The sequence below is a fragment of the Balaenoptera physalus genome, assembly GCF_965194825.1.
Source record: "Balaenoptera physalus genome assembly, chromosome: X".
Classification (NCBI taxonomy): domain Eukaryota; kingdom Metazoa; phylum Chordata; class Mammalia; order Artiodactyla; family Balaenopteridae; genus Balaenoptera; species Balaenoptera physalus.
The window spans coordinates 90,306,022-90,378,110 of NC_138903.1; the positions used below are offsets into that span (position 1 = coordinate 90,306,022).

The 72,089-nt window shown below is 42.2% G+C and overlaps 1 protein-coding gene and 1 pseudogene across 2 annotated transcripts in view; both read right to left on the reverse strand.

Annotated features, from left to right (window-relative positions):
• Positions 1-28,787: 28,787 nt before the first annotated feature.
• LOC309652172 (nuclear RNA export factor 2-like) lies at positions 28,788-43,831 on the reverse strand (annotated as a pseudogene). The gene is made up of 17 exons: positions 43,550-43,831; positions 41,817-41,985; positions 41,209-41,384; positions 39,545-39,649; positions 38,906-39,464; positions 38,679-38,786; positions 38,384-38,493; positions 36,548-36,584; positions 36,103-36,342; positions 35,964-36,019; positions 35,713-35,820; positions 35,548-35,606; positions 35,324-35,439; positions 35,186-35,228; positions 34,548-34,620; positions 33,873-34,005; positions 28,788-28,853 (listed from the first exon to the last, which is right to left on the reverse strand). The product of its transcript is annotated as a nuclear RNA export factor 2-like (transcript).
• A 24,286-nt stretch (positions 43,832-68,117) lies between these two features.
• LOC309652173 (nuclear RNA export factor 2-like) overlaps positions 68,118-72,089 on the reverse strand; it is a gene marked incomplete at its 5' end in the record, with an annotated part of 12,855 nt that continues 8,883 nt past the window's right edge. The window contains 3 exons of the mRNA XM_082445686.1: positions 68,118-70,606; positions 71,333-71,492; positions 72,035-72,089. The exon at positions 72,035-72,089 is cut by the window's right edge and continues 18 nt beyond it. Of these exons, the coding sequence (XP_082301812.1) occupies positions 70,577-70,606; positions 71,333-71,492; positions 72,035-72,089 (245 nt within the window). The 3' untranslated portion in view covers positions 68,118-70,576. The remainder of the gene's footprint in view (positions 70,607-71,332; positions 71,493-72,034) is intronic.

Below are 72,089 nucleotides of genomic sequence, written 5' to 3' on the forward strand. Positions count from 1 at the left end.
TTCTAGTTCTGTAAAAATGCCATTGGTAGTTTGATAGGGATTGCATTAAATCTGTAGATTGTTTTGTGTAGTATGGTCATTTTCACAATGTTGATTCTTCCAATCCAAGAACATGGTATATCTCTCCATCTGTTGGTATCATCTTTAATTTCTTTCATCAGTGTCTTATAGTTTTCTGCATATAGGTGTTTTGCCTCCCTAGGTAGGCTTATTCCTAGGTATTTTATTCTTTTTGTTGCAATGGTAAATGGGAGTGTTTCCTTAACTTCTCTTTCTGATCTTTCGTTGTTAGTGTATAGGAATGCACAAGATTTCTGTGCATTATTTATGTATCCTGCTACTTTACCAAATTCATTGATTACCTCTAGTAGTTTTCTGGTAGCATCTTTAGGATTCTCTATGTATAGTATCATGTCATATGCAAACAGTGAAAATTTTACTTCTTTTCCATTTTGGATTCTTTTATTTCTTTTTCTTCTCTGATTTCTGTGGCTAAAACTTCCAAAACTATGTTGAATAATAGTGGTGAGAGTGGGCAACCTGGTCTTGTTCCTGATCTTAGAGGAAATGGTTTCAGTTTTTCACCATTGAGAACGATGTTGGCTGTGGGTTTGTCATATATGGCCTTTATTATGTTGAGGTAAGTTCCCTCTATGCCAACTTTCTGGAGAGTTTTTATCATAAAAGGGTATTGAATTTTGTCAAAAACTTTTTCTGCATGTATTGAGATAATCATATGGTTTTTATCCTTCAATTTGTTAATATAGTGTGTTATGTTGATTGATTTGTGTATATTGAAGAATCCTTGCATTCCTTGGATAAACCCCACTTGATCATGGTGTATTATCCTTTTAATGTGCTATTGGATTCTGTTTGCTAGTATTTTGTTGAGGATTTTTGCATCTATGTTCATCAGTGATATTGGCCTGTAGTTTTCTTTTTGGGGGACATCTTTGGTTTTGGTATCAGGGAGATGGTGGCCTCATAGAATGTGTTTGGGAATGTTCCTCCCTCTGTTGTATTTTGGAAGAGTTTGAGAATGATAGCTGTTAGCTCTTCTCGAAATGTTTGATAGAATTCACCTGTGAAGCCATGTGGTCCTGGGCTTTTGTTTGTTGGAAGATTTTTAATCACAGTTTTCATTTCAGGGTTTGTGATTGGTCTGTTCATATTTTCTATTTCTTCCTGGTTCAGTCTTGGAAGGTTGTACTGTTCTAAGAATTTGTCCATTTCTTCCAGGTTGTCCGTTTTATTGGCATATAGTTGCTTGTAGTAATCTCTCATGATCCTTTGTATTTCTGCAGTGTCAGTTGTTACTTCTCCTTTTCGTTTTTAATTCTGTTCGTTTGAGACATCTCCCTTTTTTCTTGATGAGTCTGCTAATGGTTTATCAATTTTGTTTATCTTCTCAAAGAACCAGCTTGTAGTTTTATTGATCTTTGCTATTGTTTCCTTCATTTTTTTTCACTTATTTCTGATCTGATCTTTATGATTTCTTTCCTTCTGCTAACTTTGGCTTTTTTTTGTTCTTTTGTCTCTAATTGCTTTAGGTGTAATGTTAAGTTGTTTATTTAAGATGTTTCTTGTTTCTTGAGGTAAGATTGTATTGCTATAATCTTCCCTCTTAGAACTGCTTTTGCTGCATCCCATAGGTTGTGGGTCATAGTGTTTTCATTGTCATTTGTCTCTAGGTATTTTTTGATTTCCTCTTTGATTTCTTCAGTGATGTCTTGGTTATTTAGTAACGTATTGTTTAGCCTTCATGTGTTTGTATTTTTACAGTGTTTTTACTGTAATTCATATCTAGTCTCATAACGTGGTGTTCAGAAAAGATACGTGATATGATTTCAATTTTCTTAAATTTACTGAGGCTTGATTTATGACCCAAGATATGATCTATCCTGGAGAATGTTCCGTGTGCACTTGAGAAGAAAGTGTGTTCTGTTATTTTTGGATGGAATGTCCTATAAATATCAATTAAGTACATCTGGTCTAATATGTCATTTAAAGCTTGTGTTTCCTTATTTATTTTCATTTTGGATGATCTGTCCATTAGTGAAAGTGAGGTCTTAAAGTCCCCTACTATGATTGTGTTACTGTTGATTTCCCCTTTTATGGCTGTTAGCATTTGCCTTATGTATTGAGGTGCTCCTATGTTGGGTGCGTAAATATTTACAATTGTTATATCTTCTTCTTGGATGACCTGTTGATCATTATGTAGTGTTCTGCTTTGTCTCTTGTCTTTATTTTAAAGTCTATTTTGTCTGATATGAGAACTGCTACTCCATCTTCCTTTTGATTTCCATTTGCATGGAATATCTTTTTCCATCCCCTCACTTTCTGTCTGTATGTGTCCCTATGTCGTAAGTGGGTCTCTTGTAGACAGCATATATATGGTCTTGTTTTTGTATCCATTCAGCGAGCCTGTGTCTTTTGGTTGGAGCATTTAATCCATTTACATTTAAGGTAGTTATCAATATGTATGTTCCTATTACCATTTTCTTAATTGTTTTGGGTTTGTTTTTGTAGGTCTTTTCCTTCTCTTGTGTTTCTTGACTAGAGAAGTTCCTTTAGCATTTGTTGTAAAGCTGGTTTGGTGGTGCTGAACTCTCTCAGCTTTTGCTTGTCTGTAAAGGTTTTAATTTCTCCATCACATCTGAATGAGATCCTTGCTGGGTAGAGTAATCTTGGTTGTAGGTTTTTCTCCTTCATCACTTTAAATAAGTCCGGCCACTCCCTTCTGGCTTGCAGAGTTTCTGCTGAAAGATCAGCTCTTAATCTTATGGGGATTCCCTTGTGTGTTATTTGTTGTTTTTCCCTTGCTGCTTTTAATATGTTTTCCTTATATTTAATTTTTGACAGTTTGATTAATATGTGTCTTGGTGTGTTTCTCCTTGGATTTATCCTGTATCAGGCTCTCTGTGCTTCCTGGACTTGATTGACTATTTCCTTTCCCATATTAAGGAAGTTTTCAACTATAATCTCTTCAAATATTTTCTCAATCCCTTTCTTTTCCTCTTCTTCTGGGACCCCTATGATTCGAATGTTGGTGCATTTAATGTTGTCCCAGAAGTCTCTGACACTGCCCTCGATTCTTTTCATTCTTTTTTCTTTATTCTGCTCTGCTGCAGTTATTTCCACTATTCTCTCTTCCAGGTCACTTATCCGTTCTTCTGCCTCAGTTATTCTGCTATTGATTCCTTCTAGGATATTTTAAAATTCATTTATTGTGTTGTTCATCGTTGTTCGTTTGCTCTTTAGTTCTTCTAGGTCCTTGTTAAACGTTTCTTGTGTTTTCTCCATTCTATTTCCGAGATTTTGGATCATCTTTACTATCATTACTCTGAATTCTTTTTCAGGTAGACTGCCTATTTCCTCTTCATTTGTTTGGTCTGGTGGGTTTTTACCTTGCTCCTTCATCTGCTGTGTATTTCTCTGTCTTCTCATTTTGTTTAACTTACTGTGTTTGGGGTCTCCTTTTCACAGGCTGCATGGTCATAGTTCTCGTTATTCTTGGTGTATGCCCCCAGTGGGTGAGGTTGGTTCAGTGGCTTGTGTTGGCTTCCTGGTGGAGGGGACTGGTGCCTATATTCTGGTGGTTGAGGATTGTTCTTGTCCTTCTGGTGGGCAGGGCCATGTCCAGGGGTGTTTTTTGGGGTGTCTGTGAACTTAGTATGACTTTAGGCAGCCTCTCTGCTAATGGGTGGGGTTGTGTTCCTGTCTTGTTAGTTGCTTGGCATGGGCATCCAGCACTGGAGCTTACTGGCCATTGGGTGGTGCTGGGTCTTAGTGTTGAGACAGAGATATATGGGAGAGCTCTCACTGATTGATATTACATGGGGATGGCTGTTTTCTTGTGGCCCAATGTCCTGGACTTGGCTCTCCCACCTCGGAGGCTCAGGCCCAACACCCAGCCAGAGCACCAAGACCCTGCCCGCTGCATGTCTTGGAAGAAAAGGAAGAAAAGAAAAAAAAACTGAACAGATAGAACCCCAAACCAAATGGTAAGAGCAAAACTAAACAGACAAAATCACACAAAGAAATATACACACACGCACACTCACAAAAAGAGAAAAAGGTAAAGAAATTAAAAATTTGAAAAATTAAAAAATAAAACAAAATTTTAAAAGTTAAAAAAATATTAATAAAAGAAGAGGAAGATAGCAATGAAACCAATAAACAAATCAACCAGTGATAGCAAGCACTAAAAACTAAACTAAGATAAACATAAAACCAAAAACAGTTCAGACACAGAAAGCAAACCCCAAGTCTACATTTGCTCCCAAAGTCCACTGCCTCAATTTTGGGAACATTCTTTGTCTATTCAGGTATTCCACAGATGCAGGGTTTATCAAGTTGACTGTGGGTATTTAATCTGCTGCTCTTGAGGTTGCATGGAGAAATTTCCCTTTCTTTTCTTTGTTCGCAGATCTCCTGGGGTTCAGCTTGGGTTTTTGTTACACCTCTCAGTGTAGGCCACCCTCAGGCGTCTGTTCCCTGCCCAGACAGGAGGGGGTTAAAGCAGTGGCTGATTAGGTCTTTCTTGCTCACTCAGGCCAGGGAGAGGGAGGGGTATGGTAGTCATAATTGGAATGCAGGGCGAGCCTGCGGCAGCAGAGGCCAACATGACATTGCAACAGCCTGAGGTGTGCTGTGTGTTCTCCCAGGGAAGTTGTCCCTGGATCACAGGACCCTGGCAGTGGCGTGCTGTACAGGCTCCCAGGGGGATGTGGGTAGTGACTTGCGCTTGCACACAGGATTCTTGCTGGCAACGGTGGCTGCATTAGCGGTCCATGCCCATCTGGGATCCAAGCTGATAGCTGTGGCTCAGGCCCATCTCTGGACCTCACTTAGTCAGTGCTCTGCCATCTGTGGAATCCCCTCTCCTTGTGCACCCGGAAACAATGGTCTCTTGCCTCTCTGGCAGGTCCAGACGTTTTCCTGGGCTCCCTCTGGGCTAGGTGTGGTGCACTAGCCCCTTTCAGGCTGTCTTCATGCAGCCAGCCCTAGTCCTCTCCCTGGAGTCTGACCTCCGAAGCCCGAGCCTCAGCTCCCAGCCCCCACCTGCCCCGGCGGGTGAGCAGACAAGCCTCTCGGGCTGGTGAGTCCTGGTCGGCACTGATCCTCTGTGCAGGAATCTCTCTGCTTTGCCCTCTGCATCCCTGTTGCTGCGCTCTCCCCCATGGTTCTGAAGCTTCACACCCCCACTCCCCATCCCCACCAGTGAAGGGGCTTCCTAGTGTGTGGAAACTTTTCCTCCTTCACAGCTCCCTCCCAGAGGTGCAGGTCCCATCCCTATTCTTTTGTCTCTGTTTTTTCTTTTGCCCTACCCAGGTATGTGGGGATTTTCTTGCTTTTTGGGATGTCTGAGGTCTTCTGCCAGCGTTCAGTAGGTGTTCTGTAGGAGTTCTTCCACATGTAGATGTATTTCTGATGTGTTTGTGGGAAGGAGGGTGATCTCCACATCTTACTCCTCTTCCATCTTGAAGGTCTCCCCCCAGGGTGTTACTACATAGTGAAGAGGTAAATGTCCACAATGAAAAGGCAATAGACTTTTTACTTGAAATATGGACTTATACATTGAGCACTAAACAGAGAATTCCAATTTGATTACCTTCTAGCACAGTAGTGCCCAAATTTGCTCACTCTGCACTCAGAGGAGCAAAACTACGTAGGGCTTTTATCTCTGTATAACTCATGTGGTTGTCCTCATTGGCTCCCACTGCACCTGGCTTTGATTAGTCCAGCACCCTCCATCTGTCCCCTTGAGACTATACAGTATCTCAGGGTGGCATTTCCCTCAACCCAACTATTCTCCTTCATGAGGTTTTGGTTATATGGGTGTTTGTAGGGTGGTGTTTGTAGGCCAGGGGCAGTGGTGGCTTACTTGACCCTGTGGCACCAGGTTGCTCTCTGCACTGGTGACTGCTGAAGTGTGATAGATGTTGGCTGTGACCTTTTTCTTTGTCTCCATCCTTTGCATCAATGCAGTGTTTTCATAGATAGTTAATTACATCTTTATTACCACATGCACATATGTAATATTTTATCATATGTACATATGAATGGAAAATAATAACAAAAGAAATAGATATTACTTAGCAGCAAAAATCCTGCTAACAGAATTTTTATGAAGAACAGATGAACTATAGAAAGTATCTGGCACATACTAGGCCTTTAAGAAACGTTAGTCCCAGAGTCCTCCCTTCCATAAATGAGGAGATTTTGATGTAAAATAAATAGCATAACTATAATAAAGGGCATATGTATATTTATCCACATTTATGGGCTGTGGTGCTATTTTGTTGTTTTTGTTGTTGTATATGTTTCCTGATGGAGTTTGGAAGAGGATAGGATATTTGTGCCATTTTTTTTATTATTTAATGAGTTATCCTATCTGATTCTTTACTCTTCAGTTTAACACCAGAAACACACACACACACACACACTGACTCCACTCATGTAGAAAGGAATTGTAGTCGTCTTTCTCCAAGTGAACCTGTCCTGTAGGTAGTTGGAAATGAGAATCCGGGGATCAGAGAGAAGAGTGGGATGGACAAAAGGACTCAAGCTAGCAGTGCCCTACGTAGATGTGCTGAATAAATAAATTGTTGTGAAAGACTCAGTTTTGTGAATCATTACCAACAACTGAAACTGTACATACACTTTCAGTTTCATATATATATGAAAAATTCATATATGTATGAAATTTTCAAGTATATTTAGGACTATTCATTTCACATTGTCTTTGTTTCTCTTTGCAAAAATTGATACATTTTCTTTGCAGTAAAGGTAGCCTATTGAGATGATCGTCACCTGCTGGTCAGAGCCAGAACGACATCTCTCAATATCTCTGGGAGGCGGCTAGGTAAGGATTCTGGAAGGGAGGGGTCTCTGGTCTGACCCACCAACCAGGGCTTGCTGGAAGCTTGAATGGCACAGACAGACCTTCTTACAGTATCAGATGCTGCCTGGTTCTCTTGAGCTCTCTACAGGAAGTTCCACCCCTACCTCATGTAGAGAAAGCAGCCAGAATGAGGGTCTCTGAGGGAATGTATATCTGTGTGTGCATGGCTGTTTTTGGTTATATCCTTTTAGACACAATGCTTTATATATGTACTTACACATACACATAGGTGTATTATCAACAACAATTGGGATTATATTGTTCATACATCATGTAATCCTTTTTTTTTTAATTCAACAATTAACTGTGAATTCCTTTTCAGGCCAGTAGATTTATATGAAACGGTTCTGAGATTGGATTATAACAAGTCTTTATCCTGTTTTCAAAAGTGTATCTCATTCATTTTACTCAATTATAAAACTAATGTATGTTTGTAATTGGTAGAAATCAAAAGATAAAGATATGTATATGTAGAAAATGAAATGATCCTGTATTTACCTCATTTCCCTCTGCTGAGATACCCTTTGTCAGTAGTGTGGAACACATTCTGCAGAGGCTTTTTTCAAATACATATGTACACAGTACATGCAGATATACAAGATGTATGAGCAGATGTACACATATTTTTTGTGTGTGAGAATGGGATTACAGCAAACATTATCATGCAATTTACCTTTTTTTTAGCTAAGGATAAAATTATCAAAACTTTAATTTGTATATTTATAGTTGGTATCTTTTCATAAGTTTAATCGCAATCCTATAGTTTTCATTTATTTATCTGTATCCTAGCTCAAGAGAGTTCCTGGCATATAAAGTGTTTTCTGAGGTGTATGTGGATAATTTCCTTTCCAATTTTTCATACATCTTTTAATCTTTCAATCTCATTGATTTTTATAATGAAGAAATCAGTACAGTTCATTGTCAATGTTTTGAAGGAGTGTTTTGAAATGTTTTTATTGCTGAATTAAGGAATTAATCATGATTTTATTTTACATAGTTTCATAACCTCCATTCAAAGTAGAATTTGCTCATTTTGCCAAATGATTATTTTTCCATTGGAAGATAAAATTAAAATTGGAGGTCAGTGCCATCTGGTGACCAAATCCAAAATTGCAGCTTGGCATCACTTTTTAGCAAGAGGCCTACAAGGGAGACAGGGAAAGAGGACTTTTTTTTCTCTTTCTTCTTTTTTAAAAATATTTATTTATTTATTTATTTATTTTTGGCTGTGTTGGGTCTTCGTTGCTGCACGTGGGCTTTCTCTAGTTGCAGTAAGCAGGGGCTACTTTCAGTTGCGGTGCACGGGCTTCTCATTGCAGTGGCTTCTCTTCTTGTGGAGCACAGACTCTAGGCACGTGGGCTTCAGTAGTTTTGGCACACAGGCTCAGTAGTTGTGGCACACGGGCTTAGTTGCTCCACGGCATGTAGGATCTTCCAGGACCAGGGCTCGAACCCGTGTCCCCTGCATTGGCAGGCGGATTCCTAACCACTGCACCACCAGGAAAGTCCCAGGACTTCCTCTGTCAGAGTCCACTGGAGGAAACTTTCTGGGATTTAAATGGAAAAGGAAATGTTAAATGGTGATGCAGACAGAACCCATGGATATTAACTCCTTTGACAGGACGCTTTCTTTGGCCCTTCTCTCAAATTAAAAAAGTACATGTATGTGTGTAGTTATAAATCTGTGTAACTTTTTAACTTTACAATATATTTAACATCTTTTAATGTCCTAAATATATATTTTTCATCATCACTTTTTAAAATTTTTATTGGAGTATAGTTGATTTACAATGTTGTGTTCATTTCAGGTGTACAAAAAAGTGAATCAGTTATACATATACATATATCCACTCTTTTTAAGATTCTTTTCCCATATAGGTCATTACAGAGTACTGAGTTCTCTGTGCTATACAGTAGGTCCTTATTAGTTATCTATTTTATATATAATAGTGTGTATATGCCAATCGTAATCTCCCAATTTATCCCTCCACCACCCCCTTCCGCCTGGTAACCATAAGTTTGTTTTCTACATCTGTGACTCTATTTCTGTTTTGTAAATAATTTCATTTGTACCATTTTTTTTTAGATTCCACATATAAGAAACATCACATGATATTTGTCTTTCTCTGTCTAACTTCACTCAGTATGACAATCTCTAGGTCCATCCATGTTGCTGCAAATGGCATTATTTCGTTCTTTTTTATGGCTGAGTAATATTCCACTGCATATATGCACATCTTTATCCACTCCTCTGAGCATTACTTTTGTAAATAAAAACGCAACCAGGTTTATCTCATGCTGTCATAGTTTTATCTTAGTTATTTTGCTTACTAAAAATTAGTGTACACGTTCCCCCCAGCCCCTGGAAACACTGACCAAATATACATTTATAAAAGGAATTATCTTGTATCTCCCCTCTTCAACTTCTATGTCCCACCTCAAGATAACCATTTGATATATTTCTTAATATTCTCCAGATATGTTTGTGTGAGATTGTTTATTTTAAAATAACATATGTACATTCTTATGAAAATGTATGTTCTTCAAAATTTAGATCATGTACATTATGTTCTGTATCTCATTATTACATTTCTTTCATTTTTGGTGTGGTTGAGCAATTTTACTTATGTTTGATTGTCATTCATTTTTCTTCTTTGAATTACTTGTTGGTACATGTGAACAAGACTCTTTCAACTAGTCAGATTTCCTAATACATCAGGCATATTAATTACGTCTGTAAATGTGTTGTGTCCGGTGTAGACACTTCCCCCTAACACTGATCCTATATCTGCCTACTTCCCCCTTGCACAGACACTTTATGGATACTCTCCTGAGAAGGATATTCTCTGGCATCCACTGTTCACTACTACTGAGCTGTAACTGGTCCCTTCCGCCTTCAGGGAGGTGACATATACTGGCACCCATCACTTACTTCTGGTATCCAGGCCACTGCTCTAGGGGCATTACATCTGTGCACATTGTAGCCTCTTTACTGTGACCCTAGGCAGTTCTGTCCACTGGCTCTCTCAGCAAAGGGTTGTAGCCATTTAAATATGGTAGCTCTTAAATTGAATTATGTATTTTAAAATAAGAAAGAGGAAGGGAAAATAGTCACTTCAGAATAGGGATAATCATTATTTTATTGAAAAGAGTGTTCTATCACCAGTATTTGAAAATAGCATTTTGGGGATTTTATTCATTTTGCCAAATTAATATATCAGGATATTAATACTCTAGTCCAAACTCCCACCCCAACCAGAAGATAGTCATTATAAATCATTTGATACATATTCTGTTGATATTTCCAGTATATATCTTAATAAAATGTATACATATTTATCCAAGTATAAAAGCATATTCTTTTTTTAAATTTAATTAATTAATTAATTAATTAATTTTTGGCTGTGCTGGGTCTTTCTGTGTACGGGCTTTCTCCAGTTGCGGCGAGCGGGGGTCACTCCTCATCGCGGTGCACGGGCCTCTCACTGTCGCGGCCTCTCTCGTTGCGGAGCACAAGCTCCAGACGCGCAGGCTCAGTAGTCGTGGCTCACGGGCCTAGCCGCTCCGTGGCATGTGGGATCCTCCCAGACCAGGGCTCGAACCTGTGTCCCCTGCATCAGCAGGCGGACTCCCAACCACTGCACCACCAGGGAAGCCCTAAAAGCATATTCTTTTACAAACTTGTGATCACTCTCTGCATATTGTGTTGATATTTACCTGTTTTACTTAGAATGAGAGCTCTTTTGGCATTTCATCAGTATAGGTTCGGGCATGTTTTCAAGTGTTTCATTGGGTATTTATATTGCTTTTAATGCATATTCTCTGTTGTAATCTTTGGCTCATTTCTCTGTTGGTTAAGAGATCAAAGATATTAACTCCATATCTGCAATACAGGTTGCAAATATTTTCTTCCACCCTTTTATATACATTGTACTTTTATGTGTTTTTATATATATACAGTGTGTATATATAGCATATATACAGATATATACCACACAACACCACACACACATATATATATATAATATATATCTTCAGACATAAAAGCAGTAAAGGTCATGTTAAAGAGAAACCCTAAACAATACACTTAGGCTTCCTGTGGACTGCCTGCCCACATAACAGAGCAGTAAAACATTGGCACTTTGTGTAATTCCAGATTTTGAGTTTCTGAGCATTAATTTACAAAGTTCTTTTCCCTGGGGAAAGTTGCCTAAATTCTCATAAGTCCTGTACCCTGATCTGAATTATGTCAACAAAGAACAGCAACTTGAATAGCTGTAAGGATTAAATTAGATTATAAAGTACCTATTGATTAAAGTCCTTGTGTAAATGTCAGTAACCCTTTCTCAGGTCACCGTCCAGAGAGAGCAATGGCTCTGCTTTCACATCAGCCTTGCTTAACACTTCAAGGACCAGCTCAACCATCCTGGTGAAAGGTTTCATCTCATAATCAGTATCATGTTAAGTATCCATGGACACAATTCCAGGAGAGTTTGAAACAGTCAGTCCTTAAGCTTTGGAAGCCTATCCTTGAAAAGGGAAGCTAATGGATATATTGGGGGGGGGGGAAGAGAGAGTACCCCATTTCTGCTCCTGACTCGATGCGTGACCCTGGAAGAGTACCATGCTCTGTGGGCCTATCCTTGAACATTCATAAAATGGGAATAATGATACCTTCCTCACAGAGTCCTGGTGTGAAAAAAAAGAGAAAACATACAGAAATGTTTGGCACATTGTAGGACTAGGACAAACAGTACTGCCCAACCTGCTCCTCCCGCCCATGAAAGAGACTACTTTTAAATAAACCAACGAGCATATCTGTCATACAGAGCACCTGGAAATGTAGCCAAGGAAGAGAAACTACAGATATTTACTTGATTCATGAGCTTTTGGTGTCATTTCTGTGTTGTGGGATGAATTATGCGAGAATTTTGAGAAAGAAAAGAAAATAATTTGCTTTTACTCCAGATGATTTCCTGTCCCCTTCTTTTACCTTCTGGTTTGATATTGGAGCAGCAGTTTCCAACTGAGCCTCAGATGAAGAGAGCGTATATGGGTACAAATCAATAAAAGGTCTGCTGGACAGAAGACTGTGTTCAGCAGACCTGTGCCCATGCCAAAACACAGGACCTTCGGTGAGTCCCTTACCTTATGTTGACCTCAGTTTTAACAGAGAAGAATGATCAATACAGAAACTGTGGTTCAAGGCGTGGGTTTGATCCTAGGTGCCTTTAGTTGCAGAATGCATGATCTTTAGTAAGCAGTTTCCTTTCTCTTGAGTCTCACATTTTCTCTTAGGTGGGAATTGAGGTGGCATCTGCTCCTTAAGGTTATAGTGAAGATAAAATGAAACACTACATTGAAAGCACTCAGAGCAATGAGCAGCACCTGCGGTGCTGAATACATGTTTGCAGTATTCATTGTAATTACCATTACTCCTACAGCCATCCAAAAGGAGAGTCCTGCAGGGGGAGATTTGCATGGCCAGGAAACGTAATTGTTCTGTGGTGCTGTTAATTTCATCACTGTTGGGAGAAAACTGTAAAGGGACTTCCCTGGTGGTCCAGTGGTAAAGAATCCACCTTACAATGCAGGGGACATGGGTTCGATCCTTTGTCAGGGAACTAAGATCCTACATTCCCTGGGGCAACTAAGCCCACGCGCCACAACTACTGAGTTCATGTGCCTCAATGAGACTGCCCGTGTGTCATAAACTACAGAGCTCATGCCCCGTGGAACCCACGCACTAGAGAAGAGAAAACCCGCACAGCACAACTAGAGAGAAGCCCCCGCGCTGCAAGGAAAAGATTCTGCACGCCTCAACGAAGATCCTGCGTGCCGCAACTAAAACCCAACGCAGAGAGAGGAGAAGATGGCGGAAGAGTAAGATGCGGAGATCACCTTCCTCCCCACAGATACATCAGAAATACATCTACACGTGGAACTGTTCCTATAGAACACCCACTGAATGCTGGCAGAAGACGTCAGACCTCCTCCCAAAAGGCAAGGAACTCCCCATGTACCTGGGTAGGGCAAAAGAAAAAAGAAATAACAGAGACAAAAGAATAGGGACGGGACCTGCACCAGTGGGAGGGAGCCGTGAAGGAGGAAAGGTTTCCACACACGAGGAAGACCCTTCGCAGGCAGAGACTGCGGGTGGCAGAGGGGGGAAGCTTCGGAGCCATGGAGCAGAGCGCAGCAACAGGGGTGTGGAGGGCAGAGTGGAGAGATTCCCACACAGAGGACTGGTGCCGTCCAGCACTCACCAGCCCGAGAGGCTTGTCTGCTCACCCGCCGGGGCAGGCGGGGGCTGGGAGCTGAGGCTCGGGCTTCGGTCAGATTGCAGGGAGAGGACTGGGGTTCGATGCGTGAACACAGCCTGAAGGGGGCTAGTGCACCACAGCTAGCTGGGAGGGAGTCCGGGAAAAATCTGGAGCTGCCGAAGAGACAAGAGACTCTTTCTTGCCTCTTTGTTTCCTGGTGCGTGAGGAGAGGGAATTCAGAGCGCCGCCTAAACGAGCTCCAGAAACAGGCGCGAGCCGCGGCTATCAGCACGGACCCCAGAGACGGGTATGAGACGCTAAGGCTGCTGCTGCCGCCACCAAGAAGCCTGTGTGCGAGCACAGGTCACTATCCGCACCGCCCCTCCCGGGAGCCTGTGCAGCCCGCCACTGCCAGGGTCCCGTGATCCAGGGACAACTTCCCTGGGAGAGCACACGGCACTCCTCAGGCTGCTGCAACGTCACGCCGGCCTCTGCCGCTGCAGGCTCGCCCCGCACCTGTACCCCTCCCTCCCCACGGCCTGAGTGAACCAGAGCCCCCGAATCAGCTGCTCCTTTAACCCTGCCCTGTCTGAGCGAAGAACAGACACCCTCAGGCGACCTACATGCAGAGGCGGGTCCAAATCAAAAGCTGAACCCTGGGAGGTGTGCAAACAAAGAAGAGAAAGGGAAATTTCTCCCAGAAGCCTCAGAAGCAGTGGATTAAAGCTCCACAAACAACTTGATGTACCTGCATCTGTGGAATAACTGAATAGACAACGAATCATCCCAAATTGAGGAGGTGGACTTTGGGAGCAAGATATATTATTTTTTCCCCTTTTCCTCTTTTTGTGAGTGTGCATGTGTATGTTTCTGTGTGAGATTTTGTCTGTATAGCTTTGCTTTCACCATTTGTCCTAGGGATCTGTCCGTCCATTTATTATTTTTCTTTTTTTTACTTAAAAAATTTTTTTTCTTAATAATTATTCTTTATTTTAATAACTTTATTTTATTTTATCCTCTTTCTTTCTTTCTTTCTTTCTTTCTATTTTTTCTCCCTTTTATTCTGAGCCGTGCGGATGAAAGGCTCTTGGTGCTCCAGCCAGGCATCAGGGTTGTGCCTCTGAGGTGGGAGAGCCAACTTCAGGACACTGGTCCACAAGAGACCTCCCAGCTCCACGTAATACCAAATGGTAAAAATCTCCCAGAGATCTCCATCTCAACACCAAGACCCAGCTTCACTCAACGACCAGCAAGCTACAGTGCTGGACACCCTATGCCAAACAACTAGCAAGACAGGAACACAGCCCCATCCATTAGCAGAGAGGCTGCCTAAAATCATAATAAGGCCACAGACACCCCAAAACACACCACCAGACGTGGACGTGCCCACCAGAAAGACAAGATCCAGCCTCATCCACCAGAACATAGACACTAGTCCCCCTCACCAGGAAGCCTACACAACCCACTGAACCAACCTTAGCCACTGGCGACATATACCAAAAACAACAAGAACTATGAACCTGCAGCCTGTGAAAAGGAGACCCCAAACACAGTAAGATAAGCAAAATGAGAAGACAGAAAAACACACAACAGATGAAGGAGCAAAGTAAAATCACACCAGACCTAACAAATGAAGAGGAAATAGGCAGTCTACCTAAAAAAGAATTCAGAATAATGATAGTAAAGATGATACAAAATCTTGGAAATAGAATAGACAAAATGCAAGAAATATTTAACAAGGACGTAGAAGAACTAAAAAGGAACCAAGCAATGATGAACAACACAAAAAATGAAATTAAAAATACTCTAGAAGGGATCAATAGCAGAATAACTGAAGCAGAAGAACGGATAAGTGACCTGGAAGATAAAATAGTGGAAATAACTACTGCAGAGCAGGATAAAGAGAAAAGAATGAAAAGAACTGAGGACAGTCTCAGAGACCTCTGGGACAACATTAAACACACCAACATTCGAATTATAGGGGTCCCAGGAGAAGAAGAGAAAAAAAAAGGGACTGAGAAAATATTTGAAGAGATTATAGTTGAAAACTTCCCTTATATGGGAAAGGAAATAGTTAATCAAGTCCTGGAAGCACAGAGAGTCCCATACAGGATAAATCCAAGGAGAAACATGCCAAGACACATATTAATCAAACTGTGAAAAATTAAATATAAGGAAAACATACTAAAAGCAGCAAAGGAAAAACAACAAATAACACACAAGGGAATCCCCATAAGGTTAAGAGCTGATCTTTCAGCAGAAACTCTGCAAGCCAGAAGGGAGTGGCCGGACTTATTTAAAGTGATGAAGGAGAAAAACCTTCAACCAAGATTACTCTACCCAGCAAGGATCTCATTCAGATGTGATGGAGAAATTAAAACCTTTACAGACAAGCAAAAGCTGAGAGAGTTCAGCACCACCAAACCAGCTTTACAACAAATGCTAAAGGAACTTCTCTAGTCAAGAAACACAAGAGAAGGAAAACACCTACAATAACAAACCCAAAACATTTAAGAAAATGGGAATAGGAACATACATATCGATAATTACCTTAAATGTAAATGGATTAAATGTTCCAACCAAAAGACATAGACTGGCTGAATGGATACAAAAACAAGAACCGTATATGTGCTGTCTACAAGAGACCCACTTCAGACCTAGGGACACATACAGACTGAAATTGAGGGAATGGAAAAAGATATTCCATGCAAATGGAAATCAAAAGAAAGCTGGAGTAAAAATTCTCATATCAGACAAAATAGACTTTAAAATAAAGACTATTACAAGAGACAAAGAAGGACACTATATAATGATTAAGGGATCAATCCAAGAAGAAGATATAACAATTGTAAATATTTATGCACCCAACATAGGAGCACCTCACTACATAAGGCAAATACTAACAGCTATAAAAGGGGAAATCGACAGGAACACAGTCATAGTAGGGGACTTTAACACCCAACTTTCACCAATGGACAGATCATCCAAAATGAATATAAATAAAGAAACACAAGCTTTAAATGATACATTAAACAAGATGGACTTAATTGATATTTATAGGACATTCCACCCAAAAACAACAGAATACACATTTTTCTCCAATGCACACAGAACATTCTCCAGGATAGATCATATCGTGGGTCACAAATCAAGCCTTGGTAAATTTAAGAAAATTGAAATCATATCAAGTATCTTTTCCGACCACAATGCTATGAGACTAGATATCAATTACAGGAAAAGATCTGTAAAAAATGCAAACACATGGAGGCTAAACAATACACTACTTAATAACCAAGAGATCACTGAAGAAATCAAAGGGGAAATAAAAAAATACCTAGGAACAAATGACAATGGAGACACGACGGCCCAAAACCTATGGGATGCAGCAAAAGCAGTTCTAAGAGGGAAGTTTATAGCAATAAAATCCTACTTTAAGAAACGGGAAACATCTCAAATAAACAACCTAACCTTGCACCTAAAGCAATTAGAGAAAGAAGAACAAAAAAACCCCAAAGTTAGCAGAAGGAAAGAAATCATAAAGATCAGATCAGAAATAAATAAAAAAGAAAGGAAGAAAATGATAGCAAAGATCAGTAAAACTAAAAGCTGGTTCTTTGAGAAGATAAACAAAATTGATAAACCATTAGCCAGACTCATCAAGAAAAAAAAGGAGAAGACTCAAATCAATAGAATTAGAAATGAATAGGGAGAAGTAACAACTGACACGCAGAAATACAAAAACGATCATGAGAGATTACTACAAACAACTCTCTGTCAATAAAATGGACAACCTGGAGGAAATGGACACATTCTTAGAAATGCACAACCTGCCGAGACTGAACCAGGAAGAAATAGAAAATATGAACAGACCAATCACAAGCACTGAAATTGAGGCTGTGATTAAAAATCTTCCAACAAACAAAAGGCCAGGACCAGATGGCTTCACAGGCGAATTCTATCAAACATTTAGAGAAGAGCTAAAACCTATCCTTCTCAAACTCTTCCAAAATATTGCAGAGGGAGGAACACTCCCCAACTGATTCTACACAGCCACCATCACCCTGATACCAAAACCAGACAAAGATGTCACAAAGAAAGAAAACTACAGGCCAGTATCACTGATGAACATAGATGCAAAAATCCTCAACAATATAGTAGGAAACAGAATCCAACAGCACATTAAAAGGATCATACACCATGATCAAGTGGGGTTTATTCCAGGAATGCAAGGATTCTTCAATATACACAAATCAATCAACGGGATACACCATATTAACAAATTGAAGGAGAAAAACCATATGATCATCTCAATAGATGCAGAGAAAGCTTTCGCCAAAATTCAACACCCATTTATGATAAAAGTCCTGCAGAAAGTAGGCATAGAGGGAACATTCTTCAACATAATAAAGGCCATATATGACAAAACCACAGCCAACATCATCCTCAATGGTGAAAAACTGAAACCATTTCCACTATGATCAGGAACAAGACAAGGTTGCCCACTATCACCACTATTAATCAACATAGTTTTGGAAGTTTTAGCCACAGCAGTCAGAGAAGAAAAAGAAATAAAAGGAATCCAAATCGGAAAAGAAGACGTAAAGCTATCACTGTTTGCAGATGATATGGTACTATATATACAGAATCCTAAAGATGCTACCAGAAAACTTCTAGAGCTAATCAATGAATTTGGTAAAGTAGCAGGATACAAAATTAATGCACAGAAATCTCTTGCATTTCTATACACTAATGACGAAAAATCTGAAAGTGAAATTAAGAAAACACTCCCGTTCACCACTGCAACAAAAAGAATAAAATATCTAGGAATAAACCTACCTAAGGAGACAAAAGACCTGTATGCAGAAAATTATAAGACACTGATGAAAGAAATTAAAGATGATACAAATAGATGGAGAGATATACCATGTTCTTGGTTTGGAAGAATCAACATTGTGAAAATGACTCTACTACCCAAAGCAAATATACAGATTCAGTGCAATCCCTATCAAAATACCACCGGCGTTTTTCAGAGAACTAGAACAAAAAATTTCACAATTTGTATGGAAACACAAAAGACCCCGAATAGCCAAAGCAATCTTGAGAATGAAAAATGGAGCTGGAAGTATCAGGCTCCCTGAGTTCAGACTATACTACAAAGCTACAGTAATCAAGACAGTATGGTACTGGCACAAAAACAGAAACATAGATCAATGGAACAGGATAGAAAGCCCAGAGATAAACCCATGCACATATGGTCACCTTATCTTTGATAAAGGAGGCAAGCATATACAGTGGAGAAAAGACAGCCTCTTCAATAAGTGGTGCTGGGAAAACTGGGCAGGTACATATTAAAGTAAGAAATTAGAACACTCCCTAACACCATACACAAAAAGAAAAACCTCAAAATGGATTAAAGACTTAAATGTAAGGCCAGACACTATCAAACTCTTAGAAGAAAACATAGGCAGCACACTCTATGACATAAATCACAGCAAGATCCTTTTTGACCCACCTCCTAGAGAAATGGAAATAAAAACAAAAATAAACAAATGGGACCTAATGAAACTTAAAAGCTTTTGCACAACAAAGGAAACCATAAACAAGACCAAAAGACAACCCTCAGAATGGGAGATAATATTTGCAAATGAAGCAACTGGCAAAGGATTAATCTCCAAAATTTTCAAGCAGCTCATGCAGCTCAATAACAAAAAAACAAACAAACAACCCAATGCAAAAATGGGCAGAAGACCTAAATAGACATTTCTCCAAAGAAGATATACAGATTTCCACCAAATACATGAAAGAATGCTCAACATCATTAATCATTAGAGAATTGCAAATCAAAACTACAATGAGATATCATCTCACCCCTGTCAGAATGGCCATCATCAAAAAAATCTAGAAATAATAAATGCTGGAGAGGGTGTGGAGGAAAGGGAACACTCTTGAACTGTTGGTGGGAATGTAAATTGATACAGCCACTATGGAGAACAGTATGGAGGTTCCTTAAAAGACTAAAAATAGAACTACCATATGACCCAGCAATCCCACTACTGGGCATATACCCTGAGAAAACCATAATTCAAAAAGAGTCATGTACCAAAATGTTCATTGCAGCTCTATTTACAATAGCCAGGACATGGAAGCAACCTAAGTGTCCATCATTGGATGAATGGATAAAGAAGATATGGCACATATATACAATGGAATATTACTCAGCCATAAAAAGAAACGAAATTGAGTTGTTTGTAATGACGTGGATGGAGTTAGAGTCTGTCACACAGAGTGAAGTAAGTCAGAAAGAGAAAAACAAGTACAGTATGCTAACACATATATATGGAATCTAAGTGAAAAAAAAAAAAAAGTTCATGAAGAACCTAGTGGCAAGACGGGAATAAAGACACAGACCTACTAGAGAATGGACTTGAGAATATGGGGAGGGGGAAGGGTAAGCTGGGACAAAGTTAGAGAGTGGCATGGACATATATACGCTACCAAATGTAAAATAGGTAGCTAGTGGGAAGCAACCGCATAGCACAGGGAGATCAGCTCGGTGCTTTGTGACCACCTGGAGGGGTGGGATGGGGAGGGTGGGAGGGAGGGAGATGCAAGAGGGAAGAGATATGGGACCATATGTATATGTATAACAGATTCACTTTGTTATAAAGCAGAAACTAACACACCATTGTAAAGCAATTATACTCCAATAAAGATGTTAAAAAAAATCCAACGCAGCCAAAAATAATAAATAAAATAAATAAATAATAAATAAAATCTTTAAAAAAATAACTGTAGAAAGCTCATGGCTTGAAAGCTCATGGCTCATGAGCAGGACCAGATATATACGTTATTTAATATGAAATGGGTGTGTCATTTCCAAGGGTGTGGATTAAGATGCGTGGCTCAAGAAATTGGATATGTACAACTATAAATGTTCAATAAAAATCAAAGTTAAAATGATGCATGCATGCCATTATACATTTGTCCAAACTCATAGAATGTACACCACCAAGAGTGAACCCTAAAGTAAACTATGGACTTTGGGTGACTATGATGTGTCAGTGTAGGTTCATTAACGGTAACAAATGTACAACTCTGGTGCAGATGTTGATAATAGGGGAGGCTATGCATGTGTGGGAGCAGAGAAATCTCTGCATCTTCCACTCAATTTTGCTATGAACCTGAAACTGCTCTAAAATAATAAAGTCTTTTTAAAAAATCAAAGTTAAATTGTTTCCCCATACCAAGTGATTTAATAGTAATTACAAAATCAACAAGACAGTAATAACATAAAAACTGTATATACGGCATCACAGTTCTATGAAATGTCAATGTAATGTATATACAATATATTTGCATATATGCAAGCAAATTAAAACTAAGGGAACAGAACTCAGTAAAATGTTTTTTTTTCCAGTGATGGTGGGTTTGCTGAGTATTGATGTTTTCATCTCCGTAGTGAACTGTATTTCAATCATTTGGTAAAATGAATGTCCATTACATTTACGATGAAAAAAACTTTCAGCCCCTAAAAGATTTGTTACTTATCAAATGTATCAAATTACAAAACTGTATAAAGAGCTATAAAAAGGACACGCGTACCCTAATGTGCGGGTTATAAGCAATAAACCTGACAAATGCTTTGAGTCCATCTCCTTATTGAACCATCCTTCCTTCCCCCTCAGATGTACATATATATGTATGTACATATATATATATATATATATATATATATATATGTATGTATTTCATACTGTAAGTGCCCTTATCTTCCATTTGATAACTTGATTTTAACATACAGGTTTCAGATGTATATATGGCCTAAATCCTATATGTCTAGGGCATTCATTTTTACTATTATATAATATTTCACTGTAAGAATGAATCACAATGTATTTTTTTGGACCACTGTTGATGGATATTTTGTTCTTTCTTACAGTTTTGCTCTCACAATCAGTGCTGAAATGAGCATTATTATAAATGAGGCTGTCTGCCCACATGCCAGATATTCTCTAGTTCCTTGCTACTCAAAGTATGACCCATGGAATAGCAGCTTCAGCACTGCGTGTTGTATTAGTCAGGGTTCTCCAGAGAAACAGAGCCAATAACATGTGTGTGTGTGTGTGTCTGTGTGTGTATTTCCTTATCTTTCAGTTTTATTGAGACGTGACATACAGCACTGTATAAATTTAAGGTGTACAGCATAATGATTCCACTTACATATATTGTGAAATGATCACCACAGTAAGTTTCTTTAAAATCCATCCTCTCCTACAGATATTAAAAAAAGAAAAAAGGGTTGTTTTCCTTGTGATGAGAACTTTTAGAATCTACTCTCTTCACAACTTTCCAATATACTATACAGCAGTTTTAAATATAGTCATCATGTTTTACATGATATCCCCAGTATTTATTAATCTTATAACTGGAAGTTTGTACCTTTTGACCACCTTCATCCAATCTCCCCACCCTCAAACCTCATGTCTGGTAACCACAAATCTGGTCTCTTTTTCTATGAGTTTTCTTAGATTTCACATGTAAATGAGATCATACTTATTTTTCTTTCTCTGTCTGACTTATTTCACTTAGCATAATGCCCTCAAGGTCTATCCATGTTATAGCAAATGGCAGGGTTTCCTTCTTTTTTTAAGGCTGAATATTATTCCACTGTATATGTATATATACACATTTTCTTTTCTCATTCATCTGTTGATGGACACTTAGGTTGTTTCCACGACTTGCTATTGTAAATAATGCTGCAATGAATATGGAGATGCAGATATCTCTTTGACATAGTGATTTTTGCTCCTATGGATATATTCCCAGAATTGGAATTACTAGGTCACATGGTAGTTTTATTTTTAATTTCTTGAGGAACCTCCATACTATTTTCCACAGTGGCTGTGTCAATTTACAACCCCACTAACAGTGCACAAGTGTTCCCTTTTCTCCACATCCTCACCAGCATTTATTATCTCATCTTTTTGATGATAGCCGTTCTAACAGGCATGATGTGATATCTCATTGAGGTTTTGATTTGCATTTCCCCAATGATTAGTGATGTTGAATACATTTTCACGTACCTCTTGGCCATCTGTATGACCTCTTTGGAAAAATATCTAATCAGGTCCTTTGCCCATTTTTAATTGGATTGTTTCTGTTGTTGAGTTGTATGAGTTCTTTATATATTTTGGATATTAACCCCTTATTACATATATGATTTGCAAAAATTTCTCCCATTCCATAGGTTGCCTTTTCATTTTGTTGATAATTTCTTTTGCTGTGCAGAAGCTTTTTAGTTTGGTGTAGTCTGACTTGTTTATTTTTTATATTGTTGCTTGTTCTTTAGTTGTCATATCCAAAATATCATTCCCAAGACTCATGTCAAGGAGGTTTTTCCCTAAGTTTTCTTCTAGGAATTTTATGGTTTAGGTCTTACATTTAAGCCTTTAATCCATTTCTAGCTAATTTTTATTAGTGGTGTAAGATAAGGATCTAGTTTTATTCTTTTACATGTGTATATCCAATCCAGCACCATTTATTGAAGAGATTACTTTTCATTGAGTATTCCTGGTTCCCCTGTCAAATATTAGTTAACCATATATGCTTGGGTTTATTTCTGGCCTCTCCATTTTGTTCCATCGGTTTTGTGTTTGTTTTTATGCCAGTACCATACAGTTTTGATTATTATAGCTTTGTAATACAGCTTAAAATCAGGAAGTGTGATACCCCTGCTTTATTCTTCTCTCTCAGGATTATTTTGGTTATTCAGGGTCTTTTGTGTTTCCATATAAATTTTAGGATTATTTTTTGTACTTCTGTAAAAAACGCCATTAGAAGTTTGATATGTGCATTGAATCTATAGAAAGCTTCATGTAGTGTGGACATTTTAACAATATTAATTCTTCCAATCCATGAACATAGAGACTTTTCCAATTATTTGTGCCTTCTTCGATTTCTTTCGTCAATGTTTTGTAGTTTTCAGTGTAGGGATATATTTCACCTCCTTTATTAAATTTATTCCTAAGTACTTTATTGTTTTTGGTGCTAATGTAAATGGATTATTTTCTTTTTCAGATAATTTGCTGTTGTGTACAGAAATGCTAAAGATTTTTTTTCACATCTTTATTGGAGTAGAATTGCTTTACAATGTTGTGTTAGTTCCTGCTGTAAAACAAAGTGAATCAGCTATATGTATACATATATCCCCATATCCCCTCCCTCTTGAGCCTCCCTCCCCACCTTCCCTATTCCAGCCCTCTAGGTAGTCACAAAACACCAAGTTGATCTCCCTGTGCTATGCATCAGCTTCCCACTAGCCATCCATTTTATATTTGGTAGTGTATATATGTCCATGCTACTCTCTCACTTTGTCCCAGCTTCCCCTTCCCTCCCTGTGTCCTCAAGTCCGTTCTCTACATCTGCGTCTTTATTCCTACCCTGCCGCTAAGTTCATCAGTACCATTTTTTTAGATTCCATATATATGCATTAGCATACGGTATTTGTTTTTCTCTTTCTGACTTACTTCACTCTGTATGACAGATTCTAGGTCCATCTACCTCACTACAAATAACTCAGTTTCGTTCCTTTTTATGGCTGAGTAATATTCCATTGTACATATGTGCCACATCTTCTTTATCCATTCATTTGTTGATGGACATTTAGGTTGCTTCCATGCCCTGGCTATTGTAATTACTGCTGCAATGAACACTGTGGTACATGACCCTTTTTGAATTATGGTTTCCTCAGGGTATATGACCAGTAGTGGGATTCCTGGGTCATATGGTAGTTCTATATTTCATTTTTTAAGGAACCTCCATACCGTTCTCCATAGTGGCTGTATCATTTTACCTTCCCACCTACAGTGCAGGAAGGTTCCCTTTTCTCCACAACTTCTCCAGCATTTATTGTTTCTAGATTTTTTGATGATGGCCATTCTGACTGGTGTGAGGTGATACCTCACTGTTGTTTTGATTTGCATTAGAAATGCTAATGATTTTTGTATGTTAATTTTGTACCCTGCCACTTTACTAAATTCATTGATTAGATCTAACAGGTTTTTTGGCAGTCTTTAGGATTTTCTCTGTATACTGTCATCTGCAAATAGAGACAGTTTTACTTTTTCCATTCTAATTCTGATGCATTTTATTTCTTTTTAACACCTAATTGCTCTGGCTAGGACTTCCAGTACTCTGTTGAATAGGAGTGGTGAGAGTGGGCACCCTTGTATTATTCCTGATTTTTGAGAAAAAGCTCTCAGCCTTTCATCATTGAGTATGATGTTACCTGTGGGCTTGTCATATATGGCCTTTATTATGTTGAGGTACATTCCTTCTATACCTAATTTGTTAAGAGTTTTTAATAATGAATGGATGTTGAATTTTGTCAAATGTTTTTTCTGTGTCCATTGAGATTATCATATGATTTTTTCTTTCATTCTGTTAATGTGATGAATCACATTTATTGATTTGTATATATTGAATCATGCTTGTAGCTCAGGGATAAATCACACTTGATCATGGTGACTGATCCTTTATTTTTTTATTTTATTTATTTATTTTTTAAATAAATTTATTTATTTTTGGCTGCATTGGGTCTTCATTGTGGTGCGTGGACTTCTCATTTTTGTGGCTTCTCTTGTTGCGGAGCACGAGCTCTAGGCACGCGGGCTTCAGTAGTTGTGGCTCGCGGGCTCTAGAGCACAGGCTCAGTAGTTGTGGCTCATGGGCTTAGTTGCTCCACGGCATGTGGGATCTTCCCGGACCAGGGCTCGAACCGTGTCCCCTGCATTGGCAGGCGGATTCTCAACCACTGCGCCACCAGAAAAGCCCCTGATCCTTTATTTTTATTTGAATGTTTCATTGAAGTATAGTTGACTTACAATATTATATTACTTTCAGGTGTAAAACATATTCAATATTTTTATAGATTACACACCATACAAAATTATTATAAAATATTGACTATATTCTCTGTGCTGTACATTACATCCCTGTAACTTATTTTATAATTGGTAGTTTGTACCTTTTAAACCCCTTCACCTACTTTGCCCCTCCCCCCACCCCTCTCCCCTCTGGCAACCACCTGTTTGTTCTTCATATCTGTGAGTCTGCTTCTGTTTTATATGTATTCATTTGTTCTATTTTTTAGATTCCACATATAAGTGAAAACATACAGTATTTGTCTTTCTCCTTCTGACTTATTTCACTAGGCATAATACCCTCCACATTCATCCATGTTGTCACAGATGGCAAGATTTCATTCTTTTTTATTGCTGAGTAATATTCTATAGTATACACACACACACACACACACACACACACACACACACCACGTTGTTTTTATTCATTTGTCTGTCGATGGGCACTTAGGTTGCTCCCATATCTTGGCTATTGTAAAATAATGCTGCTATGAACATTGAGGTGCATATATCTTTTTGAATTAGTGTTTTCATTTTCTTTGGATAAATTCCCAGTAGTGGAATTGCTGAATCATACGGAAGTTCTATTTTTAATATTTTTAGGTACCTCCATACTTTTCCCATAGTGGGTGCACTAATTTGCATCCCCACTAACAGTGAATGAGGGCTCTCTTTTCTCCACAGCTTCACCAACAGGCACGTGAAAAGATGCTCAACATCACTAGTCATCAGGGAAATGCAAATCCAAACCACAATGAGATACGTCACAGAATAGTCAGAATGACTATTGTCAAAAAGACAAGAATGATCCTTTAAATATGTTGCTGAATTCAGTTTGTTAGTGTTTTGTTGAGAGTTTTTGCATCTATATTCATCAGCGATACTGGCCTGTAGTTTTCTTTTCTTGTAGTGTCCTTTTCTGGTTTGGGTATCAGGGTAATAATGCTGGCTTCATAAAATGGTTTTGGAATGTTCCCTCCTCTTCAATTGTTTGGAAGAGTTTGAGAAGGATTGGCATTAATTCTTTAAATGTTTGGTGAAATTTACCAGTGAAGACATCTAGTCCTGGGCTTTTCTTCACTGGGAGATTTTTTATTACTAATTCAATCTCTTTACTAGTAATTAGTCTGTTCAGATTTTCTATTTCTTCTTGATTCAATCTTGGTAGGTTGTTTCTAAGAATTTTCCCATTTCTTGTAGGTTGTCCAATTTGTTGGCATCTAGTTGTTCATTTTTTTAAAAAGGAATTGGCTTATTCAACTGTGGAGCCTGGCCAGTCCAAAATCTGCAGGGTAGGCTGGCAGGCTGGAGACCTAGAGAAGAGCTGCAGTTAGAGTCTGAAGGCAGTCTGCTGGCAGAATTCCCTCTCTCTCTGGGGAGGTCAGTCATTTTTCTATTCAAGCCTTCAACCAATTGGATGAGACCCACCTATATTATAGAGAGTCATTTACTTTACTCAGAGTCTACTGATTCAAATATTAATCTCATCCCCAAAATGCCTTCACAGAAATATCCATAATAGTGTTTGACCAAATATCTGGGTACCACAGTCTAGACAATTTGACACATAAAATTAACCATCACACCTGGGATCCTGTTACAGCTGCAGAATTTCAGGCCCTGCCACAGACACTCGCCATCCTCAACCCCTAGGAATTGCGCCCTCCTACCAGTACTTCACCACCTTTCTTTGATGCATGTTAAGGTGCTAAGAACAGCTGAACACCAATTCTTCCTTCTTTATATTATTTTGGTGTGGGCGAGGTACAATGTCTAATCTTGCATGATATGGGTCTGAGGTTTCTTCCCTTCGGTATGGCCACTGAGGGAATGAAGTGTTCACATCCAAACACTGGCTTTCTCCAGCACAGGGGTTACAGGGTGGTAGGATCATAAGGAGTAGTGCCTGGAGGGAAATCCTGTGATCATTCAGGGAATGATACCATTAAAACCTTATGAACAGGTAAATAGGATAAATGGAATACATATTTTGGAAGATAAGCAGTAGTATGGCTGGGGGTGGGAGGGTACAAGCAGGGATCCCAGGGGTAAGGGCATCAGTTCAGACAAAAGTTCTGGGAAAAAATGTTGGGAGTGGAGAGTACCACACAGGAGCCAGAGCAATTCTGAGGGAAGGCACACAAGTTAGTTGGAGATTAAAAAGAGAGACAGAGACAGACAGAGAGTCAGGCTGCAGGGTTAGCATTTGCCTAGGATCATGAGAGCAAGGGAATTGAAAGCAAGGAATTGGCAGGAGAACAAGTGAATGGAAGACCAAGGCAGCATCTGAGCTGGCTAGGGAAGGAAGTGAAGGATGTGGAAGCCTGATGATGTAGAGAGAGGAAGTAGAGGGGCCATGTGATGAGTTCCATTTTCCCTGTCCACGAGGGAACTCAAACAGCTCAGAGAGCCTGAGTTGAGCCAGACAATGCAATTGTTGGTTTACATCTGAGTCTACCTCTATTCTTCACAGTGCAGCTGAGAAGTATACACTGTGATCTCTGTTCAGTTCTTTAGGTGAGAATGCCAAGATTGTCTCTGATCATTGAGGCACTACATGGAATAACATGGAATTATTCCTTATGTAATGGCAATCATCTCCTTAGTTCATATTTTTAAAGACATTCACAAGCCAATATATGGATCCTTCATGTAAATGACATAAAGAACTGAAAAGTGGCAAGTGGGAGGAAATAACTTATGCAAGACCCAAAGATGGAGGCATAATTTGTAAACTGGTGGTACCTCACCTGTGTCTTCAATTATACGATTGTAACTTGAAATTTGGTACTGCTATTATTTTAATTTCAAAAATTATGCTTGCTTGTTGTCTAAAGTGCAAAAATTACAGAAGTACAGAAAATAAGTTGTGCAAGTGTCCCTTTCAACTCTTGCCTGCAATTCTGTACTGCTAATTGCATCGATGAGAAAGGTCACACAGACCTGACCATAATGTGAGATTCCATGTTATTGTTGTTTGTTTGGAAGTGAAATGAAATGCCTCAACCCCCTCAAGCACATGAGAAATGCATGGGCAGACAGGCTGACTCTCCCCTACTCTAAGGTACTGAGGTGAGATCCCTCCCACAGTGCACCTTCAGAAAGGGAGAGGGGGCAGTACAGTGGATGGATGAGAATCCCTATGGAAGCATGGTGAGAGGTGTGAAAAGGCCTGTTTCTCATTCACCTGTATGCAAATCTTGAAATTGTTCACAGTATGGTCTTTGGAAATGATTATGGACAAGAAGTAAAACATGTACATCCTCATCTTCCTTCCTTCCTTCCAAAGCCCTCCACTAGCCAGTCGGCATCCCTTGCAAAGCCTCTGTTGTTCCGGGTCATATCCCTGTTTCTGAGAGTCTCCAGGTAGAGCATCTGACTGAGTCACACTGCCTCCAAAAACCAATTCCTGGAAGCATATCATGTCCCCTCTCATCAGAATTTACTGACAAACTACCTATGGAGTCAAGCCTGATATATCTGCTAGGGATTGCCAGGGTCAATGGGGGTCAGGCAGGAAGGCAACCAAGGCCTTTCAGGCCTGGACCCACTGGCTCATGATTGGGGCAGGGAACAGCAATGCAGAACACACAACATACAACATGCAACATCACTCTTTATTATGAAAACAAACAGCAGTCGTGAGTGGGGAAAATACAGAAACAACTGACCCTTCAGGTGGCTATATTACCTAGCCTACAAGGTAACTCTGGCTTCTTTGTCGGCCAGGTCTCCAACCCTGTTCATGGGCATGGCCTGAGGCTGGAGAAAAGAGAAACAATGATGATATGATGAAGACAAAGACGGCATCCAAGCGCTCCTTTTAGGGGATTTCTTTGAAGGCCTCCTCTGGGATCTTGCCTTCGGTCTGGAGAGAAGGAGTCGGGATGTCAGAAGAGCCAGCTCCCCACGTTCCATTCTTAGGCCACCGGCCTCCACCTTCTTGGCCTCCCTGAAGGCCCAGAAACATTCATCTTTACCCCCACTTGATTCCCAGACCTCACCTTGAGCATACTGAAGACCTGACCAGCTCTGGTGTAGTTTTATTTGTTGTCCTGAAGGCACCTGCAGTGGGAGAACAACAGGTGATCTCCATTAGTACCACAGTACAGTCACGCTGACCATGCAATGCCACCACTAAATCTATGCCACTTTCTTGCTGGGACACATGTACCAGTATGAACACTATGTGTAATGACGAAGAAAGACCCAGTGAAAACCAAACCATCTATCACTAGCATTCATGCCCACTAGAATTCAAAACAGAAAAGTAGAGCTGTGCAAAAGAACAAGGGAACTTAATATACACTGATCAAGGAAGATGTTCAAGAAAATAACAAGTGAAAAAATTTTTTGCTTTTGTTTTTGTTTTTGTTTAGTTTTCCCTTCCCCCTCCCTGTGTCCTCAAGTCCATTCTATGTCTGCGTCTTTATTCCTGTCCTACCCGTAGGTTCATCAGAACCATTTTTTTTCTTTTAGGTTCCATACTGGTCTTTTTTTTTTTTTTTAACATCTTTATTGGAGTATAATTGCTTTACAATGGTGTGTTAGTTTCTGCTTTCTAACAAAGTGAATCAGTTATACATATACATATATCCCCATATCTCTTCCCTCTTGCGTCTCCCTCCCTCCCACCCTCCCTATCTCACCCCTCTAGGTGGTCACAAAGCACCAAGCTGATCTCCCTGTGCTATGCGGCTGCTTCCCAATAGCTATCGATTTTACATTTAGTAGTGTATATATGTCCATGCCACTCTCTCACTTTGTCCCAGCTTACCCTTTCCCCTCCCCGTGTCCTCAAGTCCATTCTCTAGTAGGTCTTCATCTTTATTCCCGTCTTGCCCCTAGGTTCTTCATGACCTTTTTTTTTTAGATTCCATATATATGTGTTAGCATACGGTATTTGTTTTTCTCTTTCTGACTTACTTCACATCTGTATGACAGACTCTAGGTCCATCCACCTCACTACAAATAACTCAGTTTCATTCATTTTTATGGCTGAGTAATATTCCATTGTATACATGTGCCACATCTTCTTTATCCATTCATCTGTCGATGGACACTTAGGTTCCTTCCATGTCCTGGCTATTGTAAATAGAGCTGCAATGAACATTTTGGTACATGACTCTTTTTGAATTATGGTTTTCTCAGGGTATATGCCCAGTAGTGGGATTGCTGGGTCGTATGGTAGTTCTATTTCTAGTTTTTTAAGGAACCTCCATACTGTTCTCCATAGTGGCTGTATCAATTTACATTCCCACCAACAGTGCAGGAGGGTTCCCTTTTCTCCACACCCTCTCCAGCATTTATTGTCTGTAGATTTTTTGATGATGGCCATTAAGTGAAAAATTTTTAAGTACAAGTTTCCAGCCATCTTTTTTTGAGATATAATGCACACACTATTTTAAAGAATACAAGTCAGTGCTTTTTAGGATATCCACAAGATTGTACAACTATCTAATTCCAAAATAATCTTATCACCTCGAAAAGAAACTCCTTAACCATTAGTGATCACTCCCTATTTCTCCCCTTCCCCCAGAACCTGGCAACCACTAATCTGCTTTTGGCCCCTGTGGATTTGCCGATTCTGGACATTTCATACTATATTCAACTTTTGTGACTGGCTTTTCACTTAGCATAATGTTTATAAGGTTGATCATGTCATGACATATATCAGAACTGTACTTTTTTTTTTTGAGGATAAACAGCTAGTTTATTTTTTTTAATTAATTAATTAATTTATGGCTGTGTTGGGTCTTCGTTTCTGTGCAAGGGCTTTCTCTAGTTGTGGCAAGCGGGGGCCACTCTTCATCGCGGTGCACGGGCCTCTCTTGTTGCGGCCACAGGCTCCAGACGTGCAGGCTCAGTAATTGTGGCTCACGGGCCCAGCTGTTCCGTGGCATGTGGGATCTTCCCAGACCAGGGCTCGAACCCGTGTCCCCTGCATTAGCAGGCAGATTCTCAACCACTGTGCCACCAGGGAAGCCCCAGAACTGTACTTTTTTATGAGTGAATAATATTCTACTATATGGACATACCGGATTTATTCATCCATGCATCAGCTAAAGGATATTTGGGTTGTTTCCACTTTTCGGCTATTATCAATAATGCTGCTATGAACATTCCTGAACAAGTTTTAGAGTGAACATATGTTTTCATTTCTCCTGGTAGATACTTGGGAGTGGGATTACTGGGTCATTTGGTAACTCCGTGTTTAACATTTTGAGGAACTGCCAAATTTTTTCCCAAAGCGAGTGCTCCACTGAACCTTGATACTTGTAATATATGAGAGTTCTAATTTCTCCACATCCTCACCTATGCTTATCTTTTATTTAATTGATTAAAGCCATCTTAGCGTATGTGAAGTGGTTGTTTTGATTTGTAGTTTCCTAATGATTAATGATGTTGAGCACGTTTTCATGTGCTTGTTGGTCACTTGTATACAATCTTTAGAGAAATATCTATTCAAATCCTTTCCCGATTTTTAAATTGGATATTTATCTTTTGGTTGTTGAGTTGTAAAATCCTTCAATATTCTAGATAGTAGATCTTATCAGATACGAGATTTGCAAATATTTTCTCCCATTTCGTGGGTTTTATTTTCACCTTCTTGATAGTGTCCTTTGATGTACAGAAGTTTTTACTTTTGATGAAGTGCAATTTATTTGTTTCTTTGGTTGCTTGTGCTTTTGGTGTCATATACAAGAAACCGTTGCCTAATTCAAGGTCATGAAGATATACACCTCTGTTTTCGTCTAAGTGTTTTTTTAAAATTTTATTGGAGTTTAGTTTACTTACAATGTTGTGTTAGTTTCAGGTAAACAACAAAGTGAATCAGTTATATATGACTCCATCCTTTTTCAAATTCTTTTCCCATATAGGTTATTACAGAATATTGAGTAGAGTTCCTTGTGCTATACAGTAGGTCCTTATTAGTTATCTATTTTATATATAGTAGTGTGTATATGTTAATTCCAATCTCCTAATTTATCACTTCCCCCCCAGATTTCCCCTTTGGTAACCATAAAGTTTCATTTTGAGAACTGTGAGTCTGTTTCTGTTTTGTAAATAAGTTCATTGGTATCGTTTTTATTATATTCCACATATAAGTGATATCATATGATATTTGTCTTTCTCTGTCTTACTTCACTTACCCAATCAAAAAATGGGCAGAAGATCTAAATAGACATTTCTCCAAAGAAGACATAAAGATGGTCAAAAAGCACATGAAAAGATGCTCAACATAACTAATTATTAGAGAAATGCAAATCAAAACTACAATGAGGTATCACCTCACACAGGTCAGAATGGCCATCATCAAAAAATCTACAAACAATAAATGCTGGAGAGGGTGTGGAGAAAAGGGAACCCTCCTACACTGTTGGTGGGAATGTAAATTGATACAGCCACTCTGGAGAACAGTATGGAGGTTCCTTAAAAAACTAAAAATAGAGCTACCATATGATCCAGCAATCCCACTCCTGAGCATATATCCAGAGAAAACCATAATTCGAAAAGATACATGCACCCCAATGTTCATTGTAGCACTATTTACAATAGCCAAGACATGGAAGCAACCTAAATGTCCATCGACAGAGGAATGGATAAAGAAAATGCGGTACATATACACAGTGGAATATTACTCAGCCATTAAAAAGAATGAAATAATGCCATCTGCAGCAACATGGATGGACCTAGAGGTTATCATACTAAGTGAAATAAGTCAGTAAGAGTTTTTACAGTTGTAGATTCTACATTAGGTCTTTGATCCATTTTGAGTCAATATTTGTATATGGTGTGTGATAGGGGTCAAAATTCTTTTTTTTTGCATGTTAATACCCATGTGTCCCAGCACCACCTGTTTAAAAGACTATTTTTTTCTCCATTAATTATTTTGGCACCTATTGAAAATTAATTGGCTACAAATGTCAGTGTTTCATTCTGGACTCTCAGTTCTATTGCATTGACCTATCAAATGTCAGTATGCAGTCTTGATTATAGTACCTTTGTAGTAAGTTTTGAAATTGTGAAGATCAGGACTTGTGAGTCCTCAGCTTTATTCTCTTTCAATATTGCTTTGACTATTCTGAGTCTATTGCATTTCCATGTGAATTGTAGGATCACCTTATCAATTTCTGGAAAGGAGCCAACTGGGATTTTGATAGATATGGTGTAGACTCTGTAGACCACTTTGAATAGTATTACCATCTTAACAATATTAAGTCTTCCAGTCTACAAACACAGAATGTCCTTCCATTTTTTTAGGTTTTAAGTTATTCCAACAATGTTTTGAAGATTTTAAAGTATAAGTTTCTCACTTCTTTAGTTACATTTCTTTCTAAGTATTTATTCTTTTGATTCTACGATAAATCAAATTGTTTTCTTAATTTCAATTTAGGATTTTTCATTGTAAGTGCATAGAAATACAATTGATTTTTGTGTATTGATCTTACATCCTGAGATTCTGCTGAACTTGTTTATGTATTCTTACAGTTTCTTAGCAAATTTCTTAGGATTTTCCATATAAAAGATCATGTCATCTGAGCATAATACTATTTTTAAAATGCTTGACATATATCATCATAAAATTAGGATACGTTTTTCATGAGCTTCCTTTTTTTCTGGAAGCAAAATATCCAAATACTTATTCTTCCAAATTGTCTGTGTGTTCCCTTTTTAATTCCCTTATCCTCCCAGCTCCTGCTTATCCTCATGCACACACAATGCTCACTTTTGAGACCACTGGAGGTTCATCCCAGACTGAGTGGAGAAAGCTTGTACCATTTGCTGCTGCTCCCAGTAGAAACTGGGCATGGAGCTGGTGGAGGGTGTGGGTACTGGGATGGAGACTGCACTCTGGGTCTTTTTAGGGTTCACATCCCATACAAACAGCTCGTCATTCACGATGAAAAGACTGGAGGAAAAACGGTCACTCAGATAATTGGACAGATGAACACCACCACACCCCTAACAACAAACCTGCTCCCACTGGCACTCAGCAACCAGATTCCTTCCATTACCCTTCCTGTGTCTGTCCCCCAGGTTCATTGACAGGTACCTCTGCCCCTCCCCACAGAGCCCACCTTTGGAGAGACTGTCTACCACCTTCACTCGATTCATAGGTTTATCTCCAACCCACAAACAATTTCGCATTTACCATTTACCACAGCGCAAGGGGTGGACGCTCTGATCCCCATTCTCGGAAGAAGACACTGAGTCACAGAGAGGTCATGTGACTTGACCAAGGTCACACAGCGAGTGAGTGTTGGGTCAAGGAGAGAACGCATAGGCCGATTCCAGAGTCCATGCTCTTCTTAACCACTAGGTTAGACTGCTCCTGGGATCTCCCTGCTGGCTTTCCACAATACCGAGTAAACCTAAGGTCTGCACCACCACACTCCCACGCCCCTGAGCCCAGGCGGGGATGGGCATTCCTGCCCACAACAGGGCTCTCACCTGGAATAGCCGGCAGGGGTAGCGATGAAGGTCCGAGTGAAGGCACACACACAGTCCTGAGAACTTTCTTCCACTTCAACAGCAAACAAACAACAGTACCCCTTAGAGCCGCACGTGCTGTTCACGCTCACACGGCGGTCCCCAGTCAGGCTGTGACTGGACACTCATGCTGAGAGGGCAGTTGTTCACGGAGGCCAGGGTGTCGGCAATGGGGAGGGCAACTATAGGAGCAGTCTGCGCCCAGTGACAGGGCCCCTGACAACCACTACACAGGTTCACGGGATGCGTTTTTCACAGCCGCCCAAGAGGTGGATACTACTACCCCATTTTGCAAATGAGGAAACTGAGAGGTTAAGTAACGGCCCAAGTTCTCAGAGTGAGTATCTGGGATGAGAGCCACCAAACTCCGCAGCCTGTGTCCCCAACGCCCAGGGTGTGCAGGGCAGACAGGCATGGACACAGCTCAGACCTGGATTGTCTGTGGGAAGCCTGAGGGCTGGAGAACACAGTGGGGAAGGGGAGGGGAGGCGAGGGGAAGGGAAGGGAAGGGGTCAGGGAAGCTGGGTGGTTCTGGGAGTGAGCCTGGCCAGGGGGAGGCAGCAGTGGGGCATCTGGGGTGGGGATCTACACACACTCACCTTCCTTGAACACCCCGCTGACGGAGAAGCAGAGCATCGTTTCCTGAAAGGGAAGAGCCCAGGCGCCCAGTCACCACCTGCACCTCCTACCCACCTGCGGCTTCCTGGGCCCGCCCAAGGGAGGAAGCAGGCGCTCACCGTCTGGTACCACGTGTCCACCACGACGGAGCTTAAGTCATGCTGAGTCTTGGGCAACACACAGAGGGTGTACACAATGACACGATTTGTGTGCTTCAGCAGCTGGACCCGCAGGTCTGTGAGCGGAGGAGAAGCGAGCGAAGGTCAGGGGCTGCCACGCCCTGGGCCCTATGATTGACCCCTTCACCGCCCTTTCCCACCCAGTCTTCCCATCACACACTCACGGGGGTCCGTGAGCTTCTTCATATTCCGGCTGTCCTTGAAGTACCTGCACAAGCTGCTTCTAGGAGACAAAGAGCAACAGTGGGTGGTGGGTGTTTGCAGGAGCTGGCCTGTGTCTGCTGGGGAGCCACACGGCCCAGGAGCAGAGCCTGTGCTGTGATACTCACGGGGCTGGGTCCTCGGGGTGGAAGGGAATGGTCAGGGAGAAGCAGGCCTGCTCGTGATAAGCACCCACGAGACCCTGTCGGTCTCCACAGTCATGGATCAAGTAGTACCTGAGGGGGAGCAATGAGGACAGTCTATCTCTGTGGTCTGGACCTCACATGAGACTTGGAAACTCCCCTGAGCAGACCTGTGCTTAGGTGGCCTCACCTGTCCTCGCCCTCTCCCCCTTGCTCAGCTTCCCAGAGGTACTTACTGCTGCAGGAATTGCAGGACTAGGCTCTTCAGCTCATCGCATCCAAAGTAGCTGCCCTGGAATCAAAAGGCATTTGAGACTATGCAGTGGATAAAGCCTCCCTGCAACACCCCAAATGTCGTTTGATCCTCTTCCTCACCTTGCAGGGCTTTAATACGCAGGGAGTGTCAACGTCAACGGTAACTGGTGACGGTAACTCCTGGCCATCCTGGAGAAGGGAAGAGGAAGTCAGGAGTGGAGACCAGGGGAGTGGCCCTGGATGATCCGGGAAAAGGATGGGCCCAGGAGGGTGAGGGTCAGAGGTCAGGTGTGAAAGGGCCCTGGAAATTCCATGGGAAAGCTTACACTGGATGTCTTCATCATGAGGTCCTGGAAGTCTCTAGGGTTATATTCAACTTGTGCGTGTGTGTATTTATGGGTATTTTTCCAGCAAGTATATCCATGTCATTTTCAGGAGTCCATGCCCCCCAAAATGGTTAAGGTTCTGATGCTAATATGTGATCTAGGCAAGACCCAAAGGGCTTGAGGGCAGGTGCAGAGGCCACCGACATTCGTAAGAGACAATGATTTATGTAGGCACTTACCAGGCGTAACAACTTCGGGAAACATTCTCTGATGGCCCTGTCCAACACCAAAAATAGAGAAGAGGTGGTTAATAGTTCAAGGTTGCAATGCTTCCTTTGAGTTAAAACAGTAATACCATAAACAGAGATCAGTGTGTTCTGGCCCATCCAGCAGCGCCCTTTGCCCACCTCTGCTTCTGATTTTAAGGGTTTTCGGTCCACTTCCCTGTTGAGCACTGAGCATCTGTCATCTTACTGTCTGAAAGGCACTGTCTCCTCATCTCTCTCAATACCTTCACTTTAATATTCCTTCCCTCTCTCCCTTCCTCTCCTTCGCCTGGGTAGCTCCCACCCAGACTACTCGCACTCCCTTCTCCAGTGCCACAGGGAGCAGCATTTCAAACCCATACTGCAGGGCTTCCTTCTCCTCCCTTCCTTCCTCCAGGGCCCCACTGAAGGCTGTGGGGAGAAGAGGGAATGGGGTGGGAGCCCGGGGCTCTGCTACCTCACTGGGGGTCCAGCACTCTGGCAAGACCCGGACACCCCCCAGGGATGGCCCAGGATGCTGGGCCAGGGAGGTGAGTGAGGTGGGGCTCAGGGAGGGAGATGGAGGGGATGAAGGCAGAAAGGGAGTGAAGGTAGGAGGGGAGAGATGAGAGAGACATAGGGGCACAGAGACAAGGGAGAGAGAGAAAACAAAGGGAAGGGAAAGAAGCTCTCCTGTGGTCGGGGTCAGGGAAGAAGAGAGAAGAAAGGGGAAACGGCGCCCCTGTTGCGGCTCTTCACCTGCCCCAGAATCGCCCAGACACACCAGGTAGGAATGGAAAATATGCACATGTTGGGCTGGGGCCCCACTGCATGCTGGTTGAAACTTTGTCACCTGTGTGAGTTCAGCCAGACTTGGGCATGGGAAACAGGGCCGCCATGGGGGCACATCTCCCCCAGAATGAGGAAAGGGTCAGGTCCCAGCTCAGTATGGGGCTGAGGATCCGTGGCCCACTCTTATGATCACCGTCTTCTCTCCTGATGACCCCTGCACCTGTCTGAGTTAGTTCTTTATCTGAGGAATCGTACCTGTCTCAGTCTGCCCAGGGCTCCTGTGAAGGACCAGATGGGATGATGTGACGTGTGCAGGGAGGGATGGGAAGTGCCCCTGAGAGCCCTGTCCTTCTGTCTCCTCTACCACCTCTGCCCTCTGCCTTCCACTCCTGCCTCAGGAAGCCCTCTGATCACTGGCGGGGGCCCACGTCTGGCCCCTTGACTCAAGGAGCCCTGCTTTTTCCCAAGGAGGGTCCAGCTCCTGGCATTGGGCCAGCAGAATGGATGCCATGACAGCAGCCACCCACGGCCTCAGCCCTCAGCATGGCGCAGGAAAGCCCCCATGTCAACCTGGGAGACGAGGGGGGTCCCCTTTGGAGGAAGGGGAAGAGGGCGCCTCTCAGAACGGGGGAGGCAAACGCCATCTCAGCACGAAGAAGGAAGGCTTCTCTCAGCAAGAGGCCCTGGACTGGAGGACCCTTCTCAGTCCAGGGCGCCAGCATCTAGATCAAGGCTGGTCGCTCCTGGTCCTGGTGAGGAGGAGAAGCCCTGCTTCCTGCGGCACACTCTTGGGAGGCCTTGGCGGAATATAGCTCGGCGCAGAGAGCTGGAAACAGACCCCAGAACCCCTGCAGAGGTGAGCAGGTCAGGGGAAGGAAACTCCTCACCGGTGATAGGCACAGAGAGAGCAGAAGGTGGGGCCTCTGATCCTCCCAGAAGACCAGGGCTGCCACCTTTGGCAAAGGGGCACTGTCACAGATAGTCTAGGCTCCCACGGGTGAAGGTCACCAGGAAGGGTGACAGGGTGTTCACACTGACCTTACATAGGTGGACCAGTCTGGGAAGGTGCCACACAATGGGTTCCCTTGCAGCCACAGCTCTTCAAGCTTCAGCCCTTGCATCTTGCTCAACTCCCACGCAGACTTCAGCTGAGAAATATGGGGCAGAAGTGGGAAAAGGAATCCCAGGGAAAGAGGGACATCCGGCTCTCTGCATCCCCAGGCCCCTCCCTCCCCCACAGGTACCTTCACCTGCCTCCTGTCATCACTCTGATGGCCACTAACACGCCCCCCCCCACTCTCAACCCAACGTTGATCTGGCTCCCTCTTCTCACCTCATTTTTGGAGAGGTTCACGATCTTGACCGTGGGGGCCATCTGTATAATGTCAGACAGGCCATCCAGCTGGTACAGTTTGTTGCTGCTCAAGTTCAAGGACAACAGCTTTGGGGTAAGAAGAGGTAGAGTGAAGGTTACTATCCAGGACCTTGGAGACAAATCTGCCCTCCACCCCATCTCTTCCACCCCCTACCCTAATACCAGCACTGGGCCTACAGCCTCACCTCAGGGAAATTCTTTTTGATGATCTGCAGGGTGGCGGCCATGCAGTTTCTTCGATTCAGAATTATATCAATATCATGGCCCACCAAGTCTTCAGGAAGGAGAGGGGAGGGAATCAGATGGCTGAGTGGGGTCTGGGGCCAGCACCAGCCCCTCCCACGTTACCATCCCTAAGTCTCCCTCCAGGAAGACCCCTCTGCCCTCGCCCGCCCTAGAATTACTGCTGTCAGCCGTACCTGGGTCAACGCAGAGCCTCTGGAGGTCAAGAGCTTGCTTGGAGACATTAAATCGTTTGATCAAGGTCAGCTGCGGAGTGAGAGATGGAGAGAGCCGCTCTGAGGCTGTGGTGGTGGTAGCGAAAACGGGGGCGAGGGTGACGGGGGCCTGGAGGAAGGAGAGGTGGGTTTGAGCGCTGGCACACAAAATGCCTTGAGTCTGCATTACCTTTAGCTGCTCCATTTCTTCTGGCTTCAACTTATACCGCACAGAGTAGGGAGCAGCGGAGGGGCTGACAAACACAGGTATCTGCAGGAAGAAGAGGTGGGGTAAGCACCAGGAACTCTAGTTCCAAAGAAGACAAGCAGCCCCTGGCCTGTACTCCTTCCTCAGGATGAGGTACAGGTAATGCCCGCGACACACACCTTTCGGCTCTCCTCGTCACAAATCTTGTAGCTGACATCCATCAATGCAGAGGCAGTGCTAGCTTCCTGGACAAAGAACCGAGCCCCATTTTTCACAAAGTGGAACTACAGGGATTGAATGCAACAGCAACAGTATCAGAAGCCAACAGACCCTGCTGAACCAGGTCTCTCTCTCCCCCTTCCCTGTGCCCACGCGTCTGGCTTCAGCATCCTCTCTTACTTCCACTGGAGTGAAGGGGACACTGCAATGGCTCTGGATTGAGTTCATTAGCCATGTCCTGTCATACTTCATCCTGGAAAGAATCTAAGGATGAAAAGAAGGGATGGGAGAGAGGACAGACAACAGGGAATTTAGGCTGGAGGACGAACCTTTTCCTGTTCTTTTCCGGCCTTCTACTGAGCTTGACAGGGTTTCTATAGAAGGGACCACTGGCATGATTTCTTATGGGTGTGTGTAATATGGATTTCCTAAATACTCTTTCTCTCCAGTCAAACTCTCTTCCAAATAATCAGGGTGTCAGAGATGATCTTCCTTTTGCTCATTTGCTCATTTTTTTTTAATATTATCATTTTAACATTTAATGATGTACTTTTATTTATTTATTTTTGACTGTGTTGGGTCTTCGTTTCTGTGCTAGGGCTTTCTCTAGTTGTGGCAAGCGGGGGAAACTCCTCATCGCGGTGCGCGGGCCTCTCACTATCGCGGCCTCTCTTGTTGCGGAGCACATGCTCCAGACGCGCAGGCTCAGTAGTTGTGGATCACGGGCCCAGTTGCTCCGTGGCATGTGGGATCTTCCCAGACCAGGGCTCGAACCCGTGTCCCCTGCATTGGCAGGCAGATTCTCAACCACTGCGCCACCAGGGAAGCCCAGATCTTCCTTTTATAAATTTCCAGGAGATCCTACCCAGTGCAGACACTGCTTGCCCCTCAGACAAGGTCTCCAGAGGCTCGACCCTCCATCTCCCACACTCAGCTTGCCAAACTGAGACCTCCAATGTGGAGTTGCTCCATATCCTTGGCAGTAGTTTCCATCTTTGCTCTGAGACAGGCTCCTCCGTTCTCCTCACAGTCAGCCTGTTCCCTTTACTCCCTTTACACTGCTTCTCTGAATCTGCCCTTAGATGAACAAGATTGTTAACTCCTGGCCATAAAAAGGACAGATTACAAGCTGTCCCCAGTGAAATAAACCAGCATCTCTACATGAGACCAACACAACTCCCCCTGACTTTTCTCTCTTGCACATTCCATACATTTTTCAGGATACTCACGGTGACCCTGAACCAGCTCCCTGGGGTTCCATCTTGTGTGTTCTCCCGCATTTCTCTCTCCAGAGGTTTTCTGTTTCCCCACACAGTCATATGCATGTGGCCTTCACTGTGCCATCTCACTGTCCTCTCGTTGCCTCGGATGGTACAGGGAGAGCTGCAGGGGGGATGTGGAGAGAAGGAGGGTGAGTGGCCATACGTGCTAAGAAAGTCTTCTGTACACCCTCGTCTCTTTGACACCAGCACTACAATTAGGAGTGCTCAACCATTATTTCACTTCTAGCATGCTTCAGTTTTGCAGTGACAGAAGAAAAACAAGTCCCCGGAGAGTGAGAGAGGTGCATAGTCCCAGGGGCTGCTGTGTACAAACCCTGCTGCCTGGTCACTTACTGTCTTACTTCGGGGTCCTCCTGGACATCCCTCTTCACCACGTTTCCATCATCCTCCTGGAGGTGTGAGGGCTGAGGCTCACCCCCACCGTGTTCATAATGAGGGCTCCTCTTGCCAGAATTACCTGGGAAAGAACTACAACCTTTCTTTCTTCCTTGAGGTGGTCTACCACCATCACTGTATTCTGAAAAGAGGAACAAATATACAGGTTTGAAGACACATCTGTGGTGCACTTACCACATACCATGTCGTAGGCTAACAGGATGGTAGGGCAGGCACAGTGCCAACCTGGCCTAAGGGACCAATCCCACAAACCTCAGAAAGGACACTCTTCTGCCTGTGCAGAGAGGACAGCCTTATCCGACAGATGGCACTATCAGGGGAAGAATCGAGGAGGAGCAGGATGAGGAAGGGGAGGACAACGAGGAGAAAGAGGGAGGAGAAGGAGGAGGGAGGAGAGGACAACTGCGTTGAAACTTTTAACACAGTGGAGCAGGACTGATAAGGAACCGAGGTGTATGCGTCCATGGGTTAGACTGGACACCAGTCATATATGTACCAGGAAGGCACCCGAATCTTGCCTTCTCTCAGGACCTTCCAACAACCACACCAATACCTCTCTCGTGCTTCCCAAATCCAATCAGCCACCACACCGATTCCACTAACAACCAGCAAGCTAGCTGGACTTCCTTTGCCAGTGCACTAGGAGCTTTAATGTCAGGTGGCACTGATGTCACAGCCTTCTGAACTGTCTCCCTCCCTCCAGCCTTGCCCTGAACAATACTCTGTTTGAAAGAGCCAGGGTGAGCTCTCTTTTGGGCCAGCCTGAAATGCCTTTCAGCTCAGCAGGCAACTCTTCCTCACTTCAGCTCTTCTATAACAAGGGTGTGAATGATAACCTGGAATGATGTGTCAGCCACCATTTCCAAGTGTTTAGGGATTCTTCTTTTTGCTTTCTATTACTGGTTTCTAATTTGATTCCATCGTGGCCAGGGAACACACTCTGGGATATTTCAATTCTTCTTTTTTTTTTTTTAATAATTTAATTTCTTTATTTATGTCTGCGTTGCGTCTTTGTTGCTGCACACGGGCTTTCTCTACTTGCGGCTAGTGGGGGCTACTCTTCGCTGTGGTGCACGGGCTTCTCGTCGCGGCGGCTTCTCTTGTTGCGGAGTTTGGGCTCTAGGCACGCGGGCTTCGGTAGTTGTGGCACGCGGGCTCAGTAGTTGTGGCTCGAGGCCTCTAGAGCGCAGGCTCAGTAGTTGAGGCGCACGGGCTTAGCTGCTCCGCGGCATGTGGAATCTTCCTGACCAGGGCTCGAACCTGTGTCCCCTGCACTGACAGGCGGATTCTTAACCACTGCACCACCAGGGAAGTCCCTCAGTTCTTTTTGAATTTACTGAGGCTTGTCTGATGGTCGAGGAGATGGTCTAACTTGGTGAATGTTACAGAGACCCTCGGGGAAAAACCTGTACTCTGCTGTTGGTGGGCGGACTGTTCTATTTATGTCATGAAGATCTCGTTAGTTTCCTGTGTTATTCAGGTCTCCTATATCCTTGCTGATTTTCTCTCTGGTAATTCTGTCACTTGCTAAGAGGGAGGTGGGTGTGGAAGGCCCCCACTATAATTATAGATCTGGCTCTTTCTCCTTTCAGCTCCACCAGTTTTTGATTCATGTACTTTGAGGCTCTGTTGTTTGGTGCATACACATTTAGGATCTTTATGTCTCCCTGGTGTCCTGATCCTTTCATCATTCTGTAAGGCCTCTCTTTGGCTCTTGTTCATTTTCTTTGCTCTGACATCTACTGTATTGGATACTGAAGCCACAGGCACGCTTAGAAAGTGTCCTGGTTATACCTCACCTTTTATTCACTCCTAGGAGTTGTGTTGTTGTTCACCCCTCCGCCCACAAATTCTCCCCTCCAACATATCTAATTCACCATGGGAAAAGATTTGGAAGTTTTTCGGCACCTGCAGAAATAAGATCGTGTCAATTCTCTTCCCCATAGGTGGATTCACTAAGGGTATTTTATTTTTAACACATTCCACTGAAACAGGGAACCAGCAGATAATCATACCAGTGGCTTGTGGGGAGGGAGGATTATGGTAATTACACTGTTAGAAACCAGCTTCCTTTGGGTTGTAATACTTAAGGCTCTCTAGGTTTGTGGGCTGTGCCTTTTGTACATTAACTATTCCATGTTGTCTCAGGGCACGCTTACGAGTAAAGAACCGTCCAGGGCTGATCACTCCACGATGGAGTGATTACGACCAGGCCTCAGATGAACTCCTCTGAGGAGCCGTTGCTTTCCCTGTGTGGCCCGCTGTCAGGGCAATCCTGCTACTCACAACCTTGGGACTTTCCCTGTGTGGCACTGGAAGTGAAAGTAAACACAGATAGGGCATTGGACCACAAATGCCACTTGCTCGGTCCCCAAACCTCGGAGGGGGCCTGGCGTGCTTTCTCCCACACTCCACATCCAACTGGTCAGGAAATTCTCTCGGCCCCTCTCTCAAAGTATGTTCAGAAGCCAGCCACTTCTCACCACCTCCATTACCACCACCCTGGCCAAGATACCAACATCTATCTCCTGGACTGTACTGCTGTCCAGCTGGCCCCTCTGCTTTCATCCTGGCTCCCTTACCTGTCTGCTTTCAACCCAGCAGCAGAGCGCAAGTCAAATCATTTCACTCCTCTGCTCAACACCACATAACAATGGTTTGCAGCCCACCAACATGTTCAAAAGCCAGGAGTTCATAATGATACTCATCAACAATAACAACAACAAAGAGGAATCTTATTGGTGACCTTTGTAGAATGCCGGGCAACCGACTCGTTTTCAGGAAAATCCAGCAACGAAAGGGAAAAATTCACATTTTAAAGGGAGCAGTAAGGGCGTGTGGTCTATGTACGGTGTATAGGAAGAGTCAGAGTCATTTGCAAGAACCCACATTCCTTCAGAAATAACGTTGCCAAGGGGAAAGCGTAGAAGGGGGCCAGCTAACAGCTACCGCAGTCCCCCGGCTGACCAACTATGTCGGGTGCCTAAACAGGGCTAGAGACCTCCCTCATCAAGGTGATTCAGACACAAGCAATCTCAGACATCGCCTTGTCAAGTACTTGATAGAATAATCCAGTGAAGCCATGTGGTCCTGGGATTTACTTTGCTGGGAGATATTTGAGAACTGATTAAATCTCCTTCCTCATTAATCGCTCTGTTCATATTATGTATTTCTTTATGATTCAGTCTTGCTAGATTGTCTGTTTGGGGGACTTTATCCATTTCTTCTAGGTTTTCCAATTTGTTGGCATACAATTATTCACAGTATTCGCTAATAATCCTTTTAATTTCTGTAGTATCAATTGTAATGTCCCTCTTTCATTTCTGATTTTAATTATTTGAGTGTCTTCTATTTGTTTTTTCTTAGTGAGTCTAACTAAGGCGTTTGTCAATTTTGTGTAGCTTTAACAAAAAGCCAACTCTTAGTTTCATTTACTTTTCTTCTATTGTTGTTGTATTTCTTCTCTATTTCATTTATCTCTGCTCTTATATATCTCCTTCCTTCTGCTAGTTTTGGCTTTAGTTTATTCTTCTGTTTCTAATTTCTTGAGGTGTAAAGTTACGTTGTTGATTTGAGATCTTTTGTCTTTTCAATGTACACATTTAAAGCTATAAACTTCCTTCTTAGCACACCTTTGCTGCATCCCATAAGTTTTGGTATGATGGACTTTCATTTTAATTTGTCTCAAAGCAGTTTCTAATTTCCTTTGTGACTTCTTCTTTGACCCATTCATTCTTTATGCGTGTGTATGGAGATTCCAAAAAAAATGAAAAATACAACTCCCATATGACCCAACAATCCCACTTCTGGGTATATATCCAGAAGAACTGAAAGTAGAATCTTGAGGAGGTACTTGCACATCTATGTTCATAGCAGCACTATTCACAACAGCCAAGAAGTAGAAACAATTAAAATGCCCATCAATGGATAAATGGATGAACAAATTGTGGTATGTATATATATATATATATATATATATATATATATATATATACAATGGAATATTATTCAGCCTTTTAAAGGAAGGAAATTCTGTCATATGCTACAGCATGGATGAACCTTGAGAACATTACGCTAAATGAAATAAGCCAGTCACGAGAAGACAAATACTGTATGATTCCACTTGCATAAGCTTTCTAGGGACTTCCCTGGTGTTCCCGTGGGTAAGACTCCATGCTCCCATTGCAGGGGGCCCATGTTCAATCCCTGGTCGGGGAACTAGATCCTGCAAGCATGCTGCAACTGAGAGTCCGCATGCCACAGCTAAGAAGCCTGCATGCCACAACTGAGTCCACATGCTGCAACTAAGTAGTCTGCATGCCGAAACTAGAGATCCCGCATGCTGCAACAAACAGCCGGCACAGCCAAAATAATAAATAAATAAATACTTTTTTAAAAAAAAGTTGGGAAAACTATAGTAAACAGAGTCCATGGGTTTAAAAAGAAAAGGTATCTAAAGTAGTCAGATTCATAGAAGCAGACAGTAGAATGGGGTTACCAGGGACTGGGGGGAAGGGACAAAGGGGAATTGCTGTTTAATGTGTAGAGTTTCAGAATTGAAAGACGAAAAAGTTCTGAAGATTGGTTTCACAACAATGTGAATCAACTTAACGGTACTGAACTGTACACTTAAAAATGGTTATGATGGTAAATTTTATGTTACGCATTTTTACCATAATTTTTAAACCTGTACATTAGAGTGTGATTACTCAAAAGGAAATATTAAGAAAAGTTTTTGTTTGGATATGTAAATACAAACGTAAAGAAGTCAACATAAAGAACACGTGAGAATGTCAACTGTGCTCATGAGTAGGTGTTTGGAATGCACAAGAGGTGTACTTTCATGTCCCTGCTCTACTTGTATAAAAGGCTGGGTCAGGGTTTTGCCACGGGCTTGGGGGGAAGCACTATTGCTACTGACTCATTACCTAGCATAATAGAAACAATTACTGATAATCAGATCCACCTGTCTTCTCTCGGATTATTAAGCTGCATCACTTTGGACAATTCACCCGACTTCTCCTGATCTCAAATTACTTACGTGTAAAAATCAGGGATTAGAGCTAACCACCACCTCAATCAAGATATAAAGCATATACCACACTCCAAATGGTTCCCAGTTAATCTTTCCATCTCCCAGCTCCATATAAACCTTGATCTGCTCACAGTCCCTATATATTCGTTTTGCCTGCTGCAGAATTTCTTGTAAATGGAATCATACATACTGCACACCTTTGTGTCTGGCTTTTTAAAGTCAGCATCATGTTTTTGAAATCCGTTTATGTTCCTGCCATTTTTATTGCTGAGTAATATCCCACAGCATGGGTTGTAGTTCTCCACCTCGTTTACACAGTAGAGCCCCTTGGGGAGTTTGAGAATGCCACCAGCTCCAAGCTATACCCACAATAATTAAAGCAGAATTGGGTTGAGACCCAGGCACCCACATTTTCTAAATTCTCCACGTGACTGCAGTGTGCTACCACAGTTGAAAGCTACTGTATTAAAGTATCAGCTTTTGGTTTATGCTTGCCAGAGACCCTAGGAATGGATGCCACCTCATTTTGCTGGCTTTCCACTCTGTTGTTTTAGGGACCTAGTGATTCCATTAGCTTAAATTAGAGATTGGCAGACTACAGCCCATGGGCCAAACCTGGCCTGTGGCCTGTTTTTCTAGGGCCTGCAAGCTAAGAATGGTTGTTACATATTTAAATGGTTACAAACATAATATTTCTTGACACGTGAAAATTGTTTGAAATCCACACGCCAATGTCCATATGCAAAGTTTTATTGGAACACAGCCATACTTGTCTCTGGAGCCTTCCGCTCTACAACAGCAGAGCTGAGTAGTTACGAAAGAGACAAACTGGCCCACAAAGCCTCAAATATTTGTCACCCGGCCCTTTCCAGGGAGTTTGCTGAGCTCTGGCTTAGAGCAAGTGTCCTTAAAGCAAATGCACAGTAACTGTGGTAAATGGCTGACGGTCCCTTTGGCTAAGCCTGGGAAGAAGATTTACTGCAGTAACTTGCGACTTCACCATAGGGTCCTTCCTCAGTAGTCCACTCATTCATGGTGTTCTGGCTCAAGTGTGGGAATTGAGTAAGGGACTACCATTTGCCATCAAGATAGGTCAAGTCACCAGACCTAGAGCTTGATTTCTTTATTTTTATGTTCTTATATTTTATTACAAATATTTATTTATATTTTATTTATTTTTACACTGATCAAATGCAACTTTGGAGTATGTCAGATATTTCAAGATCCAAGGGATCTGTTGATCAATTAGCCACATTCAGAGGTTGCTACAGGTCAAACCAATGTGACTACCCTTCCATCCTTGCTGTTTATTAGGTAAACAGCACTCACCTTGAGGCAGGAGATTCAGTGCTCCTACTGGGCCTGCAACACCAGAACCCCAACATCTCCACTCAAATGAGGGTGACCATGTCAATGGCAGAATCTCCCATCTCATCTGTGGCCTACACAAGTCAGCCACTTCAGAACCCTTCACAGATGAAGATGCCCTCCACACTAATGTGTTTCTCAATGCTGTGGGGGAAAGGAGTGTCCTCTGGGTCCCAAACAGCAGCTGCCTGGTCCACCAACACACTGACTTCAAAGGCATTTCAATTCAAGTGACCACAGGTGGTAACTCTTGAAACCGAGTCCCCCTAAAACCGAGTTCCCTTGCCAGGTTGATGACTAACTTCTCTATCCAAAACTTTATTCCCTCTCTTGTCCCACTCATGATCCCCTCAGAATTGAGGAGTATCAAAGAAAAGGGGGGGACTGACACTGAACAGAACCCTTCAGGGCCCTCCTGGGTACAAAAGCCCCGCTGTGTTCCCTGTTTCTTGTCTGTAGAAAAAGGCTTTGGCCTCCTAGGCCTTCCCTGAGTTCCAAAGAACAGACTCAAGCAGTTACTAATTAGGGAAGTGAGGAAATGCAGAAACAAAGGAAAAGCAGTCAAAGAAACGAAATTGAGTTATTTGTAGAGAGGTGGATGGACATAGAGTCTGTCATACAGAGTGAAGTTAAGTCAGAAAGAGAAAAACAAATACCGTATGCTAACACATATATAGGGAATCTAAAAAGAAATGGTCATGAAGAACCTAGGGACAAGACGGGAATAAAGACACAGACCTACTAGAGAATGGACTTGAGGATACGGGGAGGGGGAAGGGTAAGCTGGGATGAAGTGAGAGAGTGGCACGGACATATATACACTACCAAACATAAAACAGAGAGCTAGTGGGAAGCAGCCGAATAGCACAGGGAGATCAGCTCGGTGCCTGGTGACCACCGAGAGGGGTGGGATAGGGAGGGTGGGAGGGAGGGAAGGGGTGGGATAGGGAGGGTGGGAGGGAGGGAGACGCAAGAGGGAAGAGATATGGGGACATATGTATATGTATAACAGATTCACTTTGTTAGAAAGCAGAAACTAACACACCATTGTAAAGCAATTATACTCCAATAAAGATGTTACAAAAAAAGAAAGAAAGAAAGGCAGTCAAGAAACAATAGTGCAGTGATAAAGCAGAGTCCTAGTTTCTCCGCAAGAGATAACAACTTGATACATATCTTTGAGCTGCTATGCAGAAACTAAGATCCCCTGCCCAGGTGGAGGACGGTGACTCCATGCTGACCAGAAGCACACCGACCCCAGACTGGTTAGAACCAGAATGCTGATGATTAAGATCCCTGAAACAGCACCCTGTTTCTTCACCACCAACCAATCAGAGGAAAGTCATGCACCCTGCAGCCCTCACCCCAGATGTTGCCTTTAAAACCCTTCCCTGAAAGTCAGCAGGGAGTTAGAGTCTTCTGAACACAAGCAGCCAGTTCTCCTTGCTTGGCACCCAGAAAATAAACACTGTACTTTCCGTCACCAACAACCCAGTGTCAGTAGATTGGTTTTGCTGTGCAGCAGGTGAGTGGACCCAAGTTCTGTCCAGTAACGCAACTGCAACTCTTTCACCATTGTGTGCCATGGAACACTAATGATTCATCCTCTATTACCAACTGGGTCCTTACTATCTTCAGATCCACCTAGACTGGATGACCTATCCCCGACCCCCACTTCCTTCAGGGCCCTTTGCTTGCAACCAATTTTGGTGTCAAGTACTCTATTAATCAAAGTTCCCACTTCCTTATGCCAGATATTCATTCTAGCTGTTTTATAAAAATAAGACATCTTTAATAAAACATATCACACAGCTTACAAAAATTCTGTGAGGGCCAGAAAAGTGGGCTTGGATGCCGCACAGCCAGAGGAAGCCCCCTCACACCATGGGACTGGTATAGCTGAAACACCCCTGCTGCCTATGAGCTAACCAACATGTATGACAGAGACTGAATTCTAGGCACTCTGCTGTGGTTGCCCGTAAAAGCCAGAGACCTCTCCCATCATACATAGCTGATCCTGCCTGTGGCTCCCACATTACTCAGTTCCACCTCCAAGTTTCACTATGGTGCATAGGCTTGATACATAGAGATCTTCTTTGGGACCCTAGACAAAAGGGGGTCTAGGAAACATACACACACACACACACACAGACACACACACACACACACACACACACACACACACATACGAACGTAGGTCTCCATTCTTGTTTTTAGCTTTCCAGGTCTCTACAGTACAGGAAAACACGTAAGAGTGTTTATGAGTGTTGGAATAGTTGCCAGCTGAGCCAACTTGAGGTATATTCCACAGGACCAATTTTTTTGCTCTCGTAAATGGTATACTCACAATGAAAATATCATTTTCTATTTCGTGCAATTATCTTGTGTATATTAGTCTTGCATCCAATAAACTGGTTAATCACTATTATTATAATTTTCCATAGATCCTCTTGAGTTTTATATGAAGACAATTATACTCACAGTTTTGTTCCCTTTCACTTTTACACATGTATTAATTAATGTATGTATGTATTTTGGCTTACTGCAATGCCTAGGAGACTCAGTAAGATGTTGAACAGAAGTGATTATATGAATCATCTTTGCCTCTTCTGAGTTTGAATGGAATGCTTTTAATGTCTCACTATTACGTACGGTGTTTGTTGTAGTTTTTGTAAAGTACACATTATCATTTTAAAGAAATATCTTTCTCTTCCCAGTTAGCTAAGAGTTATTTTTGTGGTTGTTTAATCTTGATTGGTTGTTGAATTTTATTGCATGCATTTTTTTTCTGGAATCTTTGTGATAATCATCCTTTTCTTGCTCCTTTACCTATTAATGTGTTGAACTACATTATGAATCTCCTAATGTTAAACCAACATTGCAAGTTTGGTATAAGCACAACTTTGCCCTGCTGTATTATCTGTTTTAGCCATTGCTGGATTAAGTTTGCCATTATCTTATTTCTATTTTTGGCATTTTTATAACTAATTAAGATTCACCAGTAATTTTGCCTTCTCATGCATGCTTTGTCAAGAATAAGCTTAATATTAATATTTTCTGTTTCCCCAATATAAATTTCTTTTTTCTAGAATTTACCCATTTAGTATTAATTTTCAAATTATCAGCATATCTTTTTCATAATATTATCTTTTAAATCTTTACTGTCAGTACAAGCAAGACACCTTCTTCGAAAGTGGCTTATCTGTGCCTTCTAATTTTCTTGACCCATACTGCCAAAGCGTTCCTTATTTTTTTATATTTTGAAAGCACTAACATCTAGCATTTTTACTCAACTCTTCCATATCTGTTATCGATTTCATTAACTTTGGCTCTTACTTTTATTATTTTTTTCCTGCCAATATGGAAATGCATGAGATGATTTGTATCAAGTATGTGACAAATCCACAGTCTTTTCATCTACCGTCATGTTTTCTTTTATAATTGCTATCCTCGAATAGCACGGATATCCAAATATCCAGTACATTTAATTACTTGGAAAAGACCTGTGGCTTACCAATGTGGGGGGTTTAATTAAATCCATTGTTGGAATATCAGATGATTAAGGGAGGTGGAACTGCAGCATTGAAGCAAAGGAACTGCTATGATAAGTACATATGAACTTCATTGAAGAGGACAGCATACAATATAGAAAGGGGTAGGAACAGAAAGAGCACGGACTTTGAAATCATATATCCAGAATGTGCTCTGTCACTTACTGCGTATGTGATTTTAGGCGAGTATTTTACCTCTCTGAGCCTCAATTTCGTCATGCGGTAGTGCTGTTTGCCATGGGTTTCCATTTGTCCCTGTTCCCGGGACCTGGAAGAGCTGTACTTCTTGACCTCCTTTGTTTGGGCAGGGCTGTGTATGTGACTGGTTCTGGCTAATGGGTTGTGAGTGACATGTGCTATTTCTGGGCCAGAACATATGGTTGTTGGTTTGAGACCTTGCAGGGTCCTCTTCTCCTCAGGCACAGGGACTGACAACTCTCTAGATGATGGCTGCTCTGTCAGTTTGGGTCTCCAAGTCATTCCAGCAAGAATGGCTCAGACCCCCATAGTCCACCATCCCGTGAGGGGCATGCACCTGCCATGGACATGTAGTCGAAGTGAGGAACAAGCCCCTGAGATACGGGGACTGTCTATTACCACAGCATAATCTAGCCTATCTTGATTCTTGTATCTTATCTGTAAATTAAAATGACATCCTCTCAGGATTTTTCTGAGGATTAAATGACAAAGCTGGTATGACAAGGTTGCCACAGTGCTTGACATATAACAGGAACTCAAAAAATGGCAGCTATAATTATTAAATAATAATAACAAACTAGTTTTGAAAAAGTGTGGAAAATTGGTATAAAATGAGAGCTATTTCATCCACTCATCCTTACGGGTAAGTTGTATCGTCTTTTCAAGAGTGGGGCATTTTATTTTATTTTGAAGGCTTCCTAATGACTAGCACTTATGCATTTATTTCTTGCCATCATGATATCAGAAACATAAATTGAGGTTATATGTAAAGAATGAAAAAGTGGAAAGATTAAGCAAAAGAGAGAATGACTAATGACATAAGATAAAATGAGCTAGCAATAAGTAGTTTCTTAATGAGAAGAACAGATTATAATTATTAGTAAGCATACATTGTTCTTAGTAAACAAAGGTACAAGGTATTAATGCGGTAGAAGAGATTTAGTTTGAACAGGCTTTCCCAAAATGTTTTCTGAGGAACACTAGTACTTCCAGTGGTCTGTGGAAAATTGTTCCATTCCCATATAGCTTGACGAAACTACCTGCTACAGACTGAATGTTTATGTACCAACCTAGTCTCCAAGGTGACAGTATTTGCAGGTAGAGTCTTTGGTAGGTGATTAGGTCATGAGGGAGGTGCCGTCATGAATGGGATTAGTGCCTTTATAAAAGAGCACCTAGAGAGCTCCCTTGCCCTTTCTGCCATGTGAGGACACAGCGTGAAGACAGCCCTTTATGAACCAGGAAGCAGGCTCTCACCAGACACTGAACCTGCTGGTGCCTTGATTTTGGACTTCACAGACTCCAGAACCGTGAAAAATAAATTTTTGTAATTTATAAGCCACCCGGTCCATGGTGTTCTACTACAGCAGCCTGAACAAGCTAAGACACTACCCTTCTCTTTGAGATTCAAGTGGCATATGATCTTAAAAATATGACAATATAGAAATCCTTTTTACCTTCATTTTTGTATGTCCCGTATTTCTTCAATGGATAAAACCGTTTTTCTTGTTGCTGTCTCTCAGACATGGTGTCTTGCAGAACAAACCTGAAAGTGCTGAAATGAGAGGAAAGAAATGGCTATTATATAATAAAAAATATATATACCACCCCTTTAACCATCTCTCAAACAATATTTAAATCCCTCACAAATGTAAACACCATCTTTTTCTTGCTGCATTTTACTCATTAAGTACCATCTACGTGATTTTTATGAAATGTATCATCTATAATTTTACTTAACATGGTTTTCTTAAATAAATTCACAGTTTTTTTCCCACATGAAGGACAGGGGAGAGCTTTCAAGGAATGTAACAAGGAATGGTTAGAAAATCAGGAGGAAAGTCAGAAGCCAGTGGTGTCTGGCTGGACTAATTTAAGCCGTTTAGAGAGTCCAAGGAGAAAAAGATTATGGCATCCCACCCCACACACACTTTGAAAAACTACTGATCAGCAAAGCAAATACACAAAACAAATTCTGAACCTTAACGTGCTGGCTACTTTCACACTTTTACTGAAAAAATATCAAATTAAAAAAAGTCTCTCTCCTTGCCTCTCTCTACAGAACAAATTAAGAGACAGAAATTCCGATCAGATTTGAAATCATCGATACGAACTGGCATCTAGGAGTTCTCTGGTGTTCTTAATAACAAACGTGGTCAGAGGAGGGCAGAGGATGCCATCACGTGGCACGCAGTGAATAGGAATACGGAAGAGAGATAAGCAAGAGTAGGGCTTTAATGTGGGGGTTGGGAAGGAAGGGGGAAGGGAGGGGTCCACCCAGTTTCCCGAGCCTAGCTGCCGAGAGCAGCCCATGAACGCCTGCCGCCCGCTGTCCCGCCAATTCTGAGTAAACCTCCAGGACAGGCGGGCGCCCCTCCTACCCGACTACCGCCTACCGCCTACCGCCTACCGTGGCAGAATATGAAAGTCGGGGGAAAGGTTGGGATCGGAGCCAGAGCCTCATCAAAGTTCCCCCTCAGCCAGGACAAGTACCTTAATTCTAAAGGTCTTCACCTCTCGGTCTGACTCCTCAGAAGGCCAAGCCGAGCTACCCGCCGCTGGGCAGGCTCTCCACACGCGGAAAGGGCGCCCCCCTCGGTCGCGACCTTATGGCGTCACATGACGGCGGGACGTACGTAACGTAACGCGCGCCGCCGTGGGGCCCCACCTGACTTCCAGGGGCTTGGCTGGGGGAGGCCACAGAGTAGAAGGATGCAGGTGACCTCGGGGTTCAGGAGCCCTCAATCCTGAACTGTGACCGAGAGAACTGAGCCTCAAGACACCACAGCATGTCCCGTGACCGTAGAATATACACGACCAACAGCCGAAAGCTAGGTGCGGGGCGGTGTTCACATGACTGCAGGCGCTTTGCCTGCCATGTGATGGAAGCGGCCACATCCCTGTTGACTCAGGGATCTGAAGATTCTGGTAGCCAGCAATCTTCACGAGATAGAGATGGCTGAGCCTGATATGTGACCAAGGGGGATATGTGACCGACCATAGCATCCAGACGACTCTCAGAAGCGGGTCACCTTTGTGACTTGGAGGGCTGAGGCTTCCACATGCCACTAGCTAGTGAGGGCCACATGACAGGATGAATCCACATGATGGGCAGGGTTTAGGAGTCTGCCGTGCTCTAGCGACTTGAAAAGCTGGATCTACCACATGATCATAGTGGCAATAGGTCCAGAGAGACTACATGAGCTCAGGGTTTAAGGGCTCATGGTGCTGGCATGACCAGTAGGTCTGGGCCTGCCACATAACTGTCTGGGCCTGCCACTTGATGGCCGCATCCACGTGACCATAGCCTTAGGAGCCCACGGTGCTCAAAAGCTGGGTCAGCCTCCTGAGTGTAGGATAGTGACAGTAGGGTTCTCCCGGCTGCGTGTTTCAGGAGGCCGTTCTCTTCACGAGACCTGGAGAGCTGAGATTGCCCACATTCCTGGGCTTCCCGTTGATGGTGGTGCCTCCGGATGATCTTCCGCAGAACACAAGCTGGCTTCACCTGCCCCAGCCTCTTTTTAATGTGCTAATGTGCTTCTTTCATGTGCTGATGTTTTCCCTAATAACACGTGAAATTTAACACATAAATTAACACATAGCAATGGACTAGGTCCTCCCTAAATCCATAAGCATTGCCATATTTTAAGGACCACTTCAAAAACCTAAGCAGTGGGTACAGGTGAGCTTTGTTGCCGTAATTTCATGCAAGTCTAAGAGAAATTAAAGCAAACTCAATAAGTGAATTTTAGCTCTTAATTTGGAAAAAAATGTATATAATGATTACTATGTGTCAGGCACTTTAAAGCGTCAACTCCTTTAATAGTGGCAATTCTATAAACTAGGTACTATGATTATTATTCCAGTTTTCACAGATGAGAAAGTGGAGGCACAGATGTGTTAAGTCACTTGCCTAAGAGGTAACTGAACCTGTAGGTGCCAAACCAGGGTTTACTCCCAGGCACCCTGGCTCCAGACTTTGTGTTTTGATCACCCACAAGATTCTCCAAAGAAAATTAAGAATAATTCAGTCTTCCTTATTCAGACTAACTGGAAAGCCATCTGCAGTTACTGAAAAGTGGAGATCATAGAGGACCTCTTTAAAGTGCCATTTAAATAATTTCCAGTACTACCAGTAATTAGAACTAATCCAAGCTGAAGCCAGTTAAGGCCCTCGGATTCATTTTAAGGTATAAATATAAACTTATCCTTAATAAGTGAAGGATTTGTGTATATAAAAGGTGGTATAAAATGCTAGACGTTAGTTGAAAACGTTTCCTTCTTTTATTTTTAAACACTCTAAAGAGAAATATTGCAGGCTTTATGGCTCTTTTTCTCTAAAGAGAAATATTGCAGACTTTATGGCTCTTAACGGAATTCCAGAAGTTAAAAATGAGCAGAATCTGAATTAGATATTACTGCACTTATATTTTGTTTGCATCTTTCTAGAAAGGACAGAGAAAGGGAAAGGAGAATATACGATATAGTTTTGGTTTGTGTTTTTTTTAATTGCAGTTTTACAAACGCCTCTTTTGCTGATTTGTGTGGAAAACTGAAGATCTGTCTGTATATCCAACATAGATCTGATGCGATCTTGCTCGTTTGCTGGCTTAGGCAAACTTAATGCTCTACAAGCAGTGGGATTATTTTGCTGGCACCCTGCAACGTGGCATGGCTACATAAATAAACTGAAGAAAATACAACAGACCAAATTTTGCACCATGGTTAAATTTGAATATACTAGTAAGGATAACAGACTGTGTTTGTAGTTCTAAGCCTACTGAAGGAAGTAGTGATTTTTTGGAGTGACTCTGTTTGGGTACATTGGTGTTACTTAGATAATTTTGGAAAATTATTTATGGGACACATGTAAATGCAGGGTATGAAAATGGAGCCACATGTTTACAATAGAGCCTATTATGAAACCTCAAGATGGATTTAGGAAGCATCTGTGTACAATCACTGGATGGACTCTGACATCAAGACCTGATGTCTGTCCCAACTGTAGTTTCTGTAATGGACAAATCCACTAACGGTGATTGTGAGTTCACCTTCTTTCACCAAAAGACAAACCCTGGAGTTCTAATTATAACTTTTCTTTGGAAGGGTCAGATATTCTCCTGTCAGAACTAATGGTCGTATCATTTGTTCTTTCCCTGCGATGATTTCCAGGAGTTATTTTAGGATTAAAAAACTATATTTAGTTACACCAGTGGGTGCCCGTCAGCTCTTTCTAACATACATTGGGGGAGGGACGCTAAGGCTGTGGATAAACACCTGTATGAACACAACTTATATGAGCTAGGCAGTTTAGGCCCTGCATGTATCAGGTGCTGTGTCTATTTAGGTGAGGCAGGCTGATAAGCTATTCTTCTTGAATGTTGTTTGGCAAGGTTTACTGGGAACAACTTTGACTTCTTTTATATTTCTGTTTTGGAGGTCAGTGCTAGAGGCATTGTTTAACACAGAGAAATGGGAAAGGAGAATAACAGACATTTGTGATGCTGCTAAATTAAACACATATACTCAAATGCTTTTGGTTCAAACACAGATATGTACAACTCAAGTAGAGATCCTATGTGAATTTACTTTCAGAAAGTAAAATTGACTTAATCCGGTAACGTTATCCAAGAGAACTTACCAGATATTGCTGTACCTTTATAGAAATGGTAATCGAAACATGTTTTTCTTTGTTCCTTTAAGGAACTCGTTAATTAACTAGACGTGACCTTACTGTCAGTGTCAAGCAGTGGGAAAGAAGAGAAACAATTGTAGACGGTGCTCCCTGTCAGAGTCCTCAGTGTGCTCCCTTCCCCCAGCACAGTGTAAATTTTAACAGCTCTAGGGGTTGAGCTCATTCTTGGGGACTACCACAGCCTGGAAACAGAAAACTACATCCACAGTGAAAACTTCTTTTGAGGCCAAAGGATGGAAAGGGGCGAGAAGGCAGGGATTCCTTACAGGGATTTTGCTCATAAACTGTGTCATTTGTGATGGTATGATTCTCTGGTACAGTTCGAAAGTCCCATCCGCGTGAAGACCATTTACAAATTAAATAAGTGTGGTTCAAGGCTTTAAAAAGTATTAGACAGGGAGAATTGAAGTGGTCCTAGCTTGGCTCTTGTTATCCACTCATTGTAACTATTTTTTTGCCACACCCCCCAAATAATTCTAAATATAGTCTTTGAGAGTAGTGTGAGACGGGTTTTTACGTAAACAGCCACATTGTTTTCTTGTTACGATATCACACTGCCATCTACTGCTGGTGGATATGTTCCCATATGATGTAAATGAGTGACCTTTGCCAGTTTTCTTTAGAATAAAAGCAGGCTTTGAGGACTAAGTTCTATCAATGAACTTTACATTTCCGTAACATCACCAGATGATTTTTGAATTATCTACTTCATGTAGCCTGTTTGGGTCCAATGATAATCTAAAATGTACATGATGCTCTACCTTTTTTTTCCCCACGAAATCTGGAAAAACACGGCATATCCTGTGCTCTCTAAAAACTGACAGGCACTTGCAATAGTTGGCTATCACTGGATTCTGAAATTCTAATTTAGTCTAGTGTATCTGTTTTTATATGGGACACTTTGATGCAATTCAAAGTCTCTCAGATAGGGAGGGGGATCAAGATGGTGGAGGAGGAGTATGTGGATCTCACCTCTCCCCACAAACACATTAAAAATACCCCTACATGTGAGGCAATTCTCGCAGAAAACCAACTGGAAACTGGCAGAAGATCTCCTACACAGCCAAAGCTGCAAGGAATATCTCTACATATCCAGGAAGGACAGAAAAAAAATTTAAAGGCATGAGGACGGTCCTGGCACCCCTGTGAGAGATCTGTAAAGGAGGAAAGGTACACATAGGCAGACCCTCACCCCAGGGAGCCCCCTTGCCTGCTGGAAAAGCCTCTGGGATAGATGGACGGGCTAGAAAAGCCTAAATTCTACGCACAAGGAGTGCATGCATGCTGGCTTGCAAACAATCAGGGCAGAGAGAGACTGGCACTGGCGGCTGCTGCCTTGCTGCACTTCCCAATCCAAAGCACACACAAGGTGATGGGGCCACAGATGCACACAGCAGCTGAGCATTGAATCTTTGGTAGACAGGTCCAGGGAGAGGACTCGATCTAGATGTGTGGAGACAGCCCGGAGGGCCTGGGGTATGGTCTGGGCCAAACCAAGGAGCCCATTGTCAGCCCGCACATAGTGGGGGCAGGTCCTGCCACAGTGCCCATTGTCAGTGTGCACACAGTGGGGGCAGGTCTGGCCATGGTGGACTTTGCCAGCACGTGCACCAGATGGCGCCACGGAAAGGCACAGCAGCTGGGCACTGCATCTCGGTTGGACGGGCTCTGGGCAGGAGTATGCAGCCGTTCATTTCACGGTGGGAGCACACTGGCCCCGCTCACTCTACACCATAGCTTGGAGCCAGATCTGGAGCTGACAGGTCCTGGGAGAGGTCTGCCACAGAGGCAGCCCAGGTTGCAGGCAGCGGCACAACCACCTCAATTCCTGCAGCCACAGGGCCCCGGCCCCCAGCACCAGCCTACTCCACACCACAGCCCAGCACTAAGTCTGGAATGAACACAACAGAGAAAGGGATGCAACCTTGGGCTGCTTCTGAGCACAACCATGGATGCCTGCACGGGAGGCACCTAGGTTTGCGGTGACCACACGGACCTCATTTGCTTCAGTGGTCACCTCCTTTGCATCAGGGCATGTGCTCAGGGGCAATGGAACCTGACTGAACCTGACCCTCAGGGCTTCTACTCCAACAGCTGGGAAGCAGACCCCAGCCCCAACAGGGCTGTGACAGCCATAGAGCAAAGAGGAGGCCCCAGCCAACAACCAGTGCAGGCTCTGGTCAACACAACTTCAAACACACCCCCTGTCAAGGGAACAAGGGCCAGCACACTTTAAGGAAATACGTGGCAAGCACCCACACCAAAACCAGCCCTTGCACCAAAGATATTGGACTCATACCGTCTACACAGGGATCCTCTTCAAGAACACAGTAGATTCATGCTTCTCCTACATTCAGAGACAAAGAAAGTTAAGTAGAATGAAAAACAGAGGAACTATCCCCAATGGAAAGAACAAGAGAAATCCCCTGAAGGAACAAATAATGAAAGAGACCTCACCAGTCTACTAGACCCCAGATTCAGAAAGGAGGTTAGAAAAAGGCTAAAGAAATTAAGAAAGATTATTGATAGAAATGCAGATCACTGCAACAAGGACCTAGAAACTATAAAGAGAAATCAATCAAAACTAGACAACTCAATTGCCCAGATGAAAAACAAACTAAAAGCAATAAATAGCAGACTAAACAAAGCAGAAGAATAAATAAGTGATCTGGAAGATAGAATAATGGAAATCACCAAATCAGAACAGCAGACAGAAAGACAAATTTTTAAAAATGAAGAAAACAAATGAGATCTATAGGATAATATAAAGCATGCATAATATGCATAATCATATGCATAATGTGCACAGTCATATGCATAATAGGGGTACCAGAAGAAGAGGAGAGAGAAAAGGGGATAGAAAATGTATTTGAAGAAATTATGGCTGAAACCTTCCCAAACCTAAAGAAGAAAACCGATATCCAGGTACAGGAAGCACACAGGGTCCCACACAAGAAGAACCCAATTAGAGTGACACCAAGACGTAGCATAATTAAAATGGCAAAAGTGAAAGATATAGAGGACTACAAAGTCAACTGGAAAACAAGGTTTAAAATGGCAGTAAGTACATACTTATCAATAATTACTTTAAATATCAGTGGACTAAATGCTCCCATCAAAAGACAGAGTGGCTGAATGGATAAAAAAACAAAAACAAAAACAAAAACAAGAACCTACAATATGCTGCCTATAAGAGACTCACTTCAGGGCACAAGACACAGACAGATTGAAAGTGAGGAGATGGAAAGCTATTTCATGCAAATGGAAACAACAAGAAAGCGGGGTTAGCAATACACATATCAGACAAAACAGACTCAAAACAAAGTCCATAAAGACAAACAAGGACATTATATAATGATAAAGGGATCAATAACGAAGAGGATATTACACTTGTTAGCATATATACACCCAATATAGGAGCACCTAAATATATAAAACAAATAGTTACAGACATAAAGGGAGAAATTAACAGGAATACTATAATACTAGGAGACTTTAACACCTCACTGACATCAATGGACACATCTTCCAGACAGAAAATCAATACGGCAACAGAGGCCCTAAATGACACAAGAGACCACTTGGACTTAATTTCTATCTACAGGACACTACATCCCCCAAATAAACAGAATACACATTCTTTTCAAGCGTGCAAGGAACGTTCTCTAGGAGAGGCCACGTACTAGGTCAAAAAACAAAGCTCAACACATTTAAGAGGATAGAAATGACTTCAAGCATCTTTTATTACCACAATGTTATGAAACTAGAAATCAACCACAGAAAGAAAAATGGGTAAAGAACGAATACATGGAGACTGAACAACATGCTCCCAATAAACCAGCGGGTCAATGATGAAATCAAAGAAGAAATCAGGAAATACCTCAAGACAAATGACAATGAAAACACAACCTTCCAAAATCTATGTGATGCAGCCAAAGCAGTTCTCAGAGGGAAGTACACAGCGATTCAGGCCTTCCTCAAGGAACAAGAAAAATCTCAAAACAACAAAAAGAGAGAAAGATTTAGAAAAAGAAGAACCAAAAAAATCCCAAAGTCAGTTCTTTGGGAAAGATCAGAGGGAAACAAATAAAATAGAGATAAATATAGAAAAGATCAATAAAACCAAGGGCTAGATTTTTGAAAACACAAACAAAATCGACACACTTCTAGCCAGGCTCACCAAGAAAAAAAGAGAAAGGGCCCAAATAAACAAAATAAGAAATGAAACAGAAGCAACAACCAATACCACAAAAATACGAAAAAAACCCCACAAAACCCAAAAAACATAAGAGAATACTATGAACAGTTATATGCCAACAGATTAGACAACCAAGAAGAAATGGACAAGTTTCTAGAAATATACAGCCTGCCAAATTTGAGTCAAGAAGAAACAGATAATTTGAACAGACCAATCACTAGAAGTGAAATAGAATCTGTAATTAAAACAAAACAAAAAAACCTCCCTGCAAACAAAAGTCCAGTACCAGACAGCTTCACCAGTGAATTCTACCAAACATACGTAGAACTTATACCTATACTTCTCAAACTCTTCCAAAAGATTGAAGAGGAGGGAACAGTCCCAAATTCATTCTATGAAGCCACCATCACCCTGATACCAACACCAGACAAAGACACTACCAAAAAAGATAATTACAGGCCAATATCTGTGAAGAATATAGATGCAAAAATCCTCAACCACATATTAGCAAACCGAGTCCAACGATACATTAAAAAGGATCATACACCGTGATCCAGTTGGATTCATTCCAGTTGCTCTGATAGCCTTATGGGAGTTCCCTTGTATGTTATTTGTTGCTTTCCCCTTGCTGCTTTTAATATTCTCTCTTTATCTTTAATGTTTGCCATTTTAACTGCAGTGTGTCTTGGTGTGGTCTCCTTTGGCTTGACCCTGTTTGGGACTCTCTGTGCTTACTAAACCTGGATATCTCTTTCCTTTGCCAGGTTAGGGATGTTTTCAGCTATCATGTCTTCAAATATGTTCTCTGCCCCTTTCTCTTTCTCTTTCTCTTCTCCTTCTAAGAACCCTGTAATGCAAATGTTAGTACACTTGCTGTTGTCCCAGAGGTCTCCTAAACTGTCCTATTTCTTTTTCTCTTTTTTCTTTTTTCTATTCTGCTTCAGTTATTTCTATTAATTACTCAGTCTTCCAGCTTGCTCGTCCATTCCTCTGCATCATTTCATTTACTGTTGATTCCTTGTAGTGTATTTTTCATTTCAGTTACTGTATTCTTCTCTGTGTGGTTCTTCTTCATATTTTCTAAATCTTTGTTAAAAACTTCTCACTCTGTTCATCCAATCTTCTCCTGAGTTCTTTGAACATCTTTATGATCATTACCCTGAACTCTTTATCAGGCAGATCGCCTATCTCCACTTCACTTTGTTCTTCTTCTGGGGTTTTATCGTGTTCCTTGGTTTGGATTAGATTCCTTTGTTGCCTCATTTTGTCCAATTTGCTATTTTATTTCTCTGTATCTGGTAGGTTGGCTCCATTTCCCAACCGCAGAGAAGTGGCTTTTTGTAGGAGATGTCTTGTGTGTCCCAGCCGAACTCTCCCCTCTAGTCACCAGAGCTATATGCTCTAAGGGTGCCCCCTGTTAGGGCTGCGTGTGTCCTTCTGTTGTGACCGGCACACTACTGTGGGTGGTGAGGTAGGTGTGGCTGTCCCCTGATCCAGTGGGCTGCCAGGCCCTGCTTTGTGCAGAGGCTGGTGGCCACTGGTGAGTGAGGCTGGGTCATGAGGCTGCTGGCTGCAGTGCCCCAGGAAGCCCCGGGATTAGTGCTGGCCCACTGGTGGGTGGTGCTAGGCTCGGCAGTGGGTGGTGGTGGGGGCTAGAGGTCCTGTATCTAGTGTCAGCCTGCTGGTGGGCAGGGCCAGTTCCACATGGCTGGCTCCAGGGTTTGGGGGTGTCTAAAAGCTGGTGATGGCCCACTGTTGAGTGGGGCTGTATCCCAGGGCAGCTGGCTGAGGGGTCCAAGGTGTCTTGGAACTGGTGTTGGCCTGCTGGTGGGTGGGGCTGTGGCCCAGGGAGTCCTGGAGCTAGTGCTGGCTCGCTGGTGGGCAGAGCCAGGTTCCTGGGTCTCTGGCTGCAGGGCCTTGGAGTCCTGAAGCTAGTGTCGGTTTGCTGGTGTGTGGGGCCAGTTCCTGACATGGCTGGGTATGCGGTCTGGGGTGTCCCAAAGCTGGCGTCATCCCACTGGTGAGTGGGGAGTGGGGCCAGATCCAGGAGCAGCTGGTTGAGGGGCCCAATGTGTCCCAGAGCTGGTGCCAGCCTGTTGGTGTATGTGCTGGGTCCTGGTATGCCAGGCGGCAGGGCTGCGGTGGTTCTTGGGCTAGTGTTCCAAGAGGAATATTCCTTCTTACATATTTACAAATATGTACATTAACAGAAGATGTTCTTTAATTTTATTACATTTTTATGAGACTGAATTTCTTCTAAAAGCTTGAAGTTTTTAAAGATATTCCATATTGAAATTTAATGGTGCTCTTTAAAGAAAATTGTTGCTGATCATAAATGTTGACAATTTTCTTGCTTCTCATCTTTCATATCTTTATGAACTCTGTGTTGTATGTTTACAGAATGGTAATACTTGATAAAATTGTAGCTATAAATAAATCCACTCCGTTCTAGTGAAACTATCCTGACACAAGAATATCAAAGTACGATAGTAAAGAAAAAGCTTTGCCAAAAATTTGAGAAAGAAAATGAGATTTAAGTACGCTACCATGGATGCCTTTGTGGTTCTTCCTAAACTTACTGCAGGGGTGAGAGCTCTAGTGCTTTGTAACTACCCATTCACTAATTCAATGTAGGTATTTCCTGAATAGAGGTATCTGTTACCTGGAAAGACATAGTAGTTGAAAACCATTTCCGCTTGAGTATTGTGGGTATTATGCTCATATTGATAATTGTGCTTTCAAATGGTGCCTGAAGGTGACATTTCTGTTTACCTATGCAATATACATTCTTCTTCCTAACTGGTCTCAAATTTTCACGAGTGCATTTCCTCCCTCATACAGTCACGTTTGGGGGGAATTTGACTGCTAGTTCCAAGGGTGAGACCAGAGTTACTCTAGATCTCAATCAATAATCCTATGTCCCTAGCCACAGTCATTGGTTCAAGATTGGGCCTGAGTCTTTATATCTTTGAGTCACTGGATCAACTAACCTAAAGTCTCCTCTACCTCTGGGCTCTCAGTTATATAAGCAAATGTATTTCCTTATCGTATACACAAAAGTGGATTTTACTTTCTGTTACTTGTAACTTCGTTACTTACTGCTATATATGTTTTTGAAGATATGTTATCAGGTGAGTGTAAGTTCAGAATTTTTAAACTTAATACATTTTCTTTTCTGATTTGACAGTGGCCTTCTTTGTTACAATTGCTTGATGCCTATTTTGCCTGATAGTAATACAAATTAACCACGTTTCTTTCAGTTTTAGTGATCATTGGTATTTTTTACCATCACTTTATTTTCATCCTTTCTGACAGTCTACTCTACCTGCTTCATGACCTACTGAAACACGTTCATAATGCCTGTATTAGACTGTTCAGACTGCCACAACAAAAATACCACAGACTAAGTGGCTTAACAACAGAAATTTGTTTCTCACAGTTCTGGAGGCTGGAAGTACAAGATCAAGGTGTGAGCAGGGGTGATTTCTTCTAAGGCCTCTCTCCTTGGCTTGAAGATGGCCATCTTCTTGCTGCTTTTTCACGTGGTTGTCCCTCTGTGTGTACACACTTCTGCTGTCTCTCTGTGTGTCCTAAACTCCTCTTCTTATAAGCACACCAGTCAGATGGGATTAACGTATCCCCTAAGAGCCTTAAATTAACTTAATCACCTTTTAAAGGCCCTATCTCCAAATCCAGTCACATTCTGAGGCACTGCTAATTAGGGCTTCGGTATATGAATTTTGGGAGAACACAGTTCAGTCAATAACAAAACCTAATGTTAAGATGACGTTATCATAGAAAACAAGAGAGCAGAGGCAGGAACAATGATGCGGAGCAGGCAGGAGGATGGTATGTTAGGCTTTCATTTTCCTATAGCTTCTCCAGTTCCTAAAATTCTCTAATGACCAATGAATCCCAGGCATTTGACTGAGAAATTTGCATTGCTACTACCTCAGCCTGGACCTAAAGGATGGGAACGAGTATTCCACACTAGTTAATAGCTCACAGCTTAAAATCTAACACTTTCCTATCATCAATAGATCTGCTGTTTTCTTCCAAGATACTTGACCCTTCTTAACCTCAGCTTCTTAATTAGATACAGAGATAAAATAATTAGTCATACAACTCCAACTGTGAGAATTCAATGAAATTGAGATATACTTCTGCACATAATCAGGGCTGTTTGCTGGGTGGAAGGTTTGGAAAGCTGTTTCCTCAGCCATTTATGCAGAGAATGTTCAGGTTCATTCTATTCTCACAGCTCTATATTCTAGGTCATGCCACAGCATTGTCTATGAGACATGCAGAAGGGGAAAAGTTGCTTCTGTGCACTGGGGTTAGACCTTTTGGGGGCCCAATTATCTCACCAAATACCTCCCTTACTATTTAGCAACCAGAGCCACTTGCAGTTCTCTATTTCGACTCCTAATCTTCAGGAAGACAGAGACATTGCCTGAAATTTTTCATGGTTCTATCTTCCCTTTTTAGCACTAATCTTGACATGCACTAGGTGCATGAATGAATGAATAAGTGGATGAATGATAGTTATATTCCAGACATATATCTTTCTTCTCTGACAGTTAGTAGCCCCTGGCAGGCCAGCGCCTTAGCCTTATAGCTAAGTCCAGTGGTTAGGACTCGGTGCTCTCACTGCAAGGGGCCCAGGTTCGATCCCCGGTTGGGGAACTAAGATCCTGCAAGCTGCGCAGCACAGCCCAAAAAAAAAAAAAAAAAAAAAAAAAAAAAACATGGATGCATTATGTTGAACAAAAATTATAGCTCAGTGAAGTTGGTTTTTAATATGTCTTTGTATCCCTTCCAGAATCTAGAGCTCTGTCACGCTCATATGTGGAATCAACCTGTATTTTCAGATTGAACTGTACAGTTGGGTTTCTCATTTCTTTGCTTGCATGCTTGTTTTTTTGTTTTGTTTTCGGTTTTTTTTTTGCCACAGCCAAGAATATTCTCAGGATCTCCTGACTTATACATCCAACCACATGCTCCCCACCCAGATTTTTCATAGGCTCCACAAACGACATGGTCAAAACAGAAGTGTCGGGCTTCCCTGGTGGCGCAGTGGTTGGGAGTCTGCCTGTCAGTGTAGGGGACGTGGGTTCGAGCCCTGGTCTGGGAAGATCCCACATGCCGCGGAGCGGCTGGGCCCGTGAGCCACAATTACTGAGCCTGTGCGTCTGGAGCCTGTGCTCCGCAACAAGAGAGGCCGCGATAATGAGAGGCCCGCGCACCGCGATGAAGAGTGGCCCCCACTTGCCGCAACTAGAGAAAGCCCTCGCACAGAAACGAAGACCCAGCACAGCCATAAATAAAAAAAATAAATAAATAAGTAAATAATTAAAAAAAAAAAACACAGAACTGTCAGTTTCCTGGCATTGCACTGAAACTGGTCCTCCATTCACTTCCCCATTGAAGAAAACCGCCCTAACCCAGCTGCAAAAATCCACATTCCAAGGGACACACTTAATCCCTCTCTATCCCTTACCACAAACGTGAACTTCATCAACAAGTTCAGTACTTCCGAGATACATCTCATTTCAAACCCCATCTCACCCCTTCCATTGCTACGGCTGTGGTCTACGAGACTGTCACCTCTCACTGTCATGTGTGTAGTAGCCTCCTAATCTTGTCTCTTGATCTTACAGTTGCTCTATTTCAGTCTGTCCTCCAAAGAACATTTAGAATGAGCTTTAATAAAGGAGATGATAATAATAACTTCCCTTCCTTTCAGAAAGCACCCAATGGCTCCATCATAATAAGAACAAAACCCAGAGTCCTTACCATGGCCCACAGGACCTTCTGTTATTGGGCCCCTCCTACCATTCTCACCTCATTTTCTAACACTGTCCTCCCAATACACACTGGCATACAAGCTGTTCCCTAAAACTGCCAAGCTTGCCCATATCTTAGGGCCTTTCGTCTTGCTCTTCCCTCTGCCTCGAGGGCTCAGCTCCTATATCTTCCCACTGCTGACTGTGTACTTGTTGTTATTTGAATATTAAATCTAAGTTACGTCTTCAGAACATCCTTCCTTGCCTTCCCCACCCTAGTCATTCTCTGTCACATTTTCCCATATTATTTTCTTAATGGCTCTTAAACCTTGAGTGTATCAACCCCTGTAGAATGTGAGCTCCATGAGAACCATGACCCTGTCTGTCAGGTTCTCTGATTTATCTCCAGTGCCTATCACAGTGCCTCACATATCATTGGTAACCAATAAATATTTGTTGAATGAATGAATGAGTGAGTGAATGACGTAGATTAAACATGCTACGTTGTGAGGACTCAGGCATAGTCTGGGACATGGGATTTGGGAGGATGGGAGAGTGAGCTCAGGTGTCCCTGAAGCAGCAGTTTTGTTTGAACCCATGAAAACTGTGGTTGGAAAACTGGGTAGAAAGGACATGATAATTGAGGTAGTGCTTCTAGCTGCCTTGGGTATGAAAGTGTAGCATATGTTCTATACCAATTCTCCTTCTTTCTTAATAAAAGAATCCCAAATTTATTTGGTACAGTAATGTTTCCAGTAAAAGACCACATTTATAGCCTGCTTTGCAGCCAACAATGGTCACATGACCAACTTCTACCTAATGAGGTGATGGCAGAAGTGTTGTATAGTAGTTCCAGGAAGGTAGCTAAAAGGGAGATGAATTTCTCAGACCAAGGTATTTCTCATACCATCTGTTGTGGACTGAACTGTGGCCTACCCAAATTCATATGTTGAAGCTTTAACCCCCAGTACCTCAGAATGTGACTGTGTTTGAAGATAGGGCCTTTAAAGAGGTGACTAAATTAAAATGAGGCCGTTAGGGTAGACACTAATCCAATATGATTGGTTTCCTTATAAGAGGAGCTTAGGACACATAAAGAGATACCAGGGGGTGTATGCACAGAGGGACAGCCATGTGAAGAAGGAGTAAGAAGGAGGCCATTTGCAAGCCAAGGAGAGAGGCCTCAGAAGAAACCAAACCTGTGAACACCTGGATCTTGGACTTCCAACCTTTAAAACTGTGAGAAATAAATTTCTGTTGTTTAAGCTACTCAGCCTGTGGTATCTTGTTATGGCAGCCATAGCAAACTAATACACCGTCAGATAAGGTTTTCAATTTTGACAGCTCATTAGAATCAACTGAGGTGAACCTTAAAGATACTGATGACTGGGCTTACCCCTAGAGGCTCTGATTCAGTTGGTTGAATCTGAGCATTAGAGGGGATCCTAATGGATATCCAGAGTTGAAAACCACATGTCTAGGAGAGTAGTTTTTTGCACTCCATTGAGCAGGCTGAGAGTGATGAATCTAGCATCATTTAGAAGGCATCCCCCTGTATCTCCCTCCTTCCACTGTTTTTCCTCTGCCCCACATCCCCCTTCTTTTTCTGCCGTATCCAGATCTCCACAGATGGACCCAGAGATGCCCCCACCTCTTAATCCTGTTCCATATCCAAGTTCCGTCCTAATTTGAGGAACATTTAATAGCTTCAGCCCCACTTCTGCCCTCCCTGTCAAGAAAAGTGAGTCTCGAGGGGCCTCATATTCTCTTACTCTGCCTGTTAGCCAGAGCCAGGGCAGCTCTCTAGAGATAACTTCTTGCCTCTTAATCCAATTATGAAATGGATGAAAGACATGAACAGAGGGCAAATAGGCTTAGGAAAAGCTATTCAACATCTTTAGCCATCATGGAAATGCAAAATAAAAGCACAATGAAATATTAAACCCCCCTATCAGAATGGCTGAAAAAAACAGTGACAAAACCAAATGCAGACAACACTGGATAAACTGAGTCACTCATACATTGCCAATGGGAATGCAAAATGGTACAGGTCGTCTGCAAAACAATGTGGCAGGGTTTTCAGAACGAAATATGCAATTACCATATGATACAGCAGTTGCACTCTGGGCCGTTTACCCAGAGAAATGAAAATTTATGTTTACACAAAAACCTTTACATGAAGTTCATCACAGTTTTACTCACAATAGTTAAAAAGTGGAAATAGCCCAGATGTCTTTCAACGGGGGAATGGCTAAACAAACTGTGGTACATTCACACCATGGAATCCTATTCAGCAATACAAAGGAACAGACTATAGACCCACTTTACAACTTGGATGGATCTCAGGAGAGTTATGCTGAGTGAAAGAAATCCATTCCTAAAGATAATATACTATATGATTCTATTTCTATGACATTTAGGAAATTATAATAGTGTCTGACAGAGTTTAGGGATGTGGGATCAGGAAGAAGGTGGGTGTGGCTATAAAGGCTAACATGAGGGAAACGTGTGGTGATGAAACAGTTTTTGATCTGGTTTGTGGTGATAGTTAGAACACCTACATAGCTGGTAAAAGTGCATGGAATTATATATATAAGTATTATTCACAGGTGTTCTAACACACAAATGAGTGCATGTAAAATGGTGAAATTGTAGTAAGCTCAGTGGACTGTACCAATGTCCATTTCTTAGTTTCGATACTGTACTAAAGTAATACAAGGTGTTATTATTAGGAGAAGGTGAGTGATGGGTATACATGACCTCTCTACACATTTTGTTGCAACTTTTGGTAAATCAATAATTATTTCAAAGTAAATAAGTTAAAAAAACAACATAGGAGTTGTGGGGAAAATAGTGTTAGTTACACAACCTAAGAACCTAATAAAAATGTTAGCACAGTTTTAGACCTGTTAAATGATTAAGAATACCATAATTATTAGAGTAAATATGGTACTTTACTTGCTAAATACGTTATATTTGTTTATAGAAGTGAACATCAGAACGGTCACAACTTGTGAGTACTGAAGTGGTGGAGAGAAGGTTATCAGGAGGCAAAGCTTGGATTTTAGGGTAGTCCAGGAATGGAGTCCTTACTCTATAATTTTCAAGCACTGTATAGGTCGGCTATAAATGCTAGAGACTGCCAGGGATGATGTGGGAGATGGGACCTTTTGGTCCTGGCCCCACTAACTCATGGTTGGGTCAGGGGAAGAGCAATCCAAGACACACAACATACAACGTGCAATGTTACTCTTTAATATAAAGATAAACAAGGATCATGCGTGGGAAAAATACAGAACAACTGGCAGGCCTACACGGTAAACTTTGGTTTCCTGATTAGCTGGACTGCAAGCTTAGTCATGGATATGGCTTCAGTTAAGAGAAGAGAGGTAACAAATATGAGGAGGATGAAAATGACATCTAAAGGCTCATTTGCAGAGTTTTGTTCTCAAGATCCCAGGTCAGTGGATGAGGGTCTCATCTCAAAATTCATCTGGAATCTTGCCCTTGGGCTGAAGAAAGTAAAGAGAAAGAATTGGGATGTCAGCAGAGCCAGCAGCCGTTGAGTTTCAACCCCAGGGCACCTGACTTCTGTCCGCCTTCACCTTCCTGAAACCCTAGAGGTCTATTTCTTCTTATCTCTGAATTCTCAGAATTGACTTTTTAATGAGTAAAGAATTTTTTAGTTCTGGTATAGTCTAGTCATCGTACTGAAAGCACCTGTAGTGGGGGAGGATAGATGACCTCCCTTAGGACCAAACTGGAGACACTTGACCACACAACGTCACAGCTAAATCTATGCTACAAGAGCACGCCTTCAAGTTTACCAACATGTATGTACCAGAATGAGCAGATGCCACAGCATGTAATGGTGACAAAGATGCGAAAACGTAAATGCCTATCAATAATAGCTTATGGCTTCCTGGAATTCAATTGTTTAATATATTGATCTTAGAAAGAATAATGTAGCTTCACATATACTGAGAGGAAATGCTGGTACTAATAATAAACAAAAGAAGTTTCAAAACAGTATATAAGATAGGAAACCTGTATTTTATAATACATGGAAAGGTATTAGTATGAAATTAGGGAATTTCTCACAACTAAACGTTTGTAAGAAAAAAATAGATGTAAAATAATTACCTTCAAGTTCCCATTAATCACCCCTCTACTCCTCCCAGCTCCCTCCTATGCCCACGCAAACCCAGCACTCACTTCTGAGATCACTAGAGGTTCACCTCAGGTGGGGTGGAGGACGCCTGCATGATGTCCTGCTGCTCCTGGGAGAGGGTGTGCATGGAGCTGGAGGTGGGCGTAGGCGCTGGGATGGAGAACACACTCTGGGTCTCACTGGGGCTGGCGTCCCTCACAAACAGCTCGTCATTCATGATGCACAGACTGAAGGAAAAATGGGCCCTCAGACTACGCCTGGATGGACACCCACACCCCCAATATTGACTCCGCTCCCACTGGCACTCAGCAACCAGATTCCTTCCACGCCCCTCCTGTGTCTGTCTCCCAGGTTCCTTGACTGGTTGGTACCTCTGGCCCTCCCCACAGAGCCCACCTTTGGAGAGACTGTCTACCACCTTCACTCGATTTATAGGTTTATCCCCAACCCACGGGCAATTTCGCATTTACCCTTTACCACAGCCCAAGGGGTGGACGCTCTGATCCCCATTCTCGGAAGAAGACACTGAGTCACAGAGAGGTCATGTGACTTGACCAAGGTCACACAGCGAGTGAGTGTTGGGTCAAGGAGAGAATGCATAGGCCGATTCCAGAGCCCATGCTCTTCTTAACCACTAGGCTAGACTGCTCCTGGGATCTCCCTGCTGGCTTTCCACAATACCGAGTAAACCTAAGGTCTGCGCCACCACATTCCCACGCCCCTGAGCGCAGGCGGGGATGGGCATTCCCGCCCACAACAGGGCTCTCACCTGGAGTAGCTGGCAGGGTTAGCGATGAAGGTCCGGGTGAAGGCACGCACACAGT